The sequence below is a fragment of the Poromitra crassiceps genome (assembly GCF_964638095.1).
Source record: "Poromitra crassiceps genome assembly, chromosome: 16".
In the NCBI taxonomy this organism is placed as follows: Eukaryota; Metazoa; Chordata; class Actinopteri; order Beryciformes; family Melamphaidae; genus Poromitra; species Poromitra crassiceps.
The window spans coordinates 31,072,631-31,144,719 of NC_139645.1; the positions used below are offsets into that span (position 1 = coordinate 31,072,631).

Here is a 72,089-nt window from a genome sequence, read left to right on the forward strand (position 1 = left end):
CACAAAAATAAGTTAGTGGTACCATATTAAGTCACTACAACCCTACTGTAGTAAGTCAATGGGACAACAGGAAGTCAAATTGACCATAATTCAGTTGTACCAGCGTAATTCATTGGGGCCATAATAAGTCATGGGACCACAGTAAGTCAGTGTGGCCATAGAAGTCATGGGACCATAGAAAGTCCATAGGACCATAATGAGTCACTTGGACCATAACAAGTCAATGCGGCTGGATAAAGTCAATAGTAAGTTCATAGGACCACAGTAAGTCAGCGGGACCATGATATGATACGTAAATGGGCCCATAGTAAGTCAGTGGGAGCATAATCAGTCATTAGGGCCTTATGAAGTCAGTGAGGCCACAGGAAGTCAATGGGACCACAATAAGTGAATGGGACATAATGTCAGTGGGACCATATTTTATTTGACCTTTATTTATACAGGGTGGGGCCCTTGAGAGCAAGCTCTCATTTTCAAGGGTGCCCTGTTACAATAAACATTTATAAAAACCACAATATGTCAATGGGACCACTAAGTCAATGAGGCCACACAAAGTTGGTGGGACTCCAATAGGTCAATGAGACCAAAGGAAGTCAGTAGGTCCAAGGGACCATAGTAAGTCAATGTGACCATAGTAAGTCAATGGGACCATAGTATGGCAGTAGGACCATATAAGTCCAAGGGACCATAGTAAGTCAATGTGACCATAGTAGGTCAATGGGACCATAGTAAGTCAATGGGACAAGGGTCATCGTAGTGATGAGGTGCCTCTGGGAAATCAAGTGCTGTAGATGTGGAAACAGGGCCACTGCCAGCCAGCAAATGACAAACATTTCTCAAATAACATCCATCTATCTGTCAATATGGCTTATACTAATGTTAAACACAGCATGTTTAGTGGTAAGTACTGTATCATGCGTATGGTCAGCTTAGAAATCTGTCTAAGGGTGCTTTCTCACTGGTGCCCCAGTAACGTTCCCCAGCACACTTCTCCCCAAATTGACCCCAGTTTCGGAACGTTTGATGAGTGTGAACATTGCGTTCCGCTCCTGGGAAAAAGTGGTCCAGACCCCAGACCACCTTTTCACGCTTTGGCGGAACACTTGCGAATGTGAACGCCTACTGTTCCGAACCACATAGAGTCTAGACCAGAGGTTCTCAAATGTTTTTCAGCCAAGGACCTCTTACAAGATAGAAAATATACCGCGGACCCCCTCATTCTGATTTGTGATTTTGGGCTAAGCTTAATTGTTTCCACGGTAACGTGCTTGACTTTTAATTTGATAGGTTTGTTATTAGAATGTAATCCATGAACCATTTTAGATTTAAAGCATAAACTATTTTCGTTGAACTATGAAGATTTTGCAAAAAATATATATATATATTTTTTTTTTATTACATTACATTTACATTACGTCATTTAGCAGACGCTTTTGTTTTGTCCAAAGCGACTTACAATATCACAATTTGTCAACAGTCCAGAAAACCACTATGCAACACAATAAATGACAGCCAAGATATTTTGATAGACTAGCACCATGTAGGAAGTAGTTTGAGAAGGAATAAGTAACATGTAGCATTTTCTTTTTAATTATAAAAAAAAAAAAAATGTACTTGAAAACTTTTCGCGGACCCCCTGGCAAAGTGCCACGGACCCCTGGGGGTCCGCAGACCCCCATTTGAGAACCACTGGTCTAGACAACACACAGGTGAGGATACACTCCGGGTGTAGTTGATGATGCAAGTGCACTCTGTTCCGTTTCCGAGCGCGGAAGAAATGTAATGTAAAAGCTGACCAGCGGGGGAGAGGGGACAATCGTGCCCGGGCACGGAACGGAACGGAACGGAAGGAATCGTTCCCAGTGAGAAAGCAGCCTAGTAATCTGCGGATGGTTCAAATAACATCCATCTATCTGTCAATATGACTTCTGCTAATGTTAAACACAGCATGTTTAGTGGTAAGTACTGTATCATGATGTTAAACACAGCATGTTTAGTGGTAAGTACTGTATCATGATGTTAAGAGCACCTTGATAAAGTTCACAGTGGTATGAGAACATTTCCAAACATCAAGCTCAATACAAACAGAGGGGCTCAACTCAGAAAGCAAAGGAAGAGACAAAGAGAGCTGAAAAAGACTTGAAAACCTTTAAGAATAGCCAGCCTGTGTTCTAAAGACACAGCTTGTTCTTTAGAGATGGCTTTTCTTCCCCAGTTGACAGAAACAAAAGTGTCATTTCTCCCCCTCCTCCTGTCTCTCTGTCTTGAAAATATTGGTAGAAAAGACAGTGAAGATGAGGACGTGTCATAAGTGTGGCTGCTCTCTCTAATATTAACATGAAGGCACCTACAGCATCTCTCAGAGGAGAAAGAGAAGGGATAGAGACACTGCAGAGCGCGTCATCATTCAGAAACCACGCCCAAAACGGGGGGAAACAAAAACTCCCCCACCAATCCTGACGTTCTCCTATGTCACGTGTTGCACACAAAGATCATATATACAGAAGATGAACACTCCAACTAACTTCCTTGACAGCTAGATCCACATTGTTCTTCTCGCAAATTCTCAATGGCTTCCTTGTTTTGCTCGGGAGTACAAAAAAACGTTAATTGTCGATTTTCTTACATTTGTTGTCTGTGCAGCCCACCACACAACAGCTTTTAGCTATGTTTAATTCAAGGAAAATGACGCTGGTGTATGGAAGTGAATGGAGCGGTTTCCCCTGTGATGGGCGTGGCCTATTTCATGCAGTGTCTCAATGCAAAGAGTAACGGACAAGAGCACAGGGCGTGTCAAGCAGAAGGAATGGGCATGAGATAGCTAAAGACACAGAGCATCCAAACTAGACCAACATTATGTGGAGAGTTAAACAGAGCAGCTGCAGTAATAGAAGAGTATTGCTAAGTGCAGTCAAATCCCTGTATATTCCCCGCATAAATGTTATTCAGCAAAATGTATTACACACGCAAACTAACCACACAGGCCAATCCAACATAGCAAAATACAATGCTCCCACATTTCAATAAGGCACAATAGCGCAAGTATTTTGTTCGACTAAAAAAAAGTACCAATCTCGGAAATGAAAGCAGAATTTCAAAAGACGAAGGCTCCTTGAATGAGGAGAAGGGAGAAGTTCCACATGACAGAGTAGACTTGGGATTCTGCTGAGGGGGAAGGGGTGGACGGTACCAACAATCCAACAAATAAAGATCTGTCTTAGCTGGATGTCTGAACCTCCATATGACCATCCACTCCCTTTATACTGGGGGTCAACACAGACCCATTCAAATTGCATCTGGACAAGAACAAGGGTGAAGCCATCTCTTCACCATTCAGGAACTGACCAAACGTAAAAGGGGAGAAAGTAATGAAAAGGTATGGAGTATTGGCAGGAAGGAGGGAGCTCTTGGTTGACCGCAGTGCTCAGTCTTCGGCTTTGGAGGCGGTGAGGCATTCGGTCTCTGAAGGGTCTTCCTGAGGAAACACCACGTAACACACCTTCTGGCCCATGTAGGTGACTCTCTCTGCAACACAACAGACAAGAACAGCACTTTTACTGGACAGAGAGGGGTAATACAGTTAAAGGAGAATTCTATTTTTAAGTCAAGCACTAAGCCAGGGGTGGCCAAATTTTTTGGTTGTGGACCGCATACAGAAAAATATAAGGAGTTGCGGGCCAAACAATATTTTTCAAACAATAGTTTTCGCGGAAAAAAAATTGGACCAGAAAACCCTTGTGCCATCAAAAATTTAATTTCTACCTAAATAAATATATGACACATAGTTTATTGATGTGCTCACCTATTACAATGGGTATTTCTGTATGTTTTCAAATGTTCTTTTCCTGTGCCAACAGGTTAAGACAGAGATAATTTAACATAACATTAGTATTAAACGTTTTTTTATAAATAGACCAGGTCAGGGTAGTCAAGTATAACCCCTTTTCAATTTTTTCAACACCGTTTTTGTTTTTCTGTTTCTTTTTTTGTTTTTCAGTTTTTTTCCCGTTTTCGTTTTCCGTTTTAAACTTTAAAACAGAAAAACAGAAAAATGTTTTTAGCACTTCTTTTTTTTTGCTAAATTCATGGCGGGCCACTTAAAAACGGGCAGCGGGCCGCAGTTGGCCCGCGGGCCGTAGTTTGGCCACCCCTGCACTAAGCTAAGTTAATCTCAGCACAAGAGAGAAAAATCACTCTTCTGATGAGCTACAGCTACAGGCCCATGGTGCAGACGACTCACCGACCACTCTGTAGACCCATTTGGGTTTTTTCTTCCATTGAACACCCAGGAAGTAGACGGGGACGCCGGTCAGCATGATGACCATTCCCAGACCGCAAACCACCGGCTCAGAGTACAGACTGAAGCCTAGTAGCACCGCCCAGAACAGCATGTAGCTGATGGGAATCAACATGTTTACCTGCGAAAAACAACAACAAAAGACACACATATCAACATGATCACCTGCAAACAACAACAAAACACACTTTTCAACATAATTTCAGGCTGTTTTTTCCATGTTGTGTCTCTTTGCAACTCCATCTGGGATGCACACACATTCATATCTCAATAGGATAAAATATGTCTGCACATTATTTCTGCTTGTGTGTTACGCGTATATAGAACTAGAAATACCACATTGTGGTTGGTACCAAAACGTTAAAAAAAATTGCAGATTTAAAGAAAATATTTTTTCAATGTAGTTTTTTAAAGTTTTGGTCAGAGTGAAATGTTGTATGGTCTCTCCCTATTCTAAATATAGCTGAACCGTTTGGTTTGGCATTTTACAAAATGTCTATGGGAAAATAAATGGCGGATAAAAATCTCTGGTACAGTGCCGAAGCAGGAAGTAGGGGGGTCACTTTGCCTCTCTATTGGCAGGCTGTTGTACCTTGATGGGTCTCATGAGGTTGGGTTTCTTCCAGCGGAGGTAGAGGAGCCCGGCGATAGTCACCCCGTACGACAGGTAGTTGATGAAGGAAACATAGTTGATCAGGTTGTGTGTCTCTCCAATACACATGATCACTATGGTGGCACTGCACTGTGGGAGACACAGGAAGGGTCAAAGGTCAAGCACATTTTAAACTGTTGGGCTGAAAACAGGCAGAACAGAACCACTAACAGGCAGAACAGAACCTTGACAAAAACAGAACTGTGGAGTGCACAGGAACGAGGAGACAGATCTCTGGATCTTGGTGTGTGGACTTGGTGTGCTCTGTCAACAACAGAGTTGACTCAAACTTGTCAAACTCGCCCAATAAGAAGTGCATAAACAATCTTATCAAGGTGAGTAAACACTATGTCGTATTGAAAAAGGTGCGTAAACGGCGTTTGCATGCGTTTAGCCTCCACTACAGCCCTGACTACACTGACCCAAGACCCTCCTCTCACTACTGTATAATTAGCTGACTTGGTGGTGCAGTACTCACACAGACCAGCAGGGCGGGGATAGGAGTGCAGTTCTTCAGGTGGATCATAGCCAGCAGGTAGGGCAGGTGACCCTCTCTGGCCCCTGAGAAACACAATCTGCAAATGCACATAGTGTATATCAATATTAATATTATAATGGATGTGATATGAGTCTTTATCTTATCTTAGATATGTTCCTGTAATATGGTGATATGGCATAAGTGTTGTGTTTTAAAGGCTGCAGAACAGTAAAGTGATGTAATGTTCTGAACTTACCAGACTGTTCTAGCTGTTCTATTATTTGCCTTTACCCACTTAGTCATTATATCCACATTGTTTATCCCTACAATATTGTCGCAAAATCAGTATTGAGGTATTTGGTTAAAAATATTGTGATATTTGATTTTGTCCATATCGCCCAGCCCATCATCATCATCATCATCATCATCATCATCATCATCATCATCATCATCATCATCATCATCATCATTCTGTGTGTGTCTGTGTGTGTGTGTGTGTGTGTGTGTGTGTGTGTGTGTGTGTGTGTGTGTGTGTGTGTGTGTGTGTGTGTGTGTGTGTGTGTGTGTGTGTGTGTATGTGCGTGTGTGTGTGTTGACCTGGAGGAGGTGAACAGGTATCCATTGATTCCTCCGAAGGTGGACAGAGCTACAGAGATGGGCATCACCCAGGAGAACATTCCCAGCAGCTTCTCACCAAAGGTCTGGAACAACACAACACAACACAACACAACACAACACAACAACAACAACAACAACAACAACAACAACAACAACACAACACAACACAACAACAACAACAACACAACAACAACACAACACAACACAACACAACACAACACAACAACAACACAACAACAACACAACACAACACAACACAACACAACAACAACACAACACAACACAACACAACAACTGACATGAGTTTAGTGATGATTGGTACATTGATTAATTGACTAAGGAGTGACTGACGTCTCTCACCCATATTGAATACATATATTGAGACATATATTGAATATGTGAAGATGTCCTCACCACTGCCACGGCGTTGGAGGCCAGGAGCTCCTCAGGGCTCATGGAGGAGAAGTAGGCGATGTTGGTCAGGGTGTAGACCAGGGTCACCAGAGGGATGGAGATGTAGATGGCACGAGGCAGGTTCCTAATACAAATAATACACATTTGGTACATGTTTTGTGTGTGTGTGTGTGTGTGTGTGTGTGTGTGTGTGTGTGTGTGTGTGTGTGTGTGTGTGTGCGTGTGTGTGCATGCGCGCGCGCGCGCGTGTGTGTGTGTGTGTGTGTGTGTGTACTCCATACTTGCGTGGCTCCACCACCTCTTCGGTGACGTAGTTGAGGAAGTTCCAGCCGCTGAAGGCGAAGGAGGCCTGGAGGAAGGCCAGAGCGATCTGTCCCACAGACGGCTCTCTGATGAACTCAAAGGCCACGCTGGGTACCAGGGCCTCATAGTGACCTGGGGGGGGGGGGGGGGGGGGGGGGGTTGTGAAGAGTATCATGCTGAAACTAAATTCACATTCCCATAAACATTTGTTAACCACAGACCTTATTTATATGCATTTAAGTGAAATCCCCATTCTAAAAGCCCATAGACTTTTCCACTGAAGAACCAAATGGCAGCGATTTCTGGATAAAGCCTACAAAAATCCCTGCAGTACTCAATTCCCCCTGCTGTCCGGTCGTTGCTCCGCCCCCTCTGCTGATCTGGGTTGTAGACTAGCACATGCTTCCTCTGATACATGTGCAGTCGCCAGCTGCTTCTTTTCACCTGGCAGCGAGGAGTTTCACCGGTAGGACATAGCATGTGGGAGGATCACACTATTCCCCTCGGTTCCCCTCCACCCGAACAGGCTCCCCGGCCAACCCATATGGATGCCCGACCGAGCCGGAGGTATCACAGGGCCTCGAACCTGTGACCCACGTGTTGGTAGGCAGGGAATCTACGGCTGCACTACCCAGGGCTGTATTACTGAACGGGCGTACCGGGCCCAGGCCCAGGGGCCCGAGAGCTCAGGGGGCCCATGAGCTAGAGTCTCTTCGCAGGCCGCCTAGAGACTCTAGCTTATGGGCCCCCTGAGCTCACTTTGCAGCTGAGACTCTAGCTTATGGGCCCCTGAGCTCACTACGCAGCTGAGACTCTAGCTTATGGGCCCTGCGAAGAGACTCTAGCTCAGGGGTGCCCAAATTCTTTCCCATGAAGGGCCAAAACTCAATCTGGGTGGAGGGCCGAGGGCCAAAAATAAACGTTGTGGAATTACATTAAAATGTATTGTGTTTTATAGAAAATTAACATTCTAAATCTAAAATAACATTTCAATATAATAATCTACTTTTTATCTGTTTGGTAATTGTAATAATTTGCAATTGGTTATATATATCTAAAAAAAAACATCTGCATTTGTGGGGAGCTTAAACATTTAATCAGTAAACACCCAGTTAAAAACAGTTGTATTTTCCACCTTTGTAATCAAGAGAGAAATTTGACTTAATTCACAACTTGAAAAATCCTCAAGGTACTTTGAAAATCAGCTTTATTGTCCATCTTTTGTAAACAATTTGCCATGACAATTTGCAGGGATGCAATCTCAGGAGTGAACACAGTATATCCGCAGCCACATTCAGACACTGTTTCACAAAGTCACCACATGAAAAAGCGTGTCCACCCTTTGCAATCAGTGCAGATATCTGATAACTTGCCCGAGTTGCATTCTGGATTTAAAAAAAATTAGGGCAATTTTTTTTTTTTTTTTTTTGGCGCTGTGAGGGGGGGCCCGTGAGGGGGGCAGGCCCAGGGGCCCGTGAAGTCATAATCCGTCTATGGCACTACCCAGGCACACCAAAGCAGACGTTTTCTCTCACCAGAACCTGTGTGTGTGTGCGTACGTGTGTGTGTGTGTGTGTGTGTGTGTGTGTGTGTGTGTTTACCTCTACAGATCTGGACCAGTCCAACCATGATGATGAGTCCCAGAGCAAGCAGCTTCCCGATGGTGAAGACGTCTTGGATCCTCGTCGCCCAGCGCACACTGGAGCAGTTTACCCAGGTCAGGAACACTGCACACACACACACACACACACACACACACACACACACACACACACACACACACACATTTTAATATATTTATTTGTATCCAGTCTGAGGCTACAGCAAAAAGCGTCTCCTTATTGCAGAAATAGAGCAGAATTGAACCAGTGCCTTCCTTGGCCTTTGGTTTGGGCAATCCTGCCCTCTGCAGGCCACTTACAACCAGGCTGTGGACGTGACCTAGGCCTCCAAATATAAATACAAGCGTTACATTTGTTCCCGAGCAGTATAAAAGCAGCCCTGAGCACTTGCTACCGTAAAACCTCCGCCTGTAAACAAAAGTACATCCGACTTCCTGAATAGTGACCTCTCGAGACTTTCCACTTGCATTGAAAGTCTGTCGGCAAGCTCTGTGAAAAGCTGAAGAACACAGCTCCTAAGTGGGCAGGGTCTTGAGTTTGAAGCATGCGTGTGTGTGTGTGTGTGTGTGTGTGTGTGTGTGTGTGTGTGTGTGTGTGTGTGTGTGTGTGTGTGTGTGTGTGTGTGTGTGTGTGTGTGTCTTTGCGGGCGTGCAGGTGGGGGCGTTATCCACCATGTCATCCATTACTGGGTCAGGGCTCCCCTCCTACTACTACACAACTGTGAACAAACTGCTTCCGCTGCACGCACACGCACACACACACACACACACACGCACGTGCACACGCACACACACTAGTGGATTGTTGGCAGTAGGTTGGGTGGCACCGGGCACCTCGGGGGGGTTGTGTCCGTTTCCGCCAAGCCCCCACCCCTGCCTCCCCCCCCGGTGTTGACCCGGACAGGAAGGAAGTGGACGCAGCTCTGGCTGGGACAGAGCAGCAGGTAAATCTGGCTGCTGCTGTCAGAGCAGCCTATTGAAGGCAGCCTCAGCACCCGAATACTAAACCAATCACAGCTTTTAGCCTTTAGCATTCTGATCCCCACCAGCTGGGATGGATCACCAACGCCTTCCCCTGGTCCAGGATCAGCTCCCTGAAGCCACTGAGCCAGCAATAACTGCCCCACACACACACACACACACCACACACACACACACACACACACACACACACAGACATACACACACACACACACACACACACACACACACACACACACACACACACACACACACACACACACACACACACACACACACACCACACACACACATACATACACACACACACACACACACACACACACACACACACACACACACACACACACACACACACACACACACAACATCATGAGCGAATGTCTCCCTGTCATTTTGTCATTTCTCGAGGCCACCGGTGCGGTGCTGACAGGAGGAGGGGCTCAGGGGGGTTGTTTCCTGGTTGAAAAGGGCGTGGCATTTCCTGGTTTGGTTTAGGCTAGTCTGAGTCACAGGAAGCAGGCTGCGGGGATCAGCTCTGCTATTGGCTCCGGCTGGCGATCAGGGAGGCCCGCCCACCCTGAGACCGCCCGCCTGGTTGCCTCAGGAAGCCTGGCTTCTGCAGCATCGCTCTTCAAATAATAAATATAACATTGATTCGCTGCTCTCCACCTAACTACATAACATAACATACATAACTACATAACATAGGTCTGCATTGAAACGTTATATGATGCAAGTGTAAGACAATAGTTTCAGTTCTATCGTCGAACTGAAAGCCACTCTCCCATTGGTTGCTACCAGTGTTGGGCAAGTTACTTTCAAAATGTAATATACTACATATTACTAGTTACTTTCATTTGAAAGTAATAAGTTACTTTACAATATTACTGTCTGTGTAGAGTAACTCGTTACTTATTACACTACTTTTGCATTACTTTGACCAAAACAACAGCAGCAGCAGAAAGCAGAATCCCAAAAAATAATTTCAACCGCCTTGAAGTCAGTGGAAATATTCCAAAATACTAAATTTTATTATTTTCCTTTGTTATTGTCATCTATAGTGGTTATTTGCATGAAAACACAGTTTGTTTAGGAAATGATTGTATCTTTATTTAAATAGGTGCTTTGATTAAAAAACATTAACTCAATTTGTAACTTGAGTGACTTGACAAAGTAACTGGTAATAAGTTATATTACTGAGTTACTGCTAAAAGTAATACATTACATGTAGTTACTTTTGTAATGAGTTACCCCCAACACTGGTTGCTACAACCTGTCACTCATTCAATTTCAAACCCCCTAGACCCGCCCTCAAACTACAGCTGTGGCTGTTAAAGGGCACAGAGTCATTTTATGCAGAGACTGGAGTGTGAGTTGCTCCTACAGCAGGAAATCAGGTCTGGCATTCCTCTGTGATGACAGGAATGTGCTCGTACATTTTCTCCACAGTGTGTTTGACACAGAGCTGAGAATAGAACACACATGTTTATGATGTGAATTCAGGAGAAGCTGCAGCTTCAAAGTGTGCGGGGCTGTTTGGGATTAAAGACATACGTGCTCTGGTCTGATGATACATTTACACTTCAAACTTCAAAATGCTATCACAGAGCCAATACGATGTGGCAATGAGTATATGATTTTGGGACTTGGCGGTGCGAAGTAATACAAAACATTTTACTATGCCAAAAATATTAAAATGTTACTATGCTATTTCCCCACAGTCACCAACTACCTTGTACAAGCCAGTCAGATTTTGCTCCAGTGTCTATGTACTGTAGACACTGGAAATTTGCTCTGAAATTGACCAATCAGCGCTAAGAGTAGGGCGGGCCTTTGCCAGCCAATCAGAGCAGTAGCTGGTCTGGTGACCTACCATGATCCCTCAATCAACCTCTAAATGAGTTCTGTGCAGCATTCAATGAAACAGTCATGTGATTTTCAAGAGCATTTCATATAGCATGTCCAGTCTGACTGTGAACACTCCTAACAACATTTAATATTTTAATCACTGTTAATATTAACTACTACAGGAGTACTACAACAACAACAACAACAACAACAACAACAACAACAACAACAACAACAACAACAACCACCACCACCTTGTTTAATTTTGTCCACAAAAATACATGCCTAGTGTGACGCTCATTTCAATCATACAGGTATAGTAAGATCAAAACAAAAACTAGAAACTAATTAGTGACATCTATCAAAAGCATGAGGGGAAACAGAACATAAGGTGAGTGTTTATGTTAAGTTATTTATTTGATTTGATTTCTTAATGGTCAAGCCCAGTGGTTCCCAAACTGCGCTACGCGTACCCCTATAGGCAGTGGTTCTCATCCTTTTTGAGCCCCCGAAAAAACTTTAGGCTGGGGTTCTTGACCCCCCTCCCACCACTACCCAACCCAACAACAGCACGCACAAATTCACAGACTGATTTCACTCACTCACTGAAGTTTTTTTTTTAATAGTTTATATAGCTTTATATTAATACATTTTATTATCAATGGAGAAAAATTATTTCCTTTTGCTTAGATCATCATGCACAAGCAGAAACCTGAAAGTCCACCTGAAAGCTTAAAACACTTATTTTACCATTCATTCAGTATGAATGCTGCCATGTTGATTACAGTCATGTCTACGGACATCACAATAAACGAATCTGCAATAAAGTAAAATTCAGTCTGTCAAACTTCAGATTTACCTATGTTGTTTTTATCCTGTTTTACCTGTACTGTATGTGCACTTCCTTATTTTTTCCTAACAATGGTGTTTTTTGTTGTTGCTGTTATTTTTTATTTTATGTTTCCTGTCTTTTGCTGTTGTTTTTAACTATTGCAAGTTTTTCTTTATAGGATGCCAATCAACACCAGGCAAAGGGACTGCCGACGAAAATTAGCCTTCTGGCTAAATCGGGTATATTTACATGACTGATTGTCAAATGTTGATTAATGTACACTGTCCCTTCACAAATAAAGTGAATTGAATTTAATTGAATGTCGGGGATGCAGCTCAGAAAACGCTCTGTTCATGTCATCTTATGGGAAGAATTGGATGACAGACAGAACCATTCATGTTCTTGTTGGAATGCCAACATCGAAACTTCTTCTTCTTCTCCTTCCACCCATCCCACCAAATCCCTGATTGTGCATCCCAATAGGGAAAAAGACAATAAAAAAAGAAAGGCTAATATCTGATATATTCTAGCAAAATAAATGCATACATCGTTTTGGGTTATAAGCACGGGGATTTGAGTTTGCTGAGATACATTACTGAGTTCCAGGTGAAGTAGAACTGCTCTTTGGACCCTCTGGGTGTGTATTTCATTTGGATCAAGTTTGAAGTGGAGCATCAGATCACTCGTCCATAGTGAGGAGTTTGCTGGTTTGGAGGATGTCCAGTGCAACAAGATCCTACGGCCAAGCAGAGTCATGAAGGTCATCATGTGCTCATGCTTATTAATAATCTGTTGGTCAGTTGGTCAGTTGATGCAATGCCAAAGAGTGCTGAACAGACATTAGGTTGTAAATGTAGGCCTCTGAGGAGGTCTTACGCAGTAGGATTTTGCTGGTTGTGGCTTATAGAGCTCAACAGTCACATGACTTTCCATGACGTTTCTTGCCCCGGAAGAGAGTTCCCCATTCATTTTCTCCATAGACATTTCGGAAAATGCTTATGAGTTTTAAGGCTGGAACCAACACATTGACCTTGAACTTTGACATTTGACCACCAAAATCCTTGCGTCCAATTTGACCTTTGAGCCAAATTGGAAGGAATTCCGTCAAGCCATTCCTGAGATATCATGTTAACAAACTTGGGAATGGCATTCGTAAGGTCACAGTGACCCTGAACTTTGACCTTTGACCACCAAAATCGAATCGGTTCATCCTTGAGTCCAAGTCAACGTTTGAGGCAAATTTGATGAAATTCCGTCAAGGCGTTCCTCAGATATCGTGTTAACGAACATCAGATGGACGGACGGACGGACAAGCCAAATCCATAATGCGTCAATCCTTGCTATCGCCGGCGGAGGCATAAGAAAGGCTCCATACTGCTCGTCTGGCATAATCCAAGTCTCCAGAAGCCCTGAGATGCCAAGTTGACTTGAAAAGGCATCATGTGTTTAGCTGAAAACTGATCATTTAGAATTGAATTGAATTGAATATAACTTTATTGTCCACCAAGGTGGAAAATTGTCTTTGGCTCACCAAACACAAAAAATAACAACACAAGAGGCCAGAAGGTAATTAGTGAGACAAAAAATATAAACAGGCATAGACAGGGTTTCCATGATCATGATCAAAGTTTCCATGATCATGTATGGATTTCAAATAATTTCAAAAAGTCATGGTTGTCAGTAATGGGGGTCCAGTCAGCAGGTATATCTTCCTATCAGGAAGGCTGGTAACGGTGGCTCAGTCGTTAGTACTGTTGCCTCACAGCAAGAAGGTCCGGGTTCGAACCCCGCTCCGTCCCAGGTCCTTTCTGTGTGGAGTTTGCATGTTCTCCCCGTGTTTGTGTGGGTTTTCTCCGGGTGCTCCGGTTTCCTCCCACCATCGAAGGGTTAATATTCCTGTCATTCTTTTAAAAGCTTTCAGGTTCTGAAGGATAAGCATGGTCTAGGAAATCAAGATCTATTCAGATTTTTGCAGCTGAGAAGTTACACAGATAGACTATTTAGTAAAGAAGAGCTGAAGAGGTCGGGGATTGGGGAGGGGGTGCTGAAGGTCTTTCTCTCAGCGTATAACACTGACCAGGTCTCTAAAAACATATCAAAACTATATAGGGGTATTCAAGTGCTGAGGGGGGGAAATACTTGGTATCTAAAAGAAAAATGGGAAGGGGAGGGGAAACTCAATCTGGAAAGGGAGGAATGAGAGATGATAACTGAAAGACAGTGGAAGACCACAAACTCTCTGTCATGGAGGGAGTTCCAATGGAAAAACCTAGTTAGGTACTTTTTAACACCAATTCAAACAAGGGGAGGTCAAACAGGTTGTTGGAGGGGGTGTGGAGAAGAAAGAGCGGACCATTATCATATATTTTGGAGTTGCCCTGTGATATGTATGTTTTGGGGGGAAATAAGAAAGAGTATGGAAAAGGTGTTAAAGATTGAGATTGAACACTGCTTTCAGGTTCTGTATTTGGGAAGGGTGCCCGAAATGATCAATGGTATTGAAGATATGTACATGTTTAAACTGATGCTAGTCGCCAGCAAAAAGGCTATAACGAAGAGATGGTTGAACAAAAGCCCACCGACTCTGGAAGATTGGCTGAATGTGATGCATAGCATCTATGTATGGAAAAGCTAACTTTTGCTCTGAGACTCAAGACAGACTTCTTTGAAATGTATTGGGAGGGATGGGGTGATTTTGTCAAACCGTTTAGAACAGATTTCTGTTGAAATAGGAGACTGAAGGGTTAATGATCCACTGAATCAATGCTGCACATGACCATTTTTCTTTTCTTTTTTTCAATTTTGTGTGTGTATGTATCTTATGTGTGTTGTCCTTTGGGTTCATTCTTGCTTTGTCGTGACTGTGTTTATTTTTATTTTTTTATACTTTTGTCGTATTAAAAAAAAAAGGAAAAGAAAGGAATGTAAAAATGTGATTTATAGTGGATGTATGTCTGAAAACTGAAATAAAAAAGAGAATTAAAAAATATATATATATTCCTGTCAAAGACATGTGTTAGGGTTAAGACTCCTGTCAGGGCTCCTGACCAAGACACTTGCAAAAGAACTGGAGTTGGTCCCCGGGCGCTGCACTGCGGCTGCCCACTGCTCCTAGTTCTAGGAAGGTTCCTAGTAGAGGATGGGTCAAATGCAGAGGATGAATTTCCCCACTACTTAACTAACTTAACTTCTGCATGCTTACAGTAGCTTGACGTCTCAAACCATCCTGCCATCTCTCACACATGCCCTCTCATAACTCTTGCTGTCATTTCCCGGCTCGTCGATCGAGATATCAGCTGCTCACATCAGCTGGTCACATAGCACAGCAACACACCTCCATTGTTAGCCAATCATCTTGCTGCTTCTTAATATGTTTCTCACTCCACTTTAGTCCATTCATGCTGCCGTTATCACCCCCACACACACACACACACACACACACACACACACACACCCATTTAACTGCCCCACTAACTGTACTTAATACTTTGCTTGTCTCTCATGATTGAAATGATGATTATCCATCATTCCTGGGAAAACATACATGTACTTTTTGCAGATTGGCATTTGGGTCTTTTGGCAGTTATTAATATGAATATATGAATGAATATATTCATATGAATATGTTAATGTGTGGTGATGTGATGAGAGCAGTGCTACTGAAATGTCCTGACACGGACACATGACTGACCAGGCTCCTATTCTTAGAAGTTCTTAGAACAGCCAGGCGTTAACTGGTCCCGACCGGCTCACACACACACACACACACACACACACACACACACACACACACACACACACACACACACACACACACACACACACACACACACACACACACACACACACACACACACACACTGTTGGTAATGTAACTGGATGTGTTCTGGACACTCATTGAGTACATTCATAGGGGAGGGAGATAGCGTGTGTGTTTGTGTGAGCTGAGCACATATCTAGACTGACTTACATTCAGAGCGCTAAACTAAAAACAGTTTAGTCGGCCTGGCAGGGGTCCAGAACAACCAGTTAATCTGTCACCTGACTGGCTGTTCCAGCAGCCAAACACTCCCACCAGGAACATGTCTGTTTTTTTGTTTGTTTTTTTACAAAAATCACTTTATAGTAAATCGACTTCCAGTGCTAATTCCCTTTGCATAGGCCAGGGGTTCCCAAAGTGGGGTCCGCGGAACCCCGTCAAAGAGATTATTTGTATTTTTTATTTATTAATATTTTTTGGGGTGCTGTATCCACTAGCGATTTGACCGGGGCTAGTGAAGATGTGTATCATATGAGACTAGAAGACATTCATTGTAGCAACTATATCATGCTAGCAGCTAGCTTGTCGGGAAGGGGGCTACAGTAAATAACGCTCCATATTCAGGCTAAAATCTCGAGGGGGAAAAACCATGGACCTATTATAATATGGACTGGGCATCAGACTGGTTCAGTGAAGCCGCTGCATGTTAGATCGCCGCTCTGGCGGCTGAATCCAGTATTAGGTCACAAGGCCCGCCTCCCCATGTTAGTGGATGGGAAAATCAAAACCGAAATAATCACAGTATACGTCAGATAATTTTTTTCCAAAGGTGGTTTGTATCATTTTAGATAGTCATTATCATGCTAATGCCTGTGCAAGTGGTCATTTTTCTGATCAGTTTGTTTTTAAGTAGTTATTTGACATATAAAAAGGGATAAAAATGGATGATTGACAGCTGTGGCAGCCAGTCTCAAGCCGTCATTGGCTGGACAGGCTCTTCACAGTATAGATCTATCTCATAGACAAGACACGCGGCTTCATCGTTATGTAACGCTGCCTGGAGGTCGGGTGGCTCTGCTGGGTGTGTGGGGCCGGGAGATGGGCTCTTAGCCTGGGTAGTGCAGGCCTGGAGGTCGGGGTGGCTCATGGGTTGGCTGTGCTGGCTACCAGACATATCAATGGAGTGCAATAAAAATAACTTTGTTTTGAGAAAGATGCGCGAGGAATTAACGTTGGTTGGTGACTGAAGTAAGTTCAGAAAATGTGTTTTACGATGTGTGTTACTCCAGCTGTTATGGGTACACAATGGGTTTAACATGCAGGCTAGCAATGGCGTTAGCCGCTGTTTTTCATTATTTATCGGCTTAATATTACTATAACTTAACAACCGATAACGATAGCTGGAATAGCACAATAATACACATATTTTCAGAACTGACAGGAAATGTGTTTTATAACGTTAACTCCCGTCCCGGGTATAAGATGAGGCCTAGTAGTACACAAGCACCGTTAGCTCAAGCATCACATACAAACAGACGTTTTATTTTTTGTAGGCTATTAAAGCAACAAACGTTTTTATATGCATATCTGGGGGAAATGCTTTGACTGTGGGGATGTTCGTTCTTCACAAGCTCCTCTCTTAGTAACGATATACCAGGCAATAGACCAGGCGGCCTGGCTCACGTTAGGTTGGCCTGCCTACACACACTACCAGGCGGGTACAACAACGTAGCCTCACGGTTAGATTAAACCAACATTTGCGCCAAAAGAAATGTAATCATAAAGTTAATCAAAATGCCACGGAAACATTAGGCTAATCAACACAGAGCTGTTCATCCGAGAATTTCCCCCAGTGAGAGGCTGAGCCAAGCAGCCCTGGCTCCTCTTGCGGGCTGAGAGCAGCCCGGAGGTCTGACTTGTCTGGCTGATACAACTCTCCGACAACGGAGAACGTTACAGGCTGCAGTACCCACAACACTACCAGCAAACAACGTTGCGTAAAGCGTCAAGGTTAGAATTGTAAAACCAACATTTGCTCCAAAAGGAATTAAATCATAAAGTTAATCAAAATGCCACGGAAACATTAGGCTAGCTTAGTAACACAGCAATGAGGCAGACCAGTGAGGCTGAGGGTGAGTGAGTGTGGCCTGCCTCCACTTCCGGCCCGCGCTGAGAGCACTCAGCAGGCAGCCGCCTGGAGGTCTAAAATCTCCGACAACCAAAATCAGATTTTCGTACAGGCGTCATTTTGATAAACTGATCTCATAGTGGGAATCTTCCTGGTTACTTTTGGCGAGACAAAAAATATTACAACTTAAAGTGCAATATTTACAGAGCTAGACTGTATATAAATACACAACGCACTGTGCGCATTCTAGAAACAGCAGCTCTACATAAGAAAGTTCAGAGGGGCGTGGAGCTCTCAGAGGGTCTCAATCAAAGGCGCTACTGCGCAGACTCTGGTTCAGTGATCTGGCCGGATTTTGGCTTCAAAAAAACATACAGGGAGGAGATAGGGACACTCCCTCCATTCATATTATAACTCAATGGGAAAAACCGGCATGGCCATTTTCAAAGGGGTGACTTGACCTCTGACCTCAATATATCTGAATGAGAATGGCTTCTATGGGGACCCACGCGTCTCCCCTTCACAGACATGCCCACTTCATGCTAATCCCATGCAGTCATTTTAAAATGTCAGGCCTAATTACTATGAGATTGTGAGACTTGTTATGGTTTGTTGAAAGCTACAGCAGCAGAATCTGACTGTGTGGTTCAGTTCCTCCATATTGACCTGTTGTCTCAGGGTCCAAACACCAAACACTTGTTTTTCTGCTGGCTTATTATTCACTTTTCTGCCATGTTGGCACAAACTCCTGAGTTGGTTCATCACAGAGACGTTTGGCACAATGACAGATATTACGAGCTCCAGAAGTCTGACCTCAACTGGCCTGAACTAAAGCTGGGCAATAATATTATGTCAATAAAAAACAAAAAAATCTAAAATCTAAAACAACAACATTTAAAAACAGTCAATGAAGATGCCAAATGGCCAATGGGATCCTCCCTCACTGATTTGCAAGGTGTCCTGCCCACTTCCTGCTTCCATGGTGCTCAGTGACAGGGTGTCATCATGGTAACCGCTGTCAAAACAATGCACAATGGCCAGGACACGCCCACTCATTAGCGGTGGCTACAAAGGCTGGCACCATTATGTAGGCTGACACTGACAACTACACACAGACACGCGCGCACGCACACACACGCACACACACACACACACACACACGCACGCACGCACGCACGCACGCACGCACGCACACACACACACACACACACACACACACACACACACGTAACATTATGCCTCTCTTGCATGTTACATTAATCATTTGAGCTTTAAATGGTTACTGTGTCCAATAGAAAAATATTGTGACGCATTTTATGAAGGTATTTGTGTTATTTGCATATTCATATGCTGTTATTTTATATTTCCTGGCTACACATTATCCATGGTAATGACGCAGCTATAAAGCCTCATCACAGGGGGAAGTTCCCCAGGTGAAAAAAGAAAAAAAAGCTGTAAATAGTGACGTAGCCTATCTGAGAGAGACACTAACTATTGTCTATTGACATCCAGACTGATTATCTACTGATCCATCTGTATGAGTAGTGTCTTTGTGTCATTTAGATTAGAAGTCTTTGATCCTTAGTCTTAGACCGTTGGCCCTATAACTGATCAGTTAATGGTTACTGGGCTTGTTTACAGAAATCATCCATTAGTGTTGTAACTTTCCTTGAATTATTATCATCTTCTTTTATACCGAAGAGTTCAACTGAGACCAGGCTTCCTAAGTTCTCTCATCGTAAACACATGTCTCCTCGTTGGAGTCAACTGTCAGCTGTTAGTCCGACACATCATCAAAACACAACTCATCTCATACAGGTCTGTACGGTCACACCATATCACCTGCAGCAGGGACGCACCATGATGTCACCTGCAGCAGGGATGTACCATGATATCACCTGCAGCAGGGACGTACCATGATATCACCTGCAGCAGGGATGCACCATGATGTCACCTGCAGCAGGGACGTACCATGATGTCACCTGCAGCAGGGACGTACCATGATGTCACCTGCAGCAGGGACGTACCATGATATCACCTGCAGCAGGGATGAACCATGATGTCACCTGCAGCAGGGATGCACCATGATGTCACCTGCAGCAGGGATGCACCATGATGTCACCTGCAGCAGGGATGAACCATGATGTCACCTGCAGCAGGGATGAACCATGATGTCACCTGCAACAGGGATGAACCATGATGTCACCTGCAGCAGGGATGAACCATGATGTCACCTGCAGCAGGGACGTACCATGATGTCACCTGCAGCAGGGACGTACCATGATATCACCTGCAGCAGGGACGAACCATTATATCACCTGCAGCAGGGACGCACCATGATATTACCTGCAGCAGGGATGAACCATTATATCACCTGCAGCAGGGATGAACCATTATATCACCTGCAGCAGGGACGCACCATGATATCACCTGCAGCAGGGACGCACCATGATGTCACCTGCAGCAGGGACGTACCATGATGTCACCTGCAGCAGGGACGCACCATGATGTCACCTGCAGCAGGGACGTACCATGATGTCACCTGCAGCAGGGACGCACCATGATATCACCTGCAGCAGGGACGTACCATGATGTCACCTGCAGCAGGGACGCACCATGATATCACCTGCAGCAGGGATGAACCATGATGTCACCTGCAGCAGGGATGCACCATGATATCACCTGCAGCAGGGATGAACCATGATGTCACCTGCAGCAGGGATGCATCATGATGTCACCTGCAGCAGGGATGAACCATGATGTCACCTGCAGCAGGGACGCACCATGATGTCACCTGCAGCAGGGATGCACCATGATATCACCTGCAGCAGGGATGCACCATGATATCACCTGCAGCAGGGATGCACCATGATGTCACCTGCAGCAGGGATGCACCATGATATCACCTGCAGCAGGGATGAACCATGATGTCACCTGCAGCAGGGATGAACCATGATGTCACCTGCAGCAGGGACGCACCATGATGTCACCTGCAGCAGGGACGCACCATGATATCACCTGCAGCAGGGATGCACCATGATATCACCTGCAGCAGGGATGAACCATGATGTCACCTGCAGCAGGGACGCACCATGATGTCACCTGCAGCAGGGATGAACCATGATGTCACCTGCAGCAGGGATGCATCATGATATCACCTGCAGCAGGGATGAACCATGATGTCACCTGCAGCAGGGATGCATCATGATATCACCTGCAGCAGAGACGCACCATGATGTCACCTGCAGCAGGGACGTACCATGATGTCACCTGCAGCAGGGATGTACCATGATATCACCTGGTGATGTTAAAGACAGGGCAGTGCTGTAATATGTCTCCTCCATCGGGAATCGAACCAACAGTGTACCTGTCAGACAGAGACAGTGACACAGCCGCCCAGACGACAGCTATGAGCTGTTGGGAGTTAAGCTTCTGATTTCTACACACTGTATTCACACTGACAATAACACAGCATAAAGAGTGAAACAGGTGAGATTTGTGAGTTTAGCTAGACTGACTAGTCTCCTTCATCAGCTTATTTCTATCAGTGTTCAAACTACTGGTGATGATAAAGAAGGATCACTGCTGCAGCTTATAATGCTTGTACTTTTTAAGAAATTGCCTGAGGCTGGGATTGAACCAACAACCTTTGCAACATTCACATGTTTATCTGAGTGAGCTATAATCCACTTTCTCTTAAGCTCTTATCAAATTTAGTCAAGCGCATCCTGATTTTATTTAGTCAAGTTTTCGTCGATTAAGTGTCTAAGTATTTTCATCTCATCTTAGTCAAAGAAAACTGTAACTATTCATTAGAATTTCCAAACTTATTGTAAAGATATATTAATCTGTTATTCTGGAATTGTTTTAAGGTTTGAATGTGCAATACAGACACAGATGTTTAACTTCTTCTTCTCTTCTGATTGGATCTCTGCCCAATTCGTCTCTCCCTAACATTTAGTCTAGTTTTCACCAGTGAAAACTGCTGTCTGTCTGACCACAGACTGTAGAAAGAGACGCAGGATAGCCAAGCAAATGTGATTGGATGAACGTTTGACGCTAGGCCAATCACAGGCAGAGAGGGTACCTCCAGCCTTCGCCATCATCCGAAAAACAATATGGCCTACAGTATGGGGAGCAGCTACAGTGCAGTCGTTCCAGTGGACTCAGTCCTGACTCAGCCATTTCTTTGTCCATAATGTGAACGTGCCAAATGAACTCTGACCCCTCTAAAACAAAGCACCACCCCAGGAGATGGTTAGTGGTTTGTTTGTGCTGGCTTGACTTGACTTCATTAATTCATGCTTGCAGAAAAGTGTCCTGAAAACGACGCAGAATACAAAACCACTAAAGTCATACATCATATTCATAAACATAAAGAGAGCACATTTGTAACAAGACAAAGTACAAAAATAAGGCGCGTAGCGTGGAGACTCTGGAGAGATGATGCGCCATGGCTGCAGTTATGGAAATCGCCCGCTCCGCAGCCTCCCAAAATTGTGACTGACAGACAGACAGAGAGACAGACACCGCCCACCCACTTAGGCGCCATCATGCAACTGTGCGCCATCGGCTTATACTACATCACAGTTGCTCGAGTGACATCACTGATGACATCATAATCGGGACTGACACCGCCACAGACACCGCCACCGTGACCACACCACTTAGCCAATTTTAACGAAGATGTCTGCGATTCTCAACCTAAGTGACAAATTGGAGACAAAATGAGAGAAGACTACCAGACTACCAGTGAAAGGTGTTAAAACTGGGTTAAAATGAGTGAGACTGTGTGGGACTCACAGATACAGACGGTGGAGAGCAGTCTGGTGGCCATGTATGGAGGCACGCAGTTCTGGAAGGCCGGCTGCAGGACGTAGTTGGAGAAGGTGAGGGCGATGACGGCCAGCGTGGTGGGATACATGATGAGGACAGCACTCCATAGCAGCAGGAAACTACAGGGACAAGACACCAAGGGTTAATATGTAGGGGCAAGACACCAAGGGTTAATATGTAGGGGCAAGACACCAAGGGTTAATATGTAGGGGCAATACACCAAGGGTTAATATGTAGGGGCAATACACCAAGGGTTAATATGTAGGGACAAGACACCAAGGGTTAATATGTGACAAATTATTAGCCCTTTAATGACACATCCACATGAAGCTGACAATTCAAACACATTAAAGGGGCACTCCACCGAAAAACTATACTGATTTATTTGCACATGATCTCTCACACATCTCTCTGACCGTGTGGGCGTGGCCCCTGAGAGAGCCTGTCACTGTGCGTGTGGCCCCTGAGAGAGCCTAGCACTGTGGGTGTGGCCCCTGAGAGAGCCTGTCACTGTGGGTGTGGCCCCTGAGAGAGCCTAGCACTGTGGGCATGGCTCCTGAGAGAGTCTGGCACTGTGGGTGTGGCCCCTGAGAGAGTCTGGCACTGTGGGCGTGGCCCCTGAGAGAGCCTGTCACTGTGGGCGTGGCCCCTGAGAGAGCCTGGCACTGTGGGCGTGGCCCCTGAGAGAGCCTGGCACTGTGGGCGTGGCCCCTGAGAGAGCCTGGCACTGTGGACATAGCCCCTGAGAGAGCCTGGCACTGTGGGCGTGGCCCCTGAGAGAGCCTGTCACTGTGGGTGTGGCCCCTGAGAGAGCCTAGCACTGTGGGTGTGGCCCCTGAGAGAGCCTGTCACTGTGTGGGCGTGGCCCCTGAGAGAGCCTGGCACTGTGGGCGTGGCCCCTGAGAGAGCCTGGCACTGTGGGCGTGGCCGCTGAGAGAGCCTGGCACTGTGGGCGTGGCCCCTGAGAGAGCCTGGCACTGTGGGTGTGGCCTCTGAGAGAGCCTGTCACTCTGGGCGTGGCCCCTGAGAGAGCCTGGCACTGTGGGCGTGGCCCCTGAGAGAGTCTGGCACTGTGGGTGTGGCCTCTGAGAGAGCCTGGCACTGTGGGCGTGGCCCCTGAGAGAGCCTGGCACTGTGGGCGTGGCCCCTGAGAGAGCCTGTCACTGTGGGCGTGGCCCCTGAGAGAGCCTGGCACTGTGGGCGTGGCCCCTGAGAGAGCCTGGCACTGTGGGTGTGGCCTCTGAGAGAGCCTGTCACTGTGGGCGTGGCCTCTGAGAGAGCCTGGCACAGTGGGCGTGGCCCCTGAGTGGCTGAATCTGTCTGCAGTCGGTCTCCTACTATTCAGAACAAGTGGAAGCTGTTCGAAAAATGGTGCCTGAAAGAGGACCACATTCCTTATCTGTGTCAATGGAATGGAAGCCATTGTGGTCGTTTTACAGGACTTAATTTAGAAGAACCAGATGGACAAACCAGTCTCACATGACACCCATTGTACAACACGTGCCAGCCACCCATACACACTCATGCTGACGGTGGCCGGTGAAATAGTCTCTGCATTTATCCCATCCAGGTTTGAAAGGGCCTTTTCACAAGATACCTCACCTGGGCACTATAGGCACTGAGGGCATGCGGTAAAGGGGGCATGCCCTGGAGGCCGCGGCATCCTAGGTGGGAATCGAACCCAGGTTCCTTCTTGCTGTGAGGCGACAGCGCCACCGTGCCCCTAGCGATATTACCGTATTGTGTAATTTCATGTTACAATCATTGAAATGACCTAGTCCTGGATGCCATTTTTGCTGTTTTGCTGTTTGCTGTTGGCTGACTGGCTGCTACAACTTCATTGATGATCTAAGACTTCCGTGCTTGTTTGATTGTGGTCCGAACATCATTTCAGACAAACCCTTTTCACCACCAGAAGAGGAGAGGAGACCTGAGAAGACAAGAACATCCTGGATCTCGGTAGCCTGGTAAACCGCCCGTCACGTGAACTCACATTTCATTTGGTTCTCCGTGACGGTCTGGACCCGCACAGGCAGTTTAAGATGATTGGTCGAGCCATGCCGGCCATTGCCGGGCCGACGAATCAGCGGCGGCCGTAGGCGGGCATGCTCGTCTGGGCAAGTAGTGGGTACATGGTCTTTGTAGTTCTTTTCACTCGTCAACATCGCGGAAGTGACAGGCAGTCTGAATGAAATTGAATGTAATGTTCCCAATTCTATGTATTAAATTCTAAAAAACGACCCTCAACATTTGGGAAGGCTAAGCCACACAACTAGTTCGTTATAATCTAACTAAATGCTTCGAAGGTGACTTTACGACCGCGAGGACTCAATCAATGAATACCACGGAGATCATCCACAGGCACCTTCCGCGATCTGATTGGTTGAAGTTAACACCCACCAGCGGTGATAGACAGATGGGTCATCCAATCACCTGCCAAGTAGCTTGGACAAAGTGCCCGCCTCCGTCAGCGGGTCTGGTGACTTCAAACCCAGATCGACTGGTTTAGTGAAACCTATGTGGAGCTATACCGTCCATCTGGCAGCGTCAGGTTAGGATCTCGGCGTGTCTCACCGCAAAACATTTACAATGAGCTGAACACAGTCGCTCACTTGTAGCCAAAAAAGGCTCCAGTCAATAGCCGCAATTACTAGCCAAGTAGCCAGAGAGCTACAGCCAGGAGCTTTTGGCCCAGCTTTAGGTTTCTCTCTGCCTGTGGCGGCTCGGGCTGATTCAAAAGTTAAATCAACTAGATGGATGTTAAGACGACGATATCAACTGTGTTCAAAGCAGGACTGCTCTCTTCACTTTGCTTGGTTTGACGTGAAAGGCTCTGATTAGGCTCTTTGGCTTTTTGATGCACAAATGTTTGCTCTTTCCGTTTCCCCTCCGTTTGTGCAAATGAATGAATGAAAGGAGACAGAAGAAGTGAAAGGAGTGATCCGTCCCACAGCAGAGGAGGGCCTCTTTGACTCTCTCAGACTAACAGTGCTGCTCCAGGGTCACTTTACATATCACATGACCACATGAGCTTCACAACACATTCACAGCTGATTGGTTCCAGATGAAGAGTCCGGCGAAACTGAACCATTCTCCCTGCATACATCTGTATCTGGACTGCTGTATAACAAGGTCTACACCAAGAGGTGAGAACCTGAGATTCATAAGCCCAGAAGGTCCCACAGAGGACCATGTAAATGACGTAAAATTCAAGTGACGAGGTTTTCACGGTTACATGCTGCCACTCCGACGTGCTGCCACTCCGACGTTCTGCCACTCCGAAATATCGGCACTCAGAAAGGGGGTCTATATTCCCCGTTTTTCACTAACCTCTCCCAGCCCCCACGCCAAACCTAACCTCCCCCCATGCCTAAACCTAACCTCCCCCAGACCCTAACCCAAAACCTAACCTCTCCCACCCCCACGCCTAAACCTAAGGTCGGCATTGCGGCTTCTAAGGTGAACGACCGCCAGTCCGAATAATGGAAGTTAACGTTCGGAGTGGCAGCATGTCGGAAAGGCAGAGGAACCCCGGTTTTCACATGACAACAGTGTGACATGTTGTATCATGTTGTTATGAACATACTGTATATTGTGTTAAAGACAGACCTGCGTCATCCAAAACTGTACACCACCAGACGTGTTGAAATTTCGACAACTACTCACCCCACCAGCCCTCCAAAGATCTCCGTCACGTAGGAGTAGTCTCCTCCAGACTTGGGGATGGTGACGCCCAGCTCGGCGTAGCACATGGACCCCAGGGCGCAGATGCCCCCTCCCAGCACCCACACGATGAGCGACAGCCCCACGGAGCCCGCATGTTCTAGCACCCCTTTGGGAGAGATGAAGATCCCAGAGCCGATGATGTTCCCTGGAGAAGGTAGGGGAGAGAGGGTGTGGAGGTTGTAAAGGTTAGGCGTAGTTTAACACAGAGGATGATCAAAATGTGTGCCTAAAACTTCTCTGACTTTATGTTACACCCAAATCATTGACGTACAGTTCAAGCGATTTCTTGATCCTGAAAACACATAATATGCTACATCTGTCCGTCAAATTTCACCCAAATACATGTTCACATTTATTCTTTAATATCCTGCTGAAAGACATAAGGTAATAAGACAAAAAACACAGATTCAAAGGAGCTTCTGAAGGCATCCCAGCTCTTAAAATAAAACCAGGAGGGATTTGCTTTTGTTTCAACTACTGACTCTTCAAAAACCACCTTATCATTACCATCAAGTCTCCTGCCTCAGCTGCTTTTGGGGTGTGTGTTGGTCTTCAACCTACAATTACGTGTTACGTTTTAGGCATCTAACTGACAGTCTTAACCAGAATGAGGCACCAATAGTAAGATACAGGGCTGACAGCACCCAGACAAGAGAACAGATCTTCCTGTAACCTTAAATGATCATGGATGAGAGAAGTGAAGGGAAGACATAAGAACGGGTCAGAAGTAGCTGCTAAACCATCCGGTCACGTGATCTCACATTGTTTGGTTCTGAGGGACCGTCTGGCCTCCAGCCAGGGGCGGGCCTTTTCAGAAATTACAAAGTGCACAGGCCAATCAGGGACCTGCCTGGTAGTTGAAAACATAACCAGCCAATTAGGGACGCCGCTGGCAAAACAGTAATGGCTGCTCCCATGGCTCTGCGGCTCCCCAAGCAACGGGCATGGGCAGTAATGTTAAGGTTGGTAGAGTTTACACGGCTGTAAGTGTAGATATTGCAGAAATAGACGCAAATCCAAAAACAACAATTAAACAAGAACAAGAAAAGACGTTTTCGCCGTTCTTCCGAGTGGATTTGGTTTTGACTGGATCCGACGCTGATTGGCTGAAGGACTGGATTTGGCTACGCTGATTGGCTGAAGGAATCCAGACAGATAAAATTACAGAATAGGTCTATTTATTTCCACTGAGCCCAAAATGACATCTATGACCAAAACTTCTTTGTTCAATTACAAATGTCAACTTTCCTTTTCAGTGCCAAATACTAAAGTCACTGTTCTGGATTAATAATACTGGGTCCTCCTTGCAGCAACAAATAGGATACAGCAGAGGAAAACAATAATAATATACACATAGTGTTGTAATTTAATGAACATATGGAGCTGAAGAATGGGAAAGTATGGATTAATTATTATTACTAATAATCACATAGACAATCTCAAATCAAGTTGCCATTTTCTTGGAAGTTTTTCCTTGGGTGTCTGTGCTATATCCTTCTGTTCTATGACTGATTGTGCATCATAGTTAGGCTAGTTGTCTGTAAATAAACGTTTAATTTGTCTCACACTTTCCACAGCAGGGCTGACCAGGGCCAGCTCAACAACTGTATCATAATGGGAATAAAGCCAGCGATAATACCCCAGAGTGATTATGGTATGTTGGGGATAAAAATAGGCTGTGCCTTTGTACTACTCACAGCAGCACGAGGCGAGTAAACATAATCAGAGATAAGAATGTTGCAAGGAATGGATGATTGCTAACTAGCTCTGTGGTGACCAAAAGAGTTAGCAAAGCAAGCTAATCCATCATTTAACCATGGAGAAACTATCAGTACATGCAGTGCTGTAGTGGTAAAAAAAAAAGGTGGGTAAACTATACTTTTGACTCGAGGCAGCTTTCTCACGCGGCACCGGCAGTGTTATAACGGCGGATAAATAAGCTTCCGTGACCGATATACAAGACAAAATATGAGAGTATATAGAACAACTTAATCTGAATCATATAGCCCTATAAGGTATATCAGGGGGTTCCCCCACATTTCTGAGTAGCCAGCCAGATAGAAAAAGTAGCTGGCTATGGGATGGGCCTTGCCCCTCAAGGGGGGTCCGGGGGGATTCTCCCCCGGAAGATTTTTTTTTTACATTTTAAAGTAAAATTCATCAACCTGGTGCATTTGAGAGCAAAATGAACTACACACATCTCTAATGTGTTGTGACTTTACAAATAATTAGGCCTAAACAATCAATATAAAATGTATTTATTGAACATTTGTTGAATTTCTCCAGGTATGAAAAGTTAAATTATACAGTAGGTAGCCTACTTTAAAGGACCTTGTATGAACCCAGTATATACAGTTTGAAGAGTAATATAGTTCTCTCTCTCACACACACTGTACCTGTGATTGTCAGCTTCAGCTTTATAGCTAAAAGTATGTAGACAGATTGAATCTGTGATTCTTGAATACCAATATATAATTCAAACTGTCCACAAACACATTGGGCAAGGATAGGTAGACAACATACTGTACATGGAAATAAAAGTGGTTCTGCCACTCTGGCCACTAAATTTTAGTCAGCCAATATTTATTTATACAGATCTCGGCACAACAAACACCAGTATGTTTCTAGATAGTTTTCAACATGGTCGTATTATATTAGCTTTATACAGTAGCACCTGGACTATTCAAGTCGACTCGCACGCACCTAATGTTACAAACTTTACTTGATCAGAGGGAAATCAATCATGTTTCTTACACCAGTGATTCACTCTTCAGTTGTAAAACGGTGAGCCTATATGATTTCCCCCACTCCGGACACACATTTTTAACCAACCTTACCTTTGTTCAGCTCTCCAAATGCGCATTGCGCATCGCTGGCACAATGGCACCGTTAAGTTGTTTGAAGGGAGCGCTGTCTGGGCAGGCAAGCACAGCTCGATAAAGGCACCAACGTGACCGGGGCCGTGTACCTTTCCCGCGGAGCGCTCCACAAAAATAGGCTACGGTTCGCGGAGATCCTGGTCAGTGCCATGCCCATGTGTAATCTTTTTTCTTTTCTTTTGGTGTGTGACGTGCTTGGCGTGGTCTCCGCAGCAACGGAGTTTACGCGAACGTGTTAAAACTTGTGCAATAATAAGTGTGCATAAACGATTTAAACATGTGAGTAAACGATCTTAAAAGGTGCCTAAACGCTGCAGAGCATTGAAAAAGGTACGTAAACGCCGTTTACGTGCGTTTAGCCACCACTACAGCCCTGAGTACATGTGAATTTGACCAATCAGATCACATCAATTATCTATATTTGAATCAATAGCCATGGGGGGAAGGAGGGGGCGGGGGAAGGGGTGCAATGTCCAAGCCCTGATCAGCCCAGCTTGGCCCTACAGTGGAAACAGCTCAGCTGGACCAAATCCAAATGGGAATAAACAAACTTAGTGTTGACTCAGTTGGCTAAAGCCCTTATTCACATGGCACTAGTATGGACCCATCTCACAGCAACCGTTTTGAGGTGGTAAAAGCAGGAAGTGTATTGTAACCAATACCATTAATGATGGTTCCATCCCGTTTAGGTGTTCCAGTGCCAGGGGCCCTCCTCGTTAATGTCGTTGGTTACACATGCTTTACTTCCTGCTTTACTGACTCAAGATGTTGCTGTGAAAAGAGCCCGGGGACCTCTGCTAGGTCATTTGTAATATTTGCGGAGGTTGTCTGTGATCGTAATCCCGTGCGAATCTGCCGTGTAATTCAAGTAACAGTTCCACCTCAAATTACCTCCCATACTTCACCAAACATCTCATTTGATCTGCCCCCCCCCCCAAGAGGTGTTTATGGAAGCCCCAGTAAGGAACATTTTTCATCTTTCAACAGGCTCAACAGTTATTATGTGGTAGCCTACAGTAACCTTAGGACTAGTAGCTAGCAACCAGACACTTTACAATAAGTATTTCTCCAAAATAGTGCACAAACTACAGAGCCCTTAGAAGACATGAGATGCGCAGATCCCTTTTTTTTGCCACCGATCCCGATTGTCTATGAGCCATATCTGCCTGATCGTCATGCTGATTCTTTTTAGCACAAGGTAGGTAGGCTATAGTATTATATTGTATTATTATTGTATTATTAGGCTATAGCGGTATTACCTCCCCCCCCCCAGTTTACAGCATGTGTACAGAAGTCGCTTGGACAAACGGTTTCGGGAGATATGTGAAGGAGAGACAGACAGAGGGACAGACAGACATTCTGCCTTTATTTGGATGGATAGATAGATAGATAGATAGATAGATAGATAGATAGATAGATAGATAGATAGATAGATAGATAGATAGATAGATAGATAGCTAGCTATCTAGCTAGATAGATAGATAGATGACCCCACCATGTGCCAAGTTCAAATCCAGCCTTGGACGCAGGCCCGTAGCTACCATTGAGCACACCGAGGTCATGACCTCGGTATTTTCCACACCAATTTTTTTTTTTTTTTTTTTTTTTTTAAATAGCCCCGGTCCCCAGATCTATTAATCTGTCATTGATGTTTTAATGCGACAGTTGATCGGAAATGCAACAATTTGCTTCCTCTCTGTGAAGAGAGATAACTCACAACATTCAGATTTTGCATTGAGGCTAGATTGGGGCTAGACTTTGGGGACAGTTCTATTGAAGTGAATGGGTAAGTAACTCCCCTGTAAGTGATGTTTGTGTAGATGGGCCATTGTATTTAATTGAGCAGTATTCTGCCATGTGACCTGTATGCAGAATATAAATTATATTATATGGGGAGACATGTATCTTTTGTATCATTTTAAGGCAACAGCACAGTAAAGAGGATATTAATCTAACATGATGTATGTAGTTCTTTATAGATCTAGCCTCTTCATTTTGCTCTCAAAGTGCACCAGATTGAAGCATTTTACTTTAAAATGGACAAAATTTTCTATCCGGGGGGCCACAGCCCCCCCTGGGCCCCCCACGCCGCGCTAAAATGACCTCGGTATTTCTCAAACCCTGGCTACGGGCCTGCTTGGACTCCTTCCACAACATCCCCCTCTCTCTCTCTCTCTCTCTGTACTCTGGCAAATCCAGCAAACAGCAGCTGTCAAAGCAAAACATGTTTTGCTCCTTTCTGGACCAGAAGAGACGAGAGTCTCCATCAGAAGAGACGAGAGTCTCCATCAGAAGAGATGAGAGAGACGAGAGTCTCCATCAGAAGAGACGAGAGCCTCCATCAGAAGAGATGAGAGTCTCCATCAGAAGAGATGAGAGAGACGAGAGTCTCCATCAGAAGAGACGAGAGCCTCCATCAGAAGAGATGAGAGTCTCCATCAGAAGAGATGAGAGCCTCCATCAGAAGAGACGACAGTCTCCATCAGAAGAGCCATGGTGCACTGTGAAGGACTGACCACTGGCTTAGCTGCTGGCCTTCTTCTCAGATTGATGATGGTACTATCACTCACTATACTAGGTTTGCTTCATCGTCCACCTGCTCCAACCTGGACCCCCTGCATCACTCAGCCTTGAGAGGAATATCACGTATTCTAGCTTGAGGACCCGTCACTGTACCTTACACAGCAGCATGCTAGGATGGTCACCCCTCACTTTGCGTAGGCTACAACCAGGGTTGGGAGGGTTACTTTAAAAATGTAATCCGATACAATTACTAATTACCTGTTAAAAATTGTAATCGGTAATGTAATCCAAGTATCACAATGTAACTGATTACTTTACGCTACTTTTGGATTACTTTTGAACACATTTTCTGCATGCTCCTCAAACTGACATTTTCCCCCCCAAAAAACAGCTGGTCTGTGTCATCGTCATTTAATAGGTCAGGTCTCCTTTTACCTGTCTCACCTCTTCTGAAAAAACTCTCAAGCGACGTTTCTCAAACTCACTCGCTGGAACTCGCCCATCTATTTTGGTCAGCGGGCTGCGAGCGTCTGATGACCGTCTGATGACCTGGCGTGCGTGTTGTGGACCGAGGAGAGGTGCAGGCTGGCAGCACCGCACTGGTCCGCACAGACAGGCCATGCCAAGTTCTTCATTGAACACAAATAGTCTTTCTCTCTCTCTCTCTCTCTCTCTCTGTCTGTCTTTCTGTCTCTCTCCCTATTTTCCCCCCCTTCTTCTATGGCGGTCCACGGCCCGTGGGGGTTGGGAACCACTGGTTTAGGCAACAAAGCAGCTTGGTTGAGGTCAGGGACAGTGTTATGGTTTGGGTTGGGGTTAAAACACAAAATGACTCGCTCGGGACTTGAACTGGCACTCTCTTCTTGCTCGTAAGATGCTACACCACCAGTCCCACCCCCGCTTAGGCCCCAGCCACGTACTCCAACATACGACAGTCCTGAACGTGAATATGAACGTTATACACGTCATCATCAGACACACCCACACACACACACACACACACACACACACACACACACACACACACACACACACACACACACACACACACACACACACACCAGAGTCCTGCATCGGGTCGGGGTTCCGCGGGGCCCCGCCGGGTACCCACAAAAAAATGCGGGGGGCGGGTGTTATTTTGTCTTCATTTTATTTGCGGGCTCGGATCTGGGTAGAATAAACAACATGCGGCCCGGGTCGCGGGTGTTGTATAATATATGTATTTTTATTTACTTTTTATATAACGATAATAATCAGTCAGTGTGTAACTTCATGTTTTGTCTGACGACCTGATGTCTTTGTCACAATCAGTCAGACTCAGAGAAAATACTGCAGTTGCAAATCCTGGCGGCTAAGTGGCAGTATTGGCTTGTTTATTGGAGGGGGGGGGTCAGTGGTCAGGTCGTCACTCAGGGCAGGGCAGGCACAAGAGACAGGTAGGTCACTGACTGACTTCAGTTCAGTAGTACTTTTCGTTCAGTATCTTAGACTTAGACCTATGCTAGCTAGCTTGTTGCATTGCATGACAGCTAGCGCCAGCAAGGCTAGCATGTTTCCTTTAGCTGCTGCCTGGCCCTGGCACCAGTGACAAAACACCGTCAATGTGCTTAATTGTAAATAACGTTATGCAATGCCTGCCGAGTCCGACTGCACCGACCACCGTTGTTGGCTCTCGTCAGTGACTCGGCCAGAAAAGACAGCTATTCGCTTCCTGTGTGAATTGTGAAACGATTGCAGTTACTTTGGTTATGTTCACTTCAAAGAAATGTATATGCGGAAGCGGAGCGGGGCAAAGGTCTCATGTCTGCGGGGCGGGGTGGGTTGCGGTACTGACTGATCATATGAGTGGGTTCGCGGAGCGGGGTCGGTACTGCACGTCGCGGGGCCGGGCGGAACCGGGTCTTGAAAATCAGACCCGCGCAGGACTCTGACACACACACACACACACACACACACACACACACACACACACACACACACACACACACACACACACGTACAAGACCAAGTGCAAAGAGCAGCTACAGCAACGCAAAGCACCTGATACTACCCAGAGATTTATCTCTGAGTTTATTAGTACTGCTTGTTAGTCGGCGGAGGACCGGGGTCAGGGGTCAAACCACAGTGCTCTGGACCTCTTTGCTCAACCTGCTCAGAGCACAAGAAGAGGGGGTGCAAGATGGGTGTGGCTGACTAGAGCTCGCAGTTGGAGCCCTTCTACAGACGAAGATTAATCTTCGCAGCCCCACTCAGGCGAGGCGTACAGGCTGGGGGGCGAAACGCTGGTGACCCTATACCTGCTGAGGATGTAGAAGGGTTTCCAACGGTCTGAGTGCTCTGGCCACACTCTCACCAAGGAATACCACCGTGGGGGCGGCATGTCGTGGCTCCTGCTGTTTCTGCTTGTGGCAAGGCATCTTTGATGTGAAGTGAACGTCGGGGGTGCTTTGCTGTGGGCGGGGTCCGCGGGGGCTGCGGTGTGTTGTCCTCGCGGTGGTCCTGCGGTTTCTGCTTGTAGCGGAGCATCTTTTGATGTTTACTTCAACTGTAATATCAAACACCACAGAGACATACAGGAGTTAATGTGTAATATCAAACACCACAGAGACACACAGGAGTTAATGTGTAATATCAAACACCACAGAGACATACAGGAGTTAATGTGTAATATCAAACACCACAGAGACATACAGGAGTTCATGTGTAATATCAAACACCACAGAGACACACAGGAGTTAATGTGTAATATCAAACACCACAGAGACATACAGGAGTTAATGTGTAATATCAAACACCACAGAGACATACAGGAGTTAATGTGTAATATCAAACACTACAGAGACACACATGAGTTAATGTGTAATATCAAACACTACAGAGACATACAGGAGTTAATGTGTAATATCAAACACCACAGAGACATACATGAGTTAATGTGTAATATCAAACACCACAGAGACATATAGTTAATGTGTAATATCAAACACTACAGAGACACACAGGAGTTAATGTGTAATATCAAACACTACAGAGACATACAGGAGTTAATGTGTAATATCAAACACCACAGAGACACACAGGAGTTAATGTGTAATATCAAACACCACAGAGACATACAGGAGTTAATGTGTAATATCAAACACTACAGAGACATACAGGAGTTAATGTGTAATATCAAACACTACAGAGACATACAGGAGTTAATGTGTAATATCAAACACTACAGAGACATACAGGAGTTAATGTGTAATATCAAACACCACAGAGACACACAGGAGTTAATGTGTAATATCAAACACTACAGAGACATACAGGAGTTAATGTGTAATATCAAACACCACAGAGACACACAGGAGTTAATGTGTAATATCAAACACCACAGAGACATACAGGAGTTAATGTATAATATCAAACACCACAGAGACACACAGGAGTTAATGTGTAATATCAAACACCACAGAGACATACATGAGTTAATGTGTAATATCAAACACCACAGAGTCATACATGAGTTAATGTGTAATATCAAACACCACAGAGACACACAGGAGTTAATGTGTAATATCAAACACTACAGAGACATACAGGAGTTAATGTGTAATATCAAACACCACAGAGACATACAGGAGTTAATGTGTAATATCAAACACCACAGAGACACACAGGAGTTAATGTGTAATATCAAACACCACAGAGACATACATGAGTTAATGTGTAATATCAAACACCACAGAGACACACAGGAGTTAATGTGTAATATCAAACACCACAGAGACATACATGAGTTAATGTGTAATATCAAACACCACAGAGACACACAGGAGTTAATGTGTAATATCAAACACTACAGAGACATACATGAGTTAATGTGTAATATCAAACACCACAGAGACATACATGAGTTAATGTGTAATATCAAACACCACAGAGACACACAGGAGTTAATGTGTAATATCAAACACCACAGAGACATACATGAGTTAATGTGTAATATCAAACACTACAGAGACATACAGGAGTTAATGTGTAATATCAAACACTACAGAGACACACAGGAGTTAATGTGTAATATCAAACACCACAGAGACATACAGGAGTTAATGTGTAATATCAAACACCACAGAGACACACAGGAGTTAATGTGTAATATCAAACACTACAGAGACATACATGAGTTAATGTGTAATATCAAACACCACAGAGTCATACAGGAGTTAATGTGTAATATCAAACACTACAGAGACATACAGGAGTTAATGTGTAATATCAAACACCACAGAGACATACAGGAGTTAATGTGTAATATCAAACACCACAGAGACACACAGGAGTTAATGTGTAATATCAAACACTACAGAGACATACAGGAGTTAATGTGTAATATCAAACACTACAGAGTCATACAGGAGTTAATGTGTAATATCAAACACTACAGAGACACACAGGAGTTAATGTGTAATATCAAACACCACAGAGACACACAGGAGTTAATGTGCAATATCAAACACTACAGAGACATATAGTTAATGTGTAATATCAAACACCACAGAGACACACAGGAGTCAATGTGTAATATCAAACACCACAGAGACATATAGTTAATGTGTAATATCAAACACCACAGAGACATACAGTTAATGTGTAATATCAAACACTACAGAGACACACAGGAGTCAATGTGTAATATCAAACACCACAGAGACATATAGTTAATGTGTAATATCAAACACCACAGAGACATACAGTTAATGTGTAATATCAAACACTACAGAGACATATAGTTAATGTGTAATATCAAACACCACAGAGACATATAGTTAATGTGTAATATCAAACACTACAGAGACATATAGTTAATGTGTAATATCAAACACCACAGAGACACACAGGAGTCAATGTGTAATATCAAACACCACAGAGACATATAGTTAATGTGTAATATCAAACACCACAGAGTCATACAGGAGTTAATGTGTAATATCAAACACTACAGAGACATATAGTTAATGTGTAATATCAAACACCACAGAGACATACAGGAGTTAATGTGTAATATCAAACACCACAGAGACACACAGGAGTTAATGTGTAATATCAAACACCACAGAGACACACAGGAGTTAATGTGTAATATCAAACACCACAGAGACATACAGGAGTTAATGTGTAATATCAAACACCACAGAGACACACAGGAGTTAATGTGTAATATCAAACACCACAGAGACATACAGGAGTTAATGTGTAATATCAAACACCACAGAGACACACAGGAGTTAATGTGTAATATCAAACACCACAGAGACATACAGGAGTTAATGTGTAATATCAAACACCACAGAGACACACAGGAGTTAATGTGTAATATCAAACACTACAGAGACATACATGAGTTAATGTGTAATATCAAACACCACAGAGTCATACAGGAGTTAATGTGTAATATCAAACACCACAGAGACACACAGGAGTTAATGTGTAATATCAAACACCACAGAGACACACAGGAGTTAATGTGTAATATCAAACACCACAGAGACATACAGGAGTTAATGTGTAATATCAAACACCAGAGACACACAGGAGTTAATGTGTAATATCAAACACTACAGAGACATACAGGAGTTAATGTGTAATATCAAACACTACAGAGACATACAGGAGTTAATGTGTAATATCAAACACTACAGAGACATACAGGAGTTAATGTGTAATATCAAACACCACAGAGACATACAGGAGTTAATGTGTAATATCAAACACTACAGAGACATACAGGAGTTAATGTGTAATATCAAACACTACAGAGACATACAGGAGTTAATGTGTAATATCAAACACCACAGAGACACACAGGAGTTAATGTGTAATATCAAACACCAGAGACACACAGGAGTTAATGTGTAATATCAAACACTACAGAGACATACAGGAGTTAATGTGTAATATCAAACACCACAGAGACACACAGGAGTTAATGTGTAATATCAAACACCAGAGACACACAGGAGTTAATGTGTAATATCAAACACCACAGAGACATACAGGAGTTAATGTGTAATATCAAACACTACAGAGACATACAGGAGTTAATGTGTAATATCAAACACTACAGAGACATACAGGAGTTAATGTGTAATATCAAACACCACAGAGACACACAGGAGTTAATGTGTAATATCAAACACCAGAGACACACAGGAGTTAATGTGTAATATCAAACACCAGAGACACACAGGAGTTAATGTGTAATATCAAACACCACAGAGACACACAGGAGTTAATGTGTAATATCAAACACCAGAGACACACAGGAGTTAATGTGTAATATCAAACACCACAGAGACATACAGGAGTTAATGTGTAATATCAAACACCACAGAGACATACAGGAGTTAATGTGTAATATCAAACACCAGAGACACACAGGAGTTAATGTGTAATATCAAACACCACAGAGACACACAGGAGTTAATGTGTAATATCAAACACCACAGAGACACACAGGAGTTAATGTGTAATATCAAACACTACAGAGACACACAGGAGTTAATGTGTAATATCAAACACCACAGAGAGACACAGGAGTTAATGTGTAATATCAAACACTGCAGAGACATATAGGAGTTAATGTGTAATATCAAACACCACAGAGACATATAGGAGTTAATGTGTAATATCAAACACCACAGAGACATATAGGAGTTAATGTGTAATATCAAACACCACAGAGACATACAGGAGTTAATGTGTAATATCAAACACTACAGAGACACACATGAGTTAATGTGTAATATCAAACACCACAGAGACATACATGAGTTAATGTGTAATATCAAACACCACAGAGACATACAGGAGTTAATGTGTAATATCAAACACCACAGAGACACACAGGTGTTAATGTGTAATATTGTAGCGTTCCAGGTAATCCAGGTATTACCTGTAATGTGATGTACAATAGAAGTGTCTAGAGTGCAGCTAGGAACTAATGTGTGTGGGTGTGTCCCTACGGGAAACGGGGTATATATGACCAGCGGCCGTGGGCCTGATGTCAGTCAAGCTATGGAGCGAGCGAGACCGGTTGTTGTGTGTAGAGCTAGCGGTGTGAAGCTAGCTGCTAGGAGCTAAAGGAGCCTGTGAATAAAGAACCTGTACCAACTACAACTCTCCGTTCCTTGGCGTATCACCGATACGTTACATTGGTGTCAGACAGTAAAGCGGTAGCGCCTCTGATTCGGTCGAGAGGGGAGAGAGTGAGGAGGAACGGCGGAGAAAAGTTGGAGATCAAAGGCTCGAGCGACCTAGCGGTAGCGAGCTAGCTGTGTGAGCTAGCTGCTACGAGCGCCACGTGTGATGGTGCGCTTAGAAGAATGCCTGTCGGCGAACGGGAGAAAAGAGGAGCTGACGACGGAGATCAGCTCGATGCTGGCGGGCATGGAAGCCCGTGTGTTGAAAGAAGTCAGACGGCTGGTGGAAGAGACTCCTGCCTGGGCAGTAGAGGTGATGCGGACGCTGCGGGAAGTCATGCAGCGGTTGGATTTGATGAGCGCAGAGGGAGCGCAGTGTGAAGAACGGCCGGAGGAGCCACAAAATAGACTGTGTTGGAGCTGTGGAGAACCGGGCCATGTGGCGAGGTGGTGCCGAGACGGTTCCGGGAGACGGACCGGGCACGCGGAGCAAAGGTACTGGGGACAGCAGGGAGCCTGCTGGGCATGCGGTGGATCGGGACACATAGCTAGAGAGTGTCGAGAAGCTGTCGGGGACTGGAAGACAGCGAGAGAGGAGAGACGTGCAGGCGGCGGACAGGTGAGGCTTTGTTGGACTTGCCAGTCGCCTGAACATTTAGCTAGAGACTGCACTAAGAGTGCGAACGCTGGAAGAGACACACAGCCGGGGGAGCAGCCGGAGCAACAGGGAGAGGAGCAGCGGAGTAGCGGAGCAGTGGAGCAGCCTGAGCAACAAGCGGCGGAGCAGCGGAGCAACGGGGCAGTACAGAGCCGATTGTTCTGGGCAGGAGAGTGACTGTTGAGCCGGCCCAGGCTAGCTGCTCTGCATACCAGCCGGTAGAGGGGGACGTCATCATCAGCGACGAGACCATCAGGAGAGCGGGGATCGTTTTGAACAGCCAGAGGGAAGTGAGCGACATCATCTGCAGAGCTGTTACAGTCGGGGGAGCGGCACTCGTGTCCCCGGGGGAGCGAGAGGGGTCAAGGCCGGAGGAGACGGCCCAACCAAGCCGCTACACAGCCCCGACGGCTGCACTGCAGAAAGCCGAGGTGGAGATCGACGCCGATGGTGTTCGCCCTGCTGTCCTCAACACGCCGCACCCTGGGGGAGCGGGACGGGAGGACAAGCGAGTGCAAGAGGTGGAGCCGACAGACGAGGACAGGCACATCACGCATGTCACCGGGGGTGAGTGGAGACGCAGACAGATGGAGGATGCGGATATCGGTCCGGTGTATGCGTGGGTGACGGCCGGACGCCGGCCCCTTGTGGAGGAGATTCACATGTTTTCCGGTGCCATGAAAGGACTCTGGAACATGTTTACCGACCTGCGTCTGGATGTAGATGGGGTTTTGGAGAGAAAGGGGCATGGGAAAAGCGGGACCCAGTGGATTGTACCCGGTTGCCTGCGAGAATTGGCACTGAAGTGGATGCACGAGGGCCCATACGGTGATCGTGGGCCCGAAGAGACACTCAGCCTCATCCGTGGACATTTCTACTGGGGCAAACAAAAGGAGGACGTGCGGAGATACTGCATGGAGTGTGAGGTCTGTGGGGCACAGAGGGGGGACCGAAAAGAGTTACACTGCAGAGGACTAACCCCACTAGGGGTTGAGCGGGACTAGCGTGCTTCAGGTGGGACAGAAGCTTTGAAAGGGGGGATGGAAATGATGGTGGTTTAAATGAATGTGTAAAGAGAAAAAAGAAAAGTTAAGGTAAATGATGGGGTTGAGTTAAATTTAAGATGGGTGTAAAGAAAAGAGGGAATGTAAATGTTGGGGCTTGTGTTAAGTGAAAATGTTGGGGGAAAAGGGTGCTAATGGGAAGTAACTAAATGATGGTGGGAGTGAATGAAAAATTAAGTGGTGTTAAAGAAAAGGTCTATGGGAATGGGAATGTGAACGGAAATGTGGGTTGAATTTAAAGGAATGGGAAAAGAGGGAAGAAATGAAAAGAAATGCAAATGGTGGTGGTGGAACGGAAATTGAAAAGTGTGCTGAAAAAATAAGAGCCTATTTGGGGAAATGCGAAAAATGTAGTGTTGGTGTGTTTTGGTACAGGGGGATATGTGTGGGTTGTGGGTGTCAATGTGGGCATTGACTAATGTTGGGTGAGGAGTATGTAGCGTTCCAGGTAATCCAGGTATTACCTGTAATGTGATGTACAATAGAAGTGTCTAGAGTGCAGCTAGGTACTAATGTGTGTGGGTGTGTTCCTAGGGGAAACGGGGTATATATGACCAGCGGCCGTGGGCCGGATGTCAGTCAAGCTATGGAGCGAGCGAGACCGGTTGTTGTGTGTAGAGCTAGCGGTGTGAAGCTAGCTGCTAGGAGCTAAAGGAGCCTGTGAATAAAGAACCTGTACCAACTACAACTCTCCGTTCCTTGGCGTATCACCGATACGTTACAATATCAAACACCACAGAAACATACAGGAGTTAATGTGTAATATCAAACACCACAGAGACACACAGGAGTTAATGTGTAATATCAAACACTACAGAGACATACAGGAGTTAATGTGTAATATCAAACACCACAGAGACATACAGGAGTTAATGTGTAATATCAAACACTACAGAGACACACAGGAGTTAATGTGTAATATCAAACACCACAGAGACATACAGGAGTTAATGTGTAATATCAAACACCACAGAGACATACAGGAGTTAATGTGTAATATCAAACACTACAGAGACATACAGGAGTTAATGTGTAATATCAAACACAGAGACACACAGGAGTTAATGTGTAATATCAAACACCACAGAGACACACAGGAGTTAATGTGTAATATCAAACACCACAGAGACATATAGTTAATGTGTAATATCAAACACCACAGAGACACAGGAGTTAATGTGTAATATCAAACACCACAGAGACATATAGTTAATGTGTAATATCAAACACCACAGAGACATATAGTTAATGTGTAATATCAAACACCACAGAGACATACAGGAGGTAATGTGTAATATCAAACACCACAGAGACACACAGGAGTTAATGTGTAATATCAAACACTACAGAGACATACAGGAGTTAATGTGTAATATCAAACACTACAGAGACATACAGGAGTTAATGTGTAATATCAAACACTACAGAGACATACAGGAGTTAATGTGTAATATCAAACACTACAGAGACATACAGGAGTTAATGTGTAATATCAAACACCACAGAGACATACAGGAGTTAATGTGTAATATCAAACACTACAGAGACACACAGGAGTTAATGTGTAATATCAAACACTACAGAGACATACAGGAGTTAATGTGTAATATCAAACACTACAGAGACATACAGGAGTTAATGTGTAATATCAAACACTACAGAGACATACAGGAGTTAATGTGTAATATCAAACACTACAGAGACATACAGGAGTTAATGTGTAATATCAAACACCACAGAGACATACAGGAGTTAATGTGTAATATCAAACACTACAGAGACATACAGGAGTTAATGTGTAATATCAAACACTACAGAGACATACAGGAGTTAATGTGTAATATCAAACACTACAGAGACATACAGGAGTTAATGTGTATTATACCATGGTCTGGGTGAATACTCGATTCTGATTGGCTGCAAGGTGTCCATTAAAAAGTGATATTGTACAGTGATAATGGACACCTAGCTAAATGGTCTGTTCACCGTTCATATCAATGCGCCATAGTTTCATCAGTGTTATCAGGAGAGCAGTTTGAGCTCTATACCCCCGTTAAGGGTTAATATGACAATTTTGGATGTTGAGAAAAAAATTGACTCGGTCAAAGTAAGTATTTAAATCACCCCTGTGTGCTCAGTTTATCAAAAATAACTCTTATTTACAATTTTGATTTTCGTTTCGGAGATTTTTAACCTCGCGTCACCAGGCTCTTCTCGGCGACAAAGAGGATATTTCCCTCGGCTCGTGCACAAGCGGGGGCGAGCCCTTTGAGAGAGAGAGAGAGAGAGAGAGAGAGAGAGAGAGAGAGAGAGAGAGAGAGAGAGAGAGAGAGAGAGAGAGAGAGAGAGAGAGAGAGGGAGAGAGAGAGAGAGAGAGAGAGAGATGCATGCAGTGCGAGCCCCCGCTGCACTTTTCACTTCCTGAAACCCTTCGCTCTTAAATGTTAATATACTTGGCCAATACGTATCTATCATACAAAATAAAGCAAGCAGCCAAACGGTAATGTCTTCATTTAATGTAGAACGCAAAACATCGTTAAACCTGCATTCCTGTGATGAAGTTAACGTTTGAGTCGGCTTTAAAACGGAGATTGGTGGAGGTGGGAGGGACTATTTTATTTCGTGGAAGACTGATTTACAGTATGAATAACAGACATTTAGCCATTTAGATTGCTTTATTTATTACACATGGAAATATAAATGACTGGTCTTATTGTTTTGTTGGCAAGTGACCATGGTATAAGCGGGTTAATGCCCTTCGAGGTGTACATTATCACTTTTTAAGGGACTTCGCGGAGGCAAACCATCCTCGGCTTCGCCTCGGACGGTTCACGCCTCCGCGTCGTCCCTTAAAAAGTGATAATGTACACCTCGTCGGGCATTAACCCTTACATATTCAACACAACACCACAGAAATATCTACTGCTTCGTCGTTTGCATGAGGTGCATGCGCTGTGTGCAGTCATAAGTGCAGCCCATAAAGCCCATAACTGCGCATAAATTGCGCATGATGAGGATATGTTTTCAGGGAAGTGACATTGAAAGTCAGGTGACACCTCTTTGGAAAGCTTGCAATGTTTACCATACGATTGCATTGAGTTTGGAGTCTGCAATACCACCAAACATCCATTAGATGGGAGCAAAAGACCGTGTATGAAATTGAAGCTCAGCATTATAGCTCGCCTATATATCGTCCAGTGCTGTCTGTTTTGATGGGATAAGCGCTTGGATGGACTCAAAGGACTATGAAACAGTGAGTAAACCATATTTGTTGTTTTTGATGACAATCACTTGATGGAATGTTGAGACAAAAACACAACATTTGACAGGTTGACTCTGAAGTGTTGAAGTTTGACTGTGTGATTGCAAAGGGGCTTACATGAGCTAGATAAGTCAGAATATCATATGCCGTATATACCAATGAAAAGTGTTGCTTCTCTAATTTCTGATGATATCCAAGATGGCGGGGTGGACTGTTGTGATCCGGGATTACTGTTGCGTTTATTTAATTGTATCCCTTATCTTTACATGACTCTTATTTTCTAACTAAAATGTTAATATTACTGACAAACAACCATTGTTTGGACAAAATACACTTGGAGGGTTGAATTGGTGGCGTACAGGCCTCTTATGTGTGAAGCATTTGGAAAAAACAAAGATAGCTTTTAATGTACTTTTTACATGCAGTGATGTCGGGTTGAGCAGAGTTGCCCCGCTATGACTCTTCCGGGTATGACGTCATCGTCTACCCTACACGAGTGCCGTCTCCGTACATATACTTGCCTGCGACTTTGGCTCCCAAGCTGTCTAAAACAGCGAGACGCCCGTATTTACAAGTGTCACAGAAACATTTCAAAGCCACCTACTTGGGAAGAAGGGTTCATAGCTTCTGGACGGCGGGGTTTGAAAGCTTGACGCTGCTCATAAATGCCTCTTTTTATCTGAAGTCTCTGCTGGTGATATTATTGTTTCCGGGTTAGAGCCCAGCCGTCACAGCGCTCAACAGCGCCACTCTGGTCGGAAGCTCGGTAAAAAATAATATCACCAGCAGAGACAGGAGAGAGCAGCTGTCATTTTCAATTCGATGCGTGATCACACAGTGTATGAAGATTTGATTGGAATGTATGGATGCACAGTCCATAACGGAGACCATTGAAGACATAATTTGTCAGTGTGGACTTGACATCATGCAGATGCAGGCCAGACATGTGATGCTGCCTCTGTGCTTCAGGGGAAGATGACAGGGGAGGCAAAAAGAATAGATAAAAACCCCAAAGCTCTCTCAATACACTGTGTCAACCACAGCCTCAACCTCCTACTGCAAGAGGTCACGTCAAAGTGTCCAATGGTGAGGGGGGCCCTCTCTCTTGTGCATGACATCCACCAGATGATGTCCTCCTCCCCAAAAAGGCTGGATAGCAACCGCCAGGGCCGGTTTCAGAACAAGATGACTAGGGATGCATCCTAGATAGGAAGGGGTGCGCATGCACGGGCTGACCGACCCGGGTGGCCGGCCGAAATTTGACATGTTATTTTACTAAAAATACTGCATTTTACCATAATTTCAAGTAAAATGATACCAGCCAAGCAAGAATATTTCAAGTGTTTCAAGTGCTTTACTGAAATATTTGGACCATATAATGATAATACAATTATCTCAACCTTAAAAGGTTACATGTGCCAAAAAGCCATAAATTCGAATCAAAGAACAAAGACAAACAACAATTATAATTCAAGTTTAAACAGTAAGTGTGCAGCTGCAGCATTTATATAAAAACAAAAACAAAAAAAACACTCTTTTCAACTGAGCATGCAGACAATTAAAATAAGGGTGCAATGCATGCTTTTGCACTCCTGTAAAACCGGGCCTGGCAACCGCGCCTTGAAACCCCTCTCTCTGCCCAACGCGTTTGTGTGTGTGTGTGTGTGTGTGTGTGTGTGTGTGTGTGTGTGTGTGTGTGTGTGTGTGTGTGTGTGTGTGTGTGTGTGTAATGCGTACGTGCATGCATTGGCAGTGCACATTGTGGCAAAAATCTAATCTAAATCTACACTGACTCTGCGTCAGACTGTTGTAATCCATTCCATTTACTTTGTTAGCCTGTGAAATGTCCTTCCTTCTTTTTTTAATCAATAACCATAAAGATAACTCACTGCAGCTCAGCTACTCCAGATTAAGTACTCATACTTGTACTGCACTCACCCTCTCAGATGCTGTCTCCTACTGTGTCTCTAAGACCAGCAGGTGGTGCTGTTTCATAATTTCACAGCACCTTTTTTTATTTTTTTATTTAACCTTTATTTATACAGGTGAATCACCTTGAGACCTGGATCTCATTTTCAAGTGCGACCTAAGTCCACTGAGCTTCTTTCAGCCAGCAGCTTTCAACAGCTCAAGAGAATATAATAATATAATATAATATAATATAATATAATATAATATAATATAATAGAAGAGAAGAGAAGAGAAGAGAATATAGTATAATAATAGAATAGAATAGAATAGAATAGAATATAGTATAATAATAGAATAGAATAGAATAGAATAGAATAGAATAGAATAGAAGTTAATCACTTTAACTTTCAGACTGTGGTTCAGCAAACTGTAAAAACATGGCTGCCGTGCAGAGCTGTAAACACACAGACTGACTTCCTCCACTGCAGAAAGGCTGCAGCACATTCAGCAAGATGGACACTTCCTTTTCCTCAAACACCTTTTCTCTTTATTCAGATTTCTTTTGGGGGAACAAAGAACAAACATCAAAACAGAGAAATAGTGCCGCAGGAATGAGTCCAGAAGACCTGCATGTTAACACTTCAGGTTTCTACAGTATGTGTAAAAGTCAATGGGGTTTTTCTATGGGGATTTTGGTTAAATGTTTGAAATAAGTTCTGTGTTAACAACATTTTATGAAACAGAGAACTTTGTGTTGTGCAAAGATACTCTTCACAAATGAGGACCACTTTTATGATTTTAGAAGCGTAAATGCATTTTTCCCCTCAATGCGATTTTTAGAAAATGCTTCAAAAGTCATAAAAGTGGTTCTCATTTGTGAAGATGATATATCTTGCTGAATACAAAGTTCGCTGTTTCGCAAACCTTTGTTAACCACAGACCTTATTTCATGCGTTTAATCAAATTTCACAATACTTTTACACATAGGAACCAGGAAGTGCAGGGACTTCTGTGTAAGCCTACAAAGATCCGTCATCCCTGTGGTACTATGAGAAATAGAAAGTTTGAAGTCTGAGCTCTGAGATGATTTTCTTAGGCTGAGGCTCGTTGACAGCAGACCATGCAAACTTATAATTCAAGCTAAATCTTCAAAAACAGCATAGACGTAAGTGATATAGTAAAATTAAAAATACTATATACAACTAAGCAAGAAGAATTATACTTTTGTATTTTACATTAATTTGTTTATAGTGGAAATCAAAAATCAAACAAGAGAAAATATGAAATTCAGCGGTATAACAGGCCACATTTTCAGCAAGGAAGTGTAGGAAAGTTTCAGGTCTTAGCTCTTAAATCTGTGTACTAACGTCGCCCCAACCCCCTCAGTGTTTAGTATATTGTGTAAAGCGTCTTTGAGTTCTTGAAAAGCGATATACAAGTTCCATTATTATCTGTTATTATTAAATGGGTTTCTTGGACCCTGAGCTCGTCAAGATTGGACCATGCAAACTTTTCATTCAAGCAAAATCTTCAACAACAAAAATGAACAAGTTGAAGTAACACAAGGTTACAGGATAGAAGTGATACGTAACAAAATGAATAAAAACAAAATAAAGCAATATACAAATGTGTGTTGTAGATGTGTTTAGCATTAAGGTAGGTGACTTATGCAGACCTGGGTGGGACCAAAACCAGCAGACGTCTCCTCCCCCCTTCTCTCCTCTGTCCTCCCCTCTATCCTCTCCTTTCCTCCCCTCCTCTCTCCTTTCCTGCACACCCCTCTCCTCTCCTGTGTGGTGGGAGAGAGACTATCCCTACAATCGTGGCCTGCATACCCAGAATGCCTTGTGGTCTGAAGGTCAAGCTCCTGATGACGCAGGAACAGAAAAAGGCCATAAAACTCTTCAAACATAATTTCATTGTATTTTTCTTTTCGTTTTAAGGATGTTGGTTGTTAGGGTTAGGGCAGCGTTTCTCAAACTCTGGGGCACACCCGCCTGTGGGGCACAGTGGCATTACAGGTGGGACGCAGGGACACGGAACCAATGTTTTGACCATTTTGACGTGCAGGTGTGCTTTTGCCATCTGACTTCTTTTCACAGCGGAGGAATAAACAAACCCTGCTTCCGTAGTGACAGACTTTTGTGACAGACACAGAGTGGAGTGTAACAGTTATGACATCACATTCATTCATTTCAGACAGAGTGGAGTGTAACAGTTATGTGACACAGAGTGGAGTGTAACAGTTAGTAGACATGTGACACAGAGTGGAGTGTAACAGTTAGTGTGCAGTCAGAATGAAGAGACATGTGACACGGGCAAAAAGAAAAGCAAGCGATGCTTCCAAGACAAACAAGAAGATGGAGTCGGGTGACAGACGGTAATCAACCAAAACAACACAAGGCAAGAAGAAAGTATGATGACGTGATCTTGCTCTGAGTTTCACAGTGAATAGGAGATGAGAGACCAGTCTGTGTTTTACATCTGAAAACTCTGGCAGCGGACAGTATGAAACCCAACTAATTAAAAAGACACCTTTGCTGAAATTGCAGCCACTAATACAGTGATAGTAAGACTTAATGCTCTCACAAATGGACTCATGGCTCATTTTTCTTGACAAATATTTGTTCTTTTTTGGACAGATAAAACTTTATTGATATCGTTCTAACAAAGTGATTGCACATTTTAATAGATTTTTTGTCTGATGAAGCAATCTGGTTAACTTTATCGTCCTTGCAATTGCGATCTTGATCAGTTATTTCAATCAAAGTTAAACTTGGACCATTTTATTACAATGTTGTTGGGGCGGTGCGGCATGAACATTTTTCCTCCTCCAAAGTGGGGTGTGACAGAAAAAGTTTGAGAACCACTGGGTTAGGTTTAGGCAAGTAAAACAACTTGGGTAAGGTTAAGCTTAGGGTATGGTAGCCCCAAATTGACCCTACTACTGTATACTGTATACACTCGTGCATTATACAGTGTACACAGTATACAGAGTACAGTAGTAGGGTTACTTTGGGGCTAAATCAAGTCAAGTCAAGTCAAGTGAACTTTATTTATAGAGCACGTTTACAATGACTAGAAGCCAACCAAAGTGCTTCACAGATAAAAACACTAAAATATAGAAAACAACAAGTACAAATACAACTGCTACAGAGCAAGGTGCAATACAAAGTGCAACAGATACAAATAATAAAATAAACCAAGACTAACAGACAATAGCTTGCCAGGAGGCAGGCTCAACTCAGGTCGAAGGTCAGCGAGAGAAGGTGCATTTTAAGCATGGATTTAAAAGCCTCTAGGCTCTGGGCTGATCTAATGTGGAGGGGGAGGCTATTCCAGAGCCTATAGGAGCTGCTATAGCGAAGGCTCTGTCCCCTCTAGTCTTGAGCCTGGTCCTATAGGGACCAGAGCATGTGAGCGGAGCGGAGCGGTGATAATTACTGCTCCTCGCTCCCGGAGCGGTCCTTTCCACCCGCTCCAGCGCTCACGGCCACTCAAGACCGCTCGGCTCCAGACCGCTCCGCTCCAGACCGCTCCCCGCTCGATACAGATTTCACCCGCTCGCACTCACCGCTCCGCTCCGCTCAAAAGAATAAAAGAGAGGCCAGGGTGTTTTCATTTGCGTTTAAACACCTGGGCAATGGGCATTGCTCAATACAAATAACATGAGCTCAGCAAAGTCGGCTGCATATTCGTTTCTCTTCCTTCTTGTCTCGCAGCAGCTGGCAAGAAAATAGTGGGTGTGCACATAGCCACGCACCGATGCATTCTGTTCCGAACATGTTGTGATCCAAACTGGAGCGGGACTGAGCGGTACTGAGCGGGTGATCGGTACCGCTCTGGTCCCCGCTCCCCGCTCAAGCCAAGATCCCCCGCTCCGCTCCCCGCACGCTCCACGCTCCGCTCCGCTCACATGCTCTGATAGGGACCTCCAGCAGCAGCTGGTCAGCTGACCTCAAGGCTCTGGGTGGGGTATGGTGGTGCAGGAGCTCGTAAGTGACGGAGTAGCGACTGATCCATGCCAACATACAGCCAATTACAGTAATCTAGCCGAGTTGTTCTGAAGGCATGGATCACCCTCTCCAGGTCCCTCTGGGGAAGGCATTGGTCTTAGCTAGGAGTCTAAGCTGGAAAACGCTGTTTTTTACCACAGAGCTGAGCTGTTTAGAGAATTTAAAAGGGTATTATGGTCATGCTTAAAGGAGAAAATCGTCCAGAGGAAATGGTGGGTTAAGAGCTTGTGATGGAGGGGTTTGGCCTTTGCCTGCAGTGCAGGAGAATGAAGGTTGATTCCATTTAAATTGTTAAGAATGTTTTTCTTATTGGTTAATGTTAATCTTAATGTTATTCTTAAATGCTGAATTAAAAAAGGTTGGTTGTTACAGTTAAAGGAACAATTCCACATTTTGGGAGATTCTCCTAGCTACCATGGCAACAGCACCTGGGGGTGGGAGTTGGGGGGGGGGGCAGTGGTTTGGCAATATCTGGCTTTGTTAGCCCTCACGCTTTACTTGGCTCGACATATTTGCTCAGCTACGATACTCAAACACTGTTCAGATTTGATAATGCCTATGAGCTCTTCTGCACAATATTCTTAGCTCAATGTGTACGTTCACCTATCTGAGGTTTGAATTCTGCTACTTTCTTTCTGGCAAATGTTTCTGACAGTGTAGCAGAGGCTGTACTGTTCCTCTTGGCCCACAGTAGTCACATCTGCTTGTATTAGAATGATGTTTGTCACATATGTATGGCTGATTTCATGTGGCCAGTAGGTGGTGCTATGCCTACAACTCAATATTGGCAGGTGGGCGTCTTCTGGCTGGGATGCTCATCAAAATATGACATTTGGAGCAGCTGTGACCCTGTACAGTCGAGCTACACACCACTTTTGTTGTTGCCAGTAGGTGGCGCTGTGACTATAACTGGATATTAGCATGTAAATAAAGACGGACACAATTCTGTCGCTTTCAGTGCGTTTAATTCCATTACTTTGCTCTGAAACAGCAATCACATAATGCACCAGCAAGACAATGAGCAGCAAACTTTACAACAAAAAATATATTTTTTTTCCGCCAACATGGACGATAACATTTTGTCTTTTCTTTTCCTTTTTTTTACATTTCTTTTTTTTTCAGCACTAGCTATTTCTACTACATGGACTCTATAACATTGTATCCCTCTGTTATATATATATAATTCATCATTTCAGACATCACAGTACAGTGCATCATACATTCAATAGAAGAACACAATGCAAAATAATATTTTAGGGACTGCCTCCTAGTCCGACACCTCATGCGTCCGACACCTCAATAGGCTGAATAATGAAGCATTGGACAGATGTCTCATTAGTCCGACAGCTCGTTATCACAGAAATCAAAAGCTCATTGTTCTGACATCTCTTGGTCCGAAATGACCCTGTCCCTGTCCTGCAGTCAGAGATGGGAAGTAACTAAGTACAAATACTTTGTTACTGTACTTACAGTAAGTAAGATCAGGTATCTGTACTTTACTGAGTATTTATTTTTCTGACTACTTTTTTACATTTACTCCCTACATTTTAACCCAACTCTCTGTACCTTACATTTTCAAAACAGAGTTACTTTAGTTTTAACGCACAACAGACAAACATGACGTACTGTAACTGTTGTTTGTCTCTCTCTTCTCGCAGCCTCCCAGTTGTCACGCATTATGTGCACCTTTTTGGTGGAAAAATCAGATCACACAAACTATTAAACAAGTATCTTTATACACATTAAAACATGTTTGGAGGGGATCTTTCAAGTTTAATAGTATTTGAATGATATTAATGTGATGTGAGTTTCAGTTAGCTTTGCACAGAAACAGCCGGTAGAAATACTTCTACTTTATTAGCCTACATTTCAGAGGCTGTATATATATTTTTACTTTGACTTGAGTAAACAAGTAGAATCAGTACTTCTACTTTGACCAGTCTTTTTTACACAAGTAACTGTACTTGTACTTAAGTAAAGAGTGTGTGGACTTTTCCCATCTCTGCCTGCAGTGTAAGATTCATGGCTCTCAATCAGTCGGCCCTGCCTCCTAATGAGAGCAATAATGTAGTTCTTCATGATAATCATTTAATTTCATTGATTTATATCAGGACAGATACACAACATATAACATGTGTCAACATCTGATGACATGTAGCATAGCATTTATAGCCTAGGCTCATTTGCAGTGCCCATCCCTAGATGTTATTAAACGCACCTGTTAGAAGCAAAGTACATTAAAAGGCAGTAAAATATACAGTAAACATAAACAAGGATATCATAAAATCATAATATCAGTCCATCATGGAGCAACACAAATAATCATACACAAAGGATATAAACATTATATAGGTCATAACCCACACACCCACAAACAGTCAATTGTGGGACCATTGGTAGTTATTCTTCAGTAACTCCTTTATATTGGTTTTAAAATTCTCCCAGCTATGATGCTGTTTAATGTGTGTGGGCAGACTTCCACATTTGGACCCCTGTACAGTGAGGGCTGTTTGTCCTATAGGGAGGTTTTCCAGAGCGGCACTTTGCAGTTCCCTGCAACAGCACCTCTAGTGGCTGAGCCCGAAGCCCCCCGAGGTTTGACCATATCACAGAGAACATGAGCATGAACTTCTGTCTGTTTCAGAAACCATCATTCTACATACAGTAATAATGTGTTTGTTTGAGAAACTATGGAAGATTCACTGTGAACAATGGACAAATACAGACAAATACATTAGCCTCAGATTCATTTCCTTCTCATTATTTGGAATATTAGTTATTATAGTCGTTAGTATTACTAAACTGTTCCCTTGTTACACATAATAATGATCAGATTTTCATTTGATTCGTTTTGATATGTCCTTATTCATTTACTCTTTCTGCTAATCACCAGCACACTCAAGTGGAGAGCAGTCTAGTCAAGTCAAGTTGATTTTTGTAACAGCGTTGTGTTGATGGTAGTTGCAACAACCCATAAGAGGGCTTGCCCAGGGGTGGGTTCGAACTGCCGACCTCCTGCTTCCAAAGCGCACACAATAACCACTACAACAAGAGAGCTAGCTCCCTTGGTGGAGCTGATTAACGGGCCTTTATACTGGGGGAGTGAGTTTAACCAACTTCCTCGCTACCACTCAGGGCTCACATTCATTCGGTTACATTTGTATAGCTAATTCACAAGCATGTCTCAGAGAGCTTTACAGAGAATATGTCTAGCTAAGTCTCGTTAAGCACTATCGATAAACATAATTAAACAATCTTATATGTGAGAGGGAGAGGGGGGGGGGAGGGAGAGAGAGTGGGGAGAGGAGAGCGAGAGAAGGGATAGAGAGAGAGCAGAAGAAACAGGGTATACTGGACCTGGGCGATACGGTTAAAATCAATGTCATGATAATCTCAGGGGTCAGTTTGGAAACAATGTATATCACAATATGGTTCATGCAAGCAAAGTCATGTTTAGTAATCCAATAATCATATATTATAATTACCTGATCACGATATGATGCCACTTAAAGACAAAAAATGATAGTACTGAAGTATCGCCCAGCCCTATAGGGCATACATACAGCTGTTACTCATTCTGACCGGCCACTCCGCCGCAGCACCAGTGCCACACCGCCACCGAGGCAGCAGCGGCACACCGGAACCGGCAGCAGAGCAGCCAAACCAAACGAGCAACAACTGCAGACATGTGACTACAGTCTGACAACACCGGCCTTCCCTCTGGCGCACACACAGTGTTGGGCATATGGCACTGAACTCAAACCACTTCCATTTACAGCCTTCAAAATAAAAGCATACAGTGCTTTGTACGGCGTAGCGTAATATTATTATTATTAATAATAATAATAATAATAAAGGTAATAATAATAATAATAATAATAATAATAAACAATCATAATAATACTGACTTCAAAAGTTCCCCGCTGTGAAATAAGTTTGATTTTGAAACAGTACTGTGTTTGGTGTTATTTAGCCTTTTCATTGGCTATTGCATGGTTAAATCAATTAATTGAATTAAACCTACCACCAGAGTGATTTTAGGTGGTGACCTGGCAATCTGCCCCAGTTCATATCATGGTAGAATGGGTGAAATATTCAGGGGGGTCATGTGGGCGTGACCTCCAGTATATTTCAATATACTATATTTACACTTGAACCAATGACTCAAACGGGTAGCTTGATTTTAAATGTCAGAAGGGTAGGCTACTTTTTGAGTTCATTGAGTTGCCTCCTATCTGGCTCTGAGTGATTTAAGATTATTTTGGTAAGAATTTACGCAGCACAGAATGTATGTTTTTATTTTGAAGGCTGTAAATGGTTGTGTTCAGTGCCGTTTGTGTGCCCCTGCTGGGGAAGGGGGGGAGGGACCTGGCCTCTTTTGTTCCTAAATTGAAGTAGCCTCCGTCCGTCAGCGATCCACTGCCTATTCAAGATGGCTGCATCTGTATCTTCAGTAGCTCCTGCAGTTTCTGCTTGTATCAAAGCATCTCTGATGTTTACTTCACCTGTTTGACAGTAGAGTATGCCTGGTCCTGATCCATGGTAGCTGGATTGAGGCTCTGGTAGGTGGAGTCTGGATTGGATTTAGAGGCTGGAGCAGACTTCTTCTTGGTGGGAATCTGCAACAAACAAGGTGAAGTTTAGCAAGGTGACAAGACAAGACAGCACACCTCAAATACAGTGGGAGTCATGTATCTGTTCTGCATTAACACGACACATTCTAAACCACACATGGGCATCTAAATCTGGCCCTTAACGTTCTCAAAAGAAAAGAAAACAACCCCCCAAAAATCAATAAAAGGCAGCATTATGTTAATACATCTGCAGGTGAATGTCTACAATGAGTCTGTACTGCTGTTTAACTCCATTCCAACAGAGGCCGCTGTCTACAGTTAGATTGGACTAAAGGACTCAAGTTGACTCTTGCTCAACTTCTCTCAAGAGAGCCTGGTGCCCATTACTACAGACAGGAAGACCCACCCCGTGTTCTGGTGCTCTTTCCGCTTTGTCCTCCATAGAAGGATGGTTTTATATGATGTTAGTTCATTTTATTTGTGTAGCTACATAGCTAGATAACACGCATTACATTTATTTACGTTACTATGATGCCCTGTTTTCGGAGCAGAATTACCTTTTTTGGGCCGTTCCCCGCATTTCCGCCGGAATACCAAGTGTGTTTGCACCGGATGACGTGGTGCTAGGCTTTTGGCCCCAGACTATGCTCAACTCAAGTGGCAGGTTAGTAACGTTGTAGACACACATTCTTAAATGTTACAATACAGAGAAATGCAAGGGCTTTCATCAATGGCCGATGGGCTCAATCACCATTGTGTTAAATCACTTGATATATAGTGACTTTACAGATATTTATTTGCATTAAAATCTTTGTATTATCACTTTAAGTTAAGTTTCTGTGTTATCTTTGTTTAATCTGCCAAGGACCTGTCAGGGATCCACCACCAATTCAAGTTGGCTGCATCTGTATCTTCAGTAGCTCCTGCAGTTTCTGCTTGTATCAAAGCATCCCTGATGTTTACTTCACCTGTTTGACAGTAGAGTATGCCTGGTCTTGATGATCCATGGTGGCTGGATTGAGGCTCTGGTAGGTGGAGTCTGGATTGGATTTAAAGGCTGGAGCAGAGTTCTTCTTGGTGGGAATCTGCAACAAACAAGGTGAAGTTTTGCAAGGTGACAAGACAGGACAGCACACCTCAAATACAGTGGGAGCCATGGAAACAGTCCTACATCTTGCATGTACCCTACATCTGTTCTGCATTAACACGACACACTCTAAACTAAACATGAGCTAGATACGGCTGCAGGGCCGGACCCCGGCCACTGGACCATCTATCATCTCAATCTGGCCCTCAACGTTCTCAAAGGAAAACAAAACGACCCCCCAAAAAATCAATAAAAGGCAGCATCATGTTAATGGTGGCTTGTGACCCTGAGATACCTGCTGAAGATGCAGAAGGGTTCTCAACAATGTGGATGCTCTGACCACCCTTCACCAAGGAAGACCACCATGAGGAGGAACCAACTGGCAACACCATACAGTGGCAGCCATCGTGAATTGGTGCTCCCAGCTGGATCCCAGCCAGCTGCCAGGCGGCTGCCTTGCAAGGAACTGAACTTTGTTATACCATAAGGGACCCTGCTTTGGAGTAACTAAGAATATCTGTCTTGTTTATTAAGAGGTCAAATTGGTTAAAGTTATAAGTTGAGTTGAGTTAAGTTAAGTTAAGTATATTCAGTTAAATTTCTGTCTTATCTTTGTTTAATCTGCCAAGGACCTGTCAGGGAGGCGCTGCCAATTCAAGTTGGCTGCATCTGTATCTTCAGTAGCTCCTGCAGTTTCTGCAGGTATCAAAGCATCTGTGATGTTTACTTCACCTGTTTGACAGTAGAGTATGTCTGGTCCTGATGATCCATGGTGGCTGGATTGAGGCTCTGGTAGGTGGAGTCTGGATTGGATTTAGAGGCTGGAGCAGACTTCTTCTTGGTGGGAATCTGCAACAAACAAGGTGAAGTTTAGCACGGTGACAAGACAAGACAGCACACCTCAAATACAGTGGGAGCCGTGGAAACAGTCCTACACCTGTTCTGCATTAACACGAAACACTCTAAAGTTTAAACCACACATGAGCAAGATACGGCCTCAGGGCCAGACACCGGCCACTGGACCATCTATCATCTCAATCTGGCCCTCAACGTTCTCAAAGGAAAACAAAACGAACCCCAAAAAATCAATAAAAGGCAGCATCATGTTAACTCATTGAGTGCCAAGGACGAGTATGTTCGTCATTTTGTTTAGTAACGTAGAGTGCCAAGGACGAGTATGTTCGTCAATTGCGTTTTTTGACGGTGGGATGTGGATCAAAGCCTCAGGCATCTCCTATAAAAAATATGGGAGCTATTGAATGTGTATAACCTATTTTACGGACTCATTAGGTGGCGACAGTGCTCTCCAGATTAGAGAAAGGTCTGGAAAACAGCAGGAAAAAGCTCCGTGATCAAAGAGAAACCGCTCATGCTGCAGCCAGAGCCATATAGATTGCTCTGTCTGCAGCTGACGTTGGCTGCGAACAGCAGTCAATCCGCGCCCACAACTGACCCCCTCTGCCTCTGTCTGTCTGTCTGTATAGTTTCTCCACACGATTAGCCGCCAGAAAGGCAGCACCCGACGCCGAAGGGCCAAACCTTTCCCTGCAGTCCGGTTTGGCATTTCCGTGTCGCGCTGGGAGCCGGCGCACAAAAACTGAGCGCTCCGAAAATAGACTGGGTGCGTGTTAGGCTGTGTGTTAGTGTGGGGAGGAGTTTGCAGCTGAGGGGGGGAGAGGGGTGTGGGGCACGCAGGGCATCACACAACTACACCACGTCACTACATCAGAAAATATTAGCTTCAGACTCAGTGAATGTGCTTGAAATGCTGCATTTCACAAAAGGCGGAATAACTCAGCTTCTAATTTGAAACGTGTCTTTTTGCTCAAAACAACCTATCTTCTCCGGCTCATAACTAAAGAACGGAAAATGGTATCAATAAACTTTTTTTTGCAGATGATAGAAGAGAGCCTCATCGTTCTTTGTGCATGTTCAGTGTTTACATAGTAATATCACACAATATTCTGTGGGCCTCGATAAATCACTGAAAACGCTCTGAAACTCTGGCACTGGGAGCGTCCGTTCTCCAAAAGTGGCTGGCACTCAATGAGTTAATACATCTGGAGGTGAATGTCTACAATGAGTCTGTACTGCTGTTTAAATCTATTCCAACAGAGGCCACTGTCTACAGTAGTTAGATTGGACTGGCTCTTGTCAAAGGAAGGCACAGCACGCAACCTTATTCCCCACTGAAGTCAGCTGCTGTGGTTTCCCAGCAACATCAGTGTGATATTTCTTACAGAAGGTCGGCTTGGAACCCAAACAACTGAAGGAAGCAACTGGGAAGATGGAGCCATGGCATCTGAGACCATCTCAAGATGGTTGTGTTGACGAGAGCCCGCAGTTGGAAAAGCTTCTGCAAGCGAAGGCTAATTTTCTCTTTGTTGCCCCCCTCAGGCGAGGTGTAGCCTACAGGCTAAGGGACAAAACGCTTGTGAACCTACCTGCTGAAGATGCAGAAGTGTTCTCAAAAATGTGAATCCTCTGACCACCCTTAACCAAGGAAGACCACCACGAGGAGGAACTGGCAACACCATACAGTGGCAGCCATCTTGAATTGGCGCTCACAGCCAGATCCCAGCCAGCTGCCAGGCGGCTGCCATGCAAAGAACTGAACTTTGTTACGCCATAAGGGACCCTGCTTTGGAGTAACTAAGAATATATGTATTGTTTATTAAGAGGTTGAATTGGTTAAACTTAGGATAAATTGAGTTGAGTCAAGTTAAAGGAGGACTTACCCCCTAGATATGTATTAGAACAGTGATTTGAAAATACCTATGGAAAAAACCAAGAAATGACATATACTCTTGTCTATACTGGACTCTTTGGCTGTGTTCAAGTCCAGATTTTTTTTCGGAAATCGACGCCATTACAGTTTGCCTACTGCCTCAAAAATAATTTATTTGAGAGGGGCCATATCTTTATAAATATCAACAACTAGCCAACGCTGGTGGCCTGTTTGGAAAGAGCTTTGCTCAAAATGGTTGAAAGTTATATCAATTTGGTAATTCAGTGGCGAACTAGAAATTTAATTATTTTTCTGCATGTATCTCTATGGAAACTACTCAAACTACGTTACGAGAGCAAAGTGACATGGGCTCGTTAACAGCAGCACACCCACAATAGGACAAACCTCTCGCTCTGGGGTAACACAATGCGAGATTTCTCCACGTAATTCCCTCGTCTAACTAGAGATAAACCGCGCAATGAAATCCGTTTTTAATTTGCGTTTTGGGGCTTTTCGTGATTCTTGTTGAAAGTTACAACACCTCTGATTTTTCCTCTCAGGGCGCAGGAGGCAGCGCAGAGCTCTTCTCCTCCTCACACTGTTCCCATGCGAATCCCCCCGAGCAGCACACACACACAGACAGAGCCAGTCGCTCTGCTCTGCTGACTTGATTTCCAGAAAAGTTGGCGTTGCTTGTACACAGTGATGATATTATATTAGCCGATATGTTTAGAGAAGCTTTGTCACATTGTCACGTCGTAGTATAGCGTTATATTTTACATGTCCGCTAAACTGCGACGAGATTTGTTTGCTGAAATGTCACTGTTGAAAGCCCCCGCCTCTCACTGCTGCTGTGTGCTGCTGCCGCGCGCCCCCGCGGGTGCATGAGAGAGCAGACTGGCCGAGAGAAAGTGCTTCCAAGTCGGACTGATAGCCGCGGAAATGTCAGACTGTGCTCTCTGTGCTCTGAGAGCACAGAGCTGCTGCTGCTGCTGCTGCTTTCACGTCGTAGTATAGCGTTATATTTTACATGTGCGCTGCGATAAGATTTGTTTGCGGAAGGATGAAATTGAGGCTCTCACTTTGATGCTGGGCTCTCGGAGCTGATTGCTGCAAACACACAATAAACCCCTCCCTCCCTCCGGGCAGTCAGTGCAGCAGCTCTGTGTCCCCAGCGAAAAGGGGCACAGAAGACCACCAGTCGTCCTTGAGAGGATTCCAGCATTCGTTGTCTCTCAACCTAATTATATGGAATTCTGGACAAAATCATATCTAGGCTATAAAAAATAAAAAATAAGATTTACATGAGACCAAATCTCATCATAGGGCCCCTTAGTATGAAAAAGGTTGGGAATGATTTACTTGCTATGTCCTTCCTTTTATGATTATAGTGGCGTTTATTGATAGTATTGTGTTACATAGGAGTTGGTAGGAAAATAACAGGCGATTGTAATAAATTAACAGGTCAAGTGACATCATGGCAATAGGCTTGGAGTTGTGAGGAGCCGAAAGGGTACAGGGGGAGTAGGGGAGTAACTATCTTGAAATCCCATAGTCTTTGGTTCACCATGACGTCATGACGTGTCAAATATCCCATTCATTTGAGAAAAAAAAAAGCAGTGTTATGCCAGGTATGCTGCTGAAAAATGATACAAATGGTAAAATGGCAACAGTTTGGTGTCAAATGTGGAAATTCTGACCAGAATTCTTCACACATCACCCCCAAAGTCATATATCGTCGCTGTGCAATGAAAACCACCTAAGTCCATTTTTTATGATTTTCACTTTTGAGTATAAATGGAATATATCCATTCTCCTGCATCTACTGGCAGGTTTTGGCGTCTAAATGACCAATAAAAACACGTTTTACTGGGTAAAGTATGTAACACGTACCACCATTGGATGCTAGACCCGCCCATCACCTCACGTATGTGACAGTCAGACCTCCATGCTCCGCCCCACCTCATGAGGACTTCCCCAGAAAAGTCACCAGGCAGCTGCTGACCCGAATGCCGGCTGTGTTTCGGCTTGGTTTTGTGTGATAAAAGGCTCCTTGGACAGGGATGGTTGTGTGGGAGCTGTGTTCCTCGATCTTAAGAGGGCATTCGACACCGTCAACCACAGTGTGCTCCTCTCTAAATTGTCCAGCTTCAATTTTTCTGCTGAGGCCATTAACACATTGAATGCCAGCCATGTTTTCATTCCTGTAGGTAAGTTGTGCCAGGGGTGTTTTTGACGATTCTGGCTCATTTTAGAACAGCCGAGGATTATTTTCTGTTAAGAATTCATGAACACCAATCATCTAAAAATAACTAATAGAATGTGTGCTTTCTCTGTCTAAAAGAGTTAGTTTGCAGAGTTAGTAGTTATGTAGATATTAGCCGTTGAGTACAGCATGGTTTCAGCGTCTGGAAATTTATTCAGAGATAAATGGCTTTTTGTGAAACAGTCACTTTAACCATTCATTTTTGGCATCAGTAAGACCGTCAGACATTCTAAACAATAGTTTTGAACAGTAATTTCCTCCATAACAACAGGAAACACCCCTCTCATTCAAACTCCTCCCTCCGTGTGTCTTCTCCTCCTTCCTCCTAACAGCGGGCGTGTCAGAAGCGCGTTGTGCTGCCTGCCTGTCTGTCTGCGTGCCTGCCTGCCTGCTTGCCTGCGTGCGGGGACGAGTCTGAAATGGATTACTGTAAAATCGCCAAGCCATTTCCTTGAATGGCTTGCTCCCGCGGTGTGTGTGTGTGTGTGTGTGTGTGTGTGTGTGTGTGTTCGCGCGTTGCTCCGCGGCTCTGGGGGGGAGGGGATCTCTGTCCGTTCTGTGTGTGTGTCTCCGGGCTCCTGACTGTAAAATCGCCAAGCCATTTCCGCGGGAGGCGGCTGCTTTTGGTGTACGGGTCCCGTGGCTGTGGCTTCTCTCTGTATCTGTCGCCACTTAGTGGTCGGTAAAATAGATTACACACATGCTCTTGCTCCTATAGTTATCTCGAAGATGTAAAAGGGGTTGATTGATGTCCCACCGTCAAAAAAACATGTAAGACGAGTTAGGTCGTCCTTGGCACTTAAGCGCTGGATTATGTAAGACGAGTTAGGTCGTCTCTGGCACTTAATGTGTTAAATGGGTTGAATCATATTTGTCTCACCGGGAGCAGTGCACTGTGGTTGGCGGTGTCAGCTCCCCTTACCTGAGCTGTCCAGTAGGGGTCCCCCAAGGGTCAATTTTGGGCCCAATTTTCTTTTCCCTGTACATTAATGATCTTCCAGATTACTGTTTTAATGTAGATGTCCAGCTTTATGCTGACGACACAGTTATTTTCACAAGGGCTAAAAACCCAGTGGAGGCGGCACGTGTCCTATCTTCAGCTCTCTCTCATATTCAGGCATGACTAACTAAATCTTGTCTCGTGCTGAATGCAAAAAAAACTGTTTGTATGTTCTTTTCTAAAAAAAACATTGCACCTTCGCGCTCCAATGTTTTCCTGGGGTCAGAGGAATTATCAGTAGTTAACGAGTTTAAATACTTAGGCGTGATGCTGGACTCCAATTTAACGTTCAGCAATCACATTAAAATGATCTCCAAAAAAATTAAATTCCACCTGTATAATTTCAGACAAATAAGGAGCTGTCTGTCCACAGACGCTGCGTTTTTATTTTTACACTCAATGATCCTTTCGCATCTGAACTATTGTATAACTAGCTGGTCGCTGACAGGAGCAACCATCCTCAAACCAGCCGAACTACTCTATAAAAAAGCCCTGAAAATACTAGATAAAAAACCCTTTTCTCATCACCACTGCCATGTCATACGTAAATATGGCATGCTAAGTTTTGAGAACTTTAGAAATTTCACCTCTGCCTGTCTAATATACAAAGTTCTACATGGACTGGCGCCGCCTCCTCTTGCTGACTTTATCAAATATCGTGCGACCGCCAACTCGACCCGTGTCACCCGGGCCATTACGAACAAGATCTGTGAGGTCCCCTTTAGAAAAACTTCCTTTGGTCAGAAGACCCTATCTTCATGGGAAGCACTCTCTGGAATAATCTACCTCCCTCGATTAGAGAATGCCCGAGTCTCGCCACCTTCAAAGGCCAGTTGAAAATATGGCTCAGATCAAACCAACAATGTGATCACAATTAACATACTTAACAGATCATTTGCCATGTTTTGCAGCATGCTCTGTGTGTTTTATTTATTTTATTTATTTTAGGTTTCACTAACCTTTTATACTATTAATTTTTTTTTGGTACTATTAATTGTGTGTTTTAATCATTTTTGGTTTTACTAACTTTCTGTACTTTTAATCTTTGTTGTATTATTAATTTTTCTTTCGCTTTCATGATTACATCAACCTGCCATGGGACTACAGGTGGAAACTAGCCCTTGGGCTACAACCTGGCATATTTACTGTACGGCTGTACTGTTCATTAATGTGTAAAGTCCCATTCTTTAAATAAATGAATCTGAATCTGAATCTGAATCTGATTCTGGCATCGTCTGACGTAAATAGATCAATAAGGTGTTTTCGGGTTGTCCTTGGGCTGCAAACTCATTTAAAGTATGCAAATCGCAGTTGTTTCTGACAAGAATAATGTCACGTTACTCCGGGACTGCTCAACCCATGACAGAGCCACTCTCCTCGGCTTGGCAGAGTGAAGCTCTCCGCCCGCGCGTCCCCGCTGCCTGGAGCACAGCGGCTCGTGCTCGCGCTCTCTAAAAGGCAGGCTCCCACACGCTGCTGTCTGGCCGCCAGAAAGTGCTCAAGACTCCGTGTGATAATCCGGTAACAGCATTTGAGCTTATTCAGGTGAGATATTTATAATGTAATGACACATTCAGCGATAAACTGTCTACAATGAAGACATGTGTCAAATATGACAACGTGGTGTTCAGTATTTTATGAGCACGGGGTTTTTTCCGTTTCCTGAAAAGTTGGCGATTTGGAGATAAGTGGCTTCCATTGCACAGCGACGATATATTGGTTAAAAGCTGAAAAAAAGTGTTTTGGAGGTAAGTTCTCCTTTAAGTATTAAGTTAAGTTTCTGTGTTATCTTTGTTTAATCTGCCAAGGACCTGTCAGGGAGCCGCTGCCAAATCAAGGTGGCTGCATCTGTATCTTCAGTAGCTCCTGCAGTTTCTGCTTGTAGCAAAGCATCTCTGATGTTGACTTCACCTGTCTGGCACTAGAGGATGACTGGTGCTGATCCATGGTGGCTGGATTGAGGCTCTGGTAGGTGGGGTCTGGATTGGATTTGGAGGCTGGAGCAGAGTTCTTAAAGGTGACACTCTGCAACAAACAATGTGAAGTATAGCAAGGTGACAAGACAGGACAGCACACCTCAAATACATGGAAGCCATGGAAACAGACCTACAGCTTGCATGTATCCTACATCTGTTCTGTATTAACACACACTTAACACTTTAGATCCTGCTCAGGTGTAAATAGGCCACCGTTCTCATAATTATATATATATATATATATATATATATATATATATATATATATATATAGCCCTGGTAAAACATATATGTAGACATCAGGATGTAAATAGTTAAAGTAAAAATAAAGTTAAAAATGCATAAATACAGTTTAAATATGTATGCATGGATAAAATAAATAAATAAATATAAAACTGTACATGGATGATAAAATGTATAAAATAAAATAGAAGTCATGCTGTTTACAGCTTTAAGAGTCAAAGTTTGGAGTTCATGCAAATGACCATATAGTTTGTTTGTTCATTCAAGGATTAAACTTGTGTAGTCAGACGATCAGCCTAACTTGCTTTGTAGCCTAATCTGTCCATCATTGGTTTTCTTTAATGTAATTGGAAGTCGTAAATCAAACAGCCAACCCAAGTCCAGTCTCAGGGTTAGGGGCGCGTCTTAGTGGTGAGCTGAGCATCTATCGGAGTTGGGGAATGACAGAAGCAATTTGTTGCCATTCAGAGAACAAGAGATATTTTACTGAGAGCATTTCGTTCATAACTCAAGGGTTTGACGACCAGTATCCTGTGGTTTTGGACGTTGTGTTATCTATAAGAGGTAAATACAAGTCTGTGTGTTGTTTTATATGCTGTAACTGAATGTTAGAAGTGTAAAAACTATGTTTTGTTGCTAATAGCGTTTAGCCGTTAGCTTAGCTAAATCGTCATTAGCATTGCAGTCGAACTGTTAGCTTTGCATTTGAAGCAACTGGTTAAGACAAGCTACTGCTAAATCGCCATGAAATAGTGTTTGGACTTGTTGCTTGGCTGATATATTTGATTCAGGAGACGGACAGTGGTCACTGAGAGAGAGCGGACCAGGAAAGCTCTGTTTGGACCATGTGGAGAAGTTCCCCCTCTGTCCTGTGGGTGTGCTGCTGCTGTTGGACTGTCTGCTGTTTCTTCTACCATTCATCTGCCCCATCCATCATCTACCCCCTACTTCCATGAACTACCCCCCTCTGATTAGTCCCTGGTTTCCGTGAGTACTGACTGCACGTGCCTTTTGTTTTACCTGCTTGTGTGAACAAGTGAAGCGGCCATTACAGTTTTCAGGCCTCCATGCTCCCAAGCTACACTCAGGCCTGCAACAGGGGTTTCTGGGTTTGAGTGTGTGTGTGTGTGTGTGTGTGTGTGGTGTGTGTGTGTGTGTGTGTGTGTGTGTGTGTGTGTGTGTGTGTGTGTGTGTGTGTGTGTGTGAGTGTGGGCCCACAGTATAGACGGTTTTAACTTGACAACAAAAACATTCTAAATTGAACCCCCGCTCACTTCCTGTTGCAGTGTTTGCCATGGACATAAAAGAAAAGAAAACATTCAAGTGCAGGACTGACCATTCTGTGAAAACCGTCTATACAGCTGAGCAACGAAAACAAAAGTAATGATGTCGAGTGAATATTTCTGCAGTTTGCCGAATGCTGAGAAAAAGGAAGTGCGGTGGGGTTGCGCTCTGGTGAAAACCGTCTATATTTTCGAGGTGTATTGTTTTCAAAGAGGTTATACATAATAGTAATTGGACATATAAATTAGAGGTAATGGATAAATCAATAACAAAGAATTGGAATATAAATAGATAAATAATAATTGTTGTTTGTCAATTGTCCATATTATTTTATTTGCATTTATTTTATATGTGATCCGAAGCACTTTTTTCTACATTTTGTTACCTATAGTAATAAATCCCCACGTTTTGGGTTTATTGTAGTTAAAGCATACTTGTTGTGTAATTCATATACAAGTAATTCATATTTGGGTAATAAATATTTGTTTAAAAAGGTAGATTAAAAACACACAATATACAACAACAGGGATATATATATATTTTATATTTCCTGAACGTTATTGGAGGCACCGCCAGTTATATTAGTTTTATGAATAAGAGTGAATATTTAATGAACAGGTATATGGCGCCATTAAATTTGAAACCATAACCCAGGCCCCGCCCCATAGTACTATCACGCTAAGCCTATTTGGATACTCTAGCTACATGGGACGGGTGTTACATATATATATATATATATATATATATATATATATATATATATATATACTGTATATATACTGTATATATACATGTATACACACACACACACACACACACACACACACACACACACACACACACACACACACACACACATACATACATACATACATACACACACAGTATATATGTGTGTGTGTGTATATATATTAGTGTTAGAAACCATGGAAACCAACAATGGCTGAGTTTCCCAACAAAGAAGCTTCTTAAGAGTTAAGAAGCTTCTTAAGGAGTTAAGAAGCTTCTTAAGGAGTTAAGAAGGCTCCAAAGAAGTGTTTCCCAAACGCCTTCTTAACAGTCGAGAAAAATAAAAAAAATAGAAGGCTCTTAAGAAGCATCTTAACTGGAGCGGCTCACTTGATGGCACTCTGAGCCCAGCAGTGGGCCACGACTCAGTGGTTGAGAAACACCGTTAACACCTAATCATGGTCATGTTAAACTTTATTAAACATTATTTATTTCAGACATGGACTGCAGTTCAAATTGCTTTATATACACAGCATACAACAAAACAGAGAAACGCTACAGAATTTAAGTGACCTTGGGTTCTGTGAAAGGTGCTATATAAATCCACAACATTATAAAAGGAATCCATTCTGATTAGAGAAATATAGCCTACGGTAAAACATTTAAAACACAAGTAACCATACATACAGGGGAGATTTTCAAGTGTTCCCCAATTTTAAACAATAAAGGGTGCATGAAAGAAAGGAAAAAGGGAAAAACACAAGAGGAACAGTGGACACAAGTATCTCCTTTTGCCTGACGCGGCTGGATCTGCCAGTGTTTTGTCATTAAGAAGGTGTTAAGAAGGCTCCAGACCCTTCTTACAAAACCTTCTTAACGAAAGATCATCTTAGCGCTAAGAAGCTTTTGGGAAACGCAGCCTTCTTAACGGAGGATAATTGGAAGATAATTTTAGGCTAAGAAGCAATCGGGAAACGCGTTGGCTTCGTTGGCTTCTTACGGGAGCCTTAAGAAGGGTCAAAGAAGCTTCTTAGCGCTAAGAAGCTTTTTGGAAACGCATGCCTTCGTAAAGAAGCAATTGGGAAACGCGTTTGCTTCTTAAGGGGGCCTTAAGAAGGGTTGAATTAGCTTCTTAGCGCAAAGAAGCTTTTGGGAAACCCAGCCAATGACATTAGAAAAAGTAGAACATTAGAAAAAGTAGAAGAAAAACTCACCTGCAAGTTTCTGCTACCCGAGTTTCCCCTGGAGTTCGAACCTGTGGACAGACAGTACACAGGTTTGTGTGTGTGTGTGTGTGTGTGTATGTGTGTGTGTGTGTGTGTGTGTGTGTGTGTGTGTGTGTGTGTGTGTGTGTGTGTGTGTGTGTGTGTGCATGCGTGCGTGCGTGCGTGCGTGCGTGCGTGTGTGTGTTTTTGAGGTGGGGGAGGGTACTCTATAGTAATACTATTGTATACTGTGGGGGACAGTGGGCTAACTGTAGACTTCAGAATTGATGGAAACCTTTTTAACGTCAGAAGGCTTCAAGCAGTCACAACAAAAACATGTGAGCATGTCATGGAACTACAGGATGCAGATGACTGTGCAGTTGTGGTCGACACACCGGAGGCACTGCAAGCTACCCTCACAGCTGCTGCTAGAGCATATGGCAGGCTGCGTCTCTCTGTACATGTGGCAAAGACCAAAGTAGTATGCTAGTGGGCATCTACTCCCCTATCTCATATACCAGCTTTCACCATCTCTGACAAACCACTTGCAATAGTAGAATCTTCCAAATACAGGACAGTTTCCTCTCTGACCAGTGCAGCATCGAAAGCCAGATACAAAACCGGATTAAACAAGCATTATCTTTTCTTTTCTTCTTTTTTTTAACCTTTATTTATACAGACTCTCCCTGAGAGCAATGCTCTCTTTTTCAGGAGCGCCCTGTTCACATTCACACACACATTCACACCTGGAAGCTGACCAGTACAACCACAGTCTGATCTGCTGGCCACTGAGCAGCTCCACTGGAGCAGTTGGGTTTAAGGGCCTTGCTCAAGGGCACCTCAGTGGTGTTGATGAGGGAGGGGCAAGCGCTGCCTTTTCACTTTCCCCACCCAGATTTATCCAGGGCACCTCAGTGGTGTTGATGAGGGAGGGGCAAGCGCTGCCTTTTCACTTTCCCCACCCAGATTTATCCTGCCGGTCCCGGGGATTGAACCGACGACCTTCCGGTCAGCTCGCTTCTTTGGCAGACTCAGGAGAAGTCTTTCAAAATAAAGACCTCAACTTCTAAACCAAAATATCTGCTTAGCTGGCAGACGTCATGACAACTCTCCTCTCCAGCTGTAAGTAGGGCTGCAACTATCGATTATTTTAGTAATCGAGTATTCTACCGAATAATCCATCGATTAATCGAGTAATCGGATAAGAACCCTTTTTTGTGTTTTCGAGGGCTTATCGTAAATATACACCAAAAAATAAGATAAATCTCTTCAAATAAACAACTACATTAGTTTCTTTCTTAGAAAAAACAACATTTTTATTTTTAAATTGCATAGAACTGGCAGTGGCACCATTCATCTTTTCACTTGAACATGATGGACCCGTCCTTACAAAGCTGTCCATAGTACGCTGTGATCCGCTGAAAAAGAGGTGAAATAATAATTAATATTGATATTTATTAGGTAAGTTCATAACAAAACTGGAGAATGCGCATTTACACACCCTAGACCTGTTGCCTATTATTGACACAAATATCAGAATAGCAAGATAACAGGTCAGGTGGTGTAATAATTGGAGCCTAAAATGCACAAATTAAATAGTTGTTTGCAATCATCATGAGCAGAGTCGACCGGTCTAGGGTGTGTAAATGTACATTCTCCACACACACACTCTTTCTCTCTCACACACACACCAACAGGCTAGTGTGATCACACACACACACACACACACACACACACACACACACAACGCTGTTAAATTAGCCGCTAACGTTAGGTTAACGTTTTAGGTTAGGTTGAGCTTTGTATTTGTATTTCAGAAAACGGCAAGCCACATCAAAAAAATGCAGCGTGAATGCAGTTACTAATAGTCATATTGGCAACGTGGCAAGCCAGCAGCACAACAACTACTAGTCTTAATATCAAGTAGCAATCATTAGCATACATTTACATTAGCGTTGTGTATAGTTAACGTTACGTTACCTTGCTCCGCTCGACGTAGATGCGCTGGTGGATGCGTAGACTGGATGTTTACGGTTCAGGTGCTGAAGCATTGACGAGGTACTGTTGTGATATGCAAGTATCGTTACAGTACTTGCACACCACTGAGTTTGTGTCCTTTTTCAGCGTGAAATGATCCCACACTTTAGACAGTTTCGGTCGCTTTTTCGGCCCTGGTTCTTCCCTTCCCGGCTCCTCCTGTCTGCTTTCTCCGCCGCCTCGTTCCATTTTGCGGGGTCCGCTCGCTATACAGTAGCTGCTCTCTGGTCTGTCTGCGATCATGTGTCCTCGCGTGTTTACACCGGAAGAGCGCTGTGCCACACCAGTAAGCGTCCGTGAGAAACAGTCTCTAATCTCTAAATGCCGCGTCGAGGCGAATCATATTGGCCTCGATCATTTTAATTATTCGAGTTATTCGAGGTACTCGAGGAATCGCGACAGCTCTAGCTGTAAGGTGTGAACACTGTACGGTCCCACCTCAGGATGCATGAGGCCTTCCATATCAGATGTCTGCAACCAGACATGGGACCAAGTCACTTTGGTCCAAGTTTCAAGTAAGTCCCAAGTCATTTGGTCCAAGTCTCAAGCAAGTCCCAAGTCATTTTGTTTTTTGCAAGTCTAGTCAAGTCAAGTCACAGGTTATATCAAGTCAAGTCAAGTCGAGTCCTTAGTTAAGGCAAGTCAAGTCTCAAGTCACTTCCCCCCCTCCCAAGATACTAGTCTTACCTTGCTTTATAAAGAGAAAAGACACGGTACAGTATTAGTAGCATATCTGTCTAATACTGTAGTGATATTATTGACCAATACATCTAACCTGTTCAAAAAGTATGACAAATGAATTAATTTGTATTATAATTAAATAAATGAAATCAAACCAAACAAAAGTCAAATAACTGTATGCTTAAATAACTACTAATGTAAGTGCCTTCTCCATGGGGAAAAAATCCAGTGAGAGGAGTGTGACTGACAGCCAGTCATCCAATCATGACAATGCTGTAAGGAGGAGCATGAGTGAGTCATCCAATCATGACGATGCCATTTCCAGCTTGCACTCACACAGGGACGTGCACAGGTAGACCACCAGGTGGTGCCAAAACTGCTGCCTTTTTAACCTCTGACTGTGCCCTTTTTGCAAGACATTTCCAGTGGCCAACATGACTATCTTTCAGAGGCTGTAGCAGACTCATTTATAAAGCTATAGTGACGATACTGATAGCATCATGAAACTAGAAGACCAGACCGAATGCATCCATTGGTAACAACCGTCATGCTAACCTGTAAAGTGTTACCTCAGTATTTGGCTTTGTCTGATGATTATATGGTTACTGCTGGCTGTACAACAAATTGCTCCTCGGGGATAATAAAGATGTGAACGTTTGAACCATAAAGCATGTGATATGAAGACGGAGAAGGAAGTCCAAAGGGCGACTCCACCGAACCTGATGACGATGTCACGGGCTGTGAACTTTACACCACAGGAAGTTTGTTTTTCAAGTTGAACAAATTTGCCATGGAAGTTCAGATGAGAATAAAATTAAATGCTAAGAGATGAAAATATTATGGGTGAAGATGTAACTCAAAAGTAATTGCACCATAGAAATGTTATCTAAATGTAATCAAAAAGTACAAATATGGAGGGGGTACGGTAAATATGGAAATCTAAATATGGAATCTAAATGGAATCTGAAACTACTACTAGCCTACTTCACCCTGACATGAGATTAGATACTGTATGAACTCCTTCATGCTGGCTATATGCAAAAATAATAATTAGTATTATTAGTATTAGTATGTTGGTGCTTAAGTTAAGTTATCCTTTATTTATCCCCATGGAGAAATTCATCCTCTGCATTTGACAGATCCTCTACTTAGAACTAGGAGCAGTGGGCAGCCGCAGTGCAGCGCCCGGGGACCAACTCCAGTTCTTTTGCCGTTGCCTTGGTCAGGGGCACTGACGTATTAACCCTAACATACTGTACATGTCTTTGATGGTGGGAGGAAACCGCAGCACCCGGAGGAAACCCACACAAACATGGGTAGAACATGCAAACTCCACACAGGAAGGACCTGGGATGGAGCGGGGTTCGAACCCGGGACATTCTTGCTGTGAGGCAACAGTGGCAACAGTGTAAAGCACTGAGCCACTGTGCCATCAGCGTGCTTTCTCTAACAATAGGATCTTGTGATCAGAGATAAGAATCAGATCCTCATATCGTCTGATGTCAACACATTTAATTTATTAGTTTACAATTCACAATTCATTAACTTGCTGACTGACAACTTCCCCACAGTGAACACTGTATGGGTCACTGACTGCATTTTACAACAACGGTAAGTCTGTTAGCTCTGCTTCCTTCATGCTGTCCATGAAAGTGTAAGAAAGAAAGAAAGAAAGAAAGAAAGAAAGAAAGAAAGAAAGAAAGAAAGAAAGAAAGAAAGAAAGAAAAGAAACTTAGTTAGTTATAGGCTAAATTTTGGCGAGGGAAAAAAAATTGCATTGCCATTTTCAAAGACGTCCCTTGACCTCTCACCTCAAGATATTTGAATGAGAATGGGTTATCATGGGAACTTGCATACCGGATAACTTTACACAGACACTTGAACACGTTGAACAAGTTAATATTTAATATTTAAACTGATGAACACAAACAAGTCATCCAAGTCATTACGTCTCAAGTCAAGTCAAGTCCCGAGTCTTTAACTTCCAAGTCCAAGTCAAGATTCAAGTCATTGCGTTTTTGTCAAGTCAAGTCGCAAGTGATTGAAACAGGGACTCAAGTCGACTCAAGTCCAAGTCACCAAGTCTCAAGTCCCCATCTCTGTCTGCAACACATCCTGAGGATAACCTGGCGTTACCAAGTGCCCCATAATGCAACACTCCACAAGACCAACTGCAGGCTACCGCCAACACCAAGCAAGTGAAGCAAGTGTGTGGCTAAAAGGTGTGTGTGTGTGTGTGTGTGTGTGTGTGTGTGTGTGTGTGTGTGTGTGTCACTCAC

General features: G+C 43.8%; 1 protein-coding gene across 1 annotated transcript; it reads right to left on the reverse strand.

Moving 5' to 3' along the window:
- Positions 1 to 3,424: 3,424 nt before the first annotated feature.
- Positions 3,425 to 30,274, reverse strand: LOC310791585 (asc-type amino acid transporter 1-like; the record flags this gene model as incomplete). The annotated part of the gene is made up of 11 exons (XM_083653252.1): positions 3,425 to 3,525; positions 4,241 to 4,418; positions 4,890 to 5,039; positions 5,428 to 5,524; positions 6,025 to 6,128; positions 6,460 to 6,583; positions 6,741 to 6,894; positions 8,364 to 8,489; positions 22,739 to 22,890; positions 26,438 to 26,642; positions 30,268 to 30,274. The coding sequence occupies 11 exons, from the start codon at positions 30,272 to 30,274 to the stop codon at positions 3,425 to 3,427; spliced, it is 1,398 nt and encodes a 465-aa protein (XP_083509378.1).
- Positions 30,275 to 72,089: the final 41,815 nt, after the last annotated feature.